Below are 68,227 nucleotides of genomic sequence, written 5' to 3'. Positions count from 1 at the left end.
TTGGCTAAATCATAAGAGGGCGGTAACTATGACTATCTAATATTCAACCACATCGAAGGCGTGAGAAGGGAGATAAAATTACTTGAGCAGGCAGGAAGTACAATCAAGCAGCTTCCAAAGCGAGCAATATATGATGAAGACAATTAGCTACCTAAGTCTAGTTTTGCAACATTGAAGCAACCAACTTTGGCTAAGACCTAGTATAACTGATAGACCATTTTCAGAGGCAGGAAACTTTTCAGAACCATCTTAACCTGTCTTGGCAAGATTTGACAATCTTTTTCCTTGTGTCCTGCTTATCATTTCCAGATACCATGTTCTTTGTCAGTGGTTGAGGTATGGGCAGTTCCTTGCCCAAAGGCCACTTTGCCATGAAGAAAACAAACTCCGAGGGGGGTGTCTTTGGTGCCCAACATTCTCAGTAGATTGGTGCTCTCAGGAGCAATCGTGTCTCATGTCAACAGAATCCTAAGTTCTTTAAATGCCTTGTTCTACAGATCCTTCAAGTGGTTGAAGATTACCTATATAGACAAAATACAATCTCTATGTGTCTAAAGAACCTAATCAGGGCTGGAGAGATGGCTCAGAGGTTAAGAGCATTGCCTGCTCTTCCAAAGGTCCTGAGTTCAATTCCCAGCAACCACATGGTGGCTCACAACCATCTGTAATGAGGTCTGGTGCCCTCTTCTGGCCTGCAGGCACACACAGACAGAATATTGTATACATAATAAATAAATAAATATTAAAAAAAAGAACCTAATCAATCTGACTATACGTACAACAAACCTGAACAACTATTGACCTATAATATTTAATACCTGTATAACTTAAAGTCTAAAACTTCATATCAGAATATTAAATAATCTGTAAACAAATATGTAACAAATGAGGACAGTGACCTCAAAATGTAAACAATCTATAAGTATTTTGATCAGAGGTAGGAGTAATATATAATGCAATATCAAAATATATCCTAAAAGTTGTATCAATATACAAAATGTACTAAACAGAGGTAGAAGCATGCATATATACAGTCTGACAGAATAACTTTGCATAGGTGTACAAATATTGTAAACAGAAATAACAAATATAATTTGAACTTGTATCAATATACAAAAAACTATACCAATGGAAATTATCCATAAATAATTGCTCACAAGCATTCACTCTATTACTCACTATTATTATCCCCCCTTTTAAAAAAAGAACAAACATAGTTTCCACCCCAGCTCTCTCCCTAATACAAGTAATAATCAACAACCCCTAAATGGTGTTCCCAACCCTGAGGACAAACTTTTTTGGGAGAGGGGGTGTTGTCCTCTGTCATGGGAGCAATGTTTTTCTAATGGGATCCTGCAAAAATAAAGTGATGGTTAAGTTTCAAAATTACTGTCTAGTATTGTTGCAATTTTCAAGCAGTCAATAGGGTTTTCCCCCCAAAGTTCTTGTTTGGAGTTCGGGCCAGAACGTCATGAGAAGGTACACCATTTCAGCAGTTGGTACCCAAAGAAGCAGTATTAAGAAGCACTGTCTGCATCATGATGTCATCTCAACCAGGTGGAGTTGTTGCTGTGGGGCCCCATCTTCCTGAAAATGTCAAAGATAGTGCAGGAAAAGTATCTGTAGGGAAATCTATTGTTCATCATAGAAAACTTAAACATCATTCATATAAACATACATTCAATGAAGAATACAATATAGACATGGAGAAAGTGAAATTTTTCCTAGTCTTCCTTCTGTCCCATACCAGATGGCTCCCGATATGCGACAGAAACTATGAAGGTTCCTTTTAACAACACACTTGGATTTAGAGAAGTACAGAGCCATTGTCCAACTGCAAAACCAGCTCTCTCTCTCTCTCTCTCTCTCTCTCTCTCGATCATCTGTCCTTACAAGTCATATTCCTTTTTCTTGATGATCCTTATTAGACAGTTATTTTTCCTTCTGTCAGCGTCCAAACATCCAGGTTCTTGTGTATTTTCCTGTAAAGACAACAGCAGAACCCTGCCCCAACCCTTATCATGTTTTCTTACCACCTGTATGGTTGTCACCCCGTGGATGAGCTGTCATTCCTCTTTTTCAAGAGGTTTCTTCTTTTCAAATCAAATCTTTATTAATTTTGATGGTATCCATAGTTTTTTTTCTCATGTGGAAACAAAAGTGAAACCCCCTCCCCAGTATAGGACATCTCCTGGTTTCTACTGTGAGGTCAACACATCATACTGGTTGATTCAATTCAGAAGTTTTTTCTATTATCCAATGACTCTCTACTGCCGTTGTTCCTTTCTCATTAGCGTTAAGAAAATTCAAGGTTAATAAAGCATTATGCAATCTATTTCTGGGGGTATTTTCTATCCCTTGCTGTTTGTTCAGCATATTCTCTTTTTTTACTTTTATCTGCATTTATTTCATGTTGAATTTTGGCCTGGGCACACCTACTGACTCCACCATTGTACCGTCGGAATGGCACACATGGCTTCTTCAAAGTGACATCTTTCAGATACTTGGTGGCTTTTCTGATATGCATACCCTTGATGGCCTGGGCCATTTCTCGGGTGTTCTTTAATGTAAACCCGAAGGTTTGATCCTCTCGATTTGCATGATTTTGTAGGGTTTTCTGGGTCAAGAGAGTAGTGAACCATCTTTACAGGTCACTTCTGGCTGACAACAGGAAGAGCCAGCATATTCTTTATAGTATAATTTGACCTTTATGTAACTGCCTGACTTGTAGAATCATTTGGTATACCTGTAATGTGTTTTATATTGTAATAGGCAAAAAAAAATTCATTATCTTAGACACATATGCTGGACCATTGTCTGTCGTTATTTGTGCAGGAGTGCCCATTATGGCCATAACTTCTAATAAATGTGTGATTATTAAATCAACCTTTTCTGAGCTTAAAGCCCATTGAAAACCTGAGTATGTGTCTACGGTATGGTTCACATATTTTAATTTACCAAATTAATGTTTTAGCACCCACTGTCATTGACTTGCTTTTATGTGCCAAATCGGCTGTATCCTTCTCCAGAGAGCTGAATTTTCCTTTTAATAAATCACTATCAGTCTGTACCATTTCTAGAAGTCCTCCGTTGACTGAGTTTTAATAAATCACTATCAGTCTGTACCATGTCTAGAAGTCCTCCGTTGACTGAGTTTTGTTAGTTAAATTGTTTGTATCCTTCAGAGTTTCAACCTCTTTTTTGAAAAGCTTGGTATTAGTCTGTAAAGACTGTACCATTTCTAAAAGCACATCATTCTTAGCCCTATTCTCAAATCATATTTTTAAGAAAACAATATTGAGGACAAGAATAATCCCCACAATCAAAAACAGTGATATAGGAGGGAAATCATATAAGTCCTGTAAACCTTCATACATGGTGTAAGTAAAGAAGATATTGAAGCCCTGGATGGTTAAGTTGTCTAACATATTGCCCTTTTAAATTATAAATTTATAATATATATTTCAAATTATAAATCTTACCTATGGTTGATTTTGATCTAGAGTAGGTGCAATAATTGTTACCTGCCAGTAGGTGTTGCGGACCACCTACAAAACAAACACAGCTGGGCCTAGTGGCACACTTGGATGGAGTCATATGGCTGGTCTGAATCTGATTTTAGAGTGAAATTCTCAAAGATATGCTCAGATTAAATACAGTTATGTAATATAAATCAGACTGTATGCTCTGCAGATGTCTCTAGAGCAGTAGAATAGCAAATGTAAATTGTTAGAAGTCATGGAACAGCTGGCTCAGACCAGGGAAGCCCATGTCTTGCCTGAGTTTCCATGGTGCGTGCTGGTGGGAGGCAAATGGTGGGGTGCGTGGGGACTTGAAGCCACTCCAAGGTAAGTAGAGAGAAAATATAAAGAACTGCAGCTGATCCGTAGCAAGAAAAGCCACTGTGCAGAAATTCTATATGAACTGCTGGCTCCGCACACAGGCCACAGCTGAGGTGAGCTGAGGGAGGACTTGTGCTGAGCTGGACGTGCTCAGAGCATGGCAGAGGGCATGTGTGTGGTTCTAAAACCAAACAGTTGGGTGCCAGATGAAGATGGACACTTGAAAGAAATCCCACACTAGCTCAGAATTGAGAATAATTATTTATTATAAATAGAATGTTATTTATTTAGGGGTAGACTCACAGATCACAATCCTCTGCTGAAACAGGAACAGCAACTAAATCCCGCAGCCAGAAAAGAAAAGAGACCAGATGCATGCTTTACATTGGCATATATAGTATAAGAGACCACACCCAAGTGGGCTGGTATTTTAAAGACTACTGGCTGAAGGAGAGGAATGTGCTCCCACAGCGTTGAGGGTAAAAACAGAACAAGTGCCTACCTAGCTGTTAATGCTGTCTCCTGGAAGGCAAGGAACAGGTTCCCAGTGTGAAATGGGATCAGGAGGGAGTCTAAGAGCTAGCATTGCCCTAGGGCAAACTGAAACTCAGGCCTACCTTCCTGCTGATCTATAGAACCTGTCTTAGCAGGTGTCTACCAAGTTGCCCTGGGAAAGCTGCCCTCTTTCCCCTTTCACAAGTACCAATGAGTACTGATGACTGGACTCAATCATGAGTCTGTCTGTCCAGAGGATCAAGGGGTGATATTGGAACCTCAATACCATCAGTCAGTCAAACAGTATTGACTCGTTCTCAAACAAAAGCCATCAGTCTGTTAATAGAAGAAGCAAGATCATTAATGGCCTGTTAGAGCTGGAAACAAGGTTCTTAACCAAGGGGACCAGTTGAAGAAGTTTTCATCCAGCTTCCATGTGAGTGTTCTGTTCTCTATCATTAACAAGGCCATTGGATCTTTTATTACCCCAGAGTGATTGACAAAGAAACAATATTCTTTCCCCAGAAGAGGAGGTCCAAACTTCTTAGTATCAATACAAAAATGTATGACTCAGTTTATCCAAATAGCTTAAACCCAACAAAGTTAGCTAAGACAAACTAAGCATGCATGTTTAAGCCTGAATAGACCTGGAACAAGGAAATACATATTTAAACCATTAGTTAATATATTTAATGCTTCGACCTTTTAATATAGTTTTCCATGTTATAGTGATCCTCCCATTATAAAATTTTTCCCATTGGTTTTTTTTTTTCTTTTTGGTTTTTCGAGACAGGGTTTCTCTGTGGTTTTGGAGCCTGTCCTGGAACTAGCTCTGTAGACCAGGCTGGCCTCGAACTCACAGAGATCCGCCTGCCTCTGCCTCCCGAGTGCAGGGATTAAAGGCGTGCACCACCATCGCCCAGCTCCTAAAAAAAAATTTAAATTTCTTAAATGTCTTCCTGCAATATTAAAAATAAAATACTTCTCTGGTCCCACCCTCGACAGCGTATAAACAGCCTGTCTTTTAGATCTCAGCCTGCTCCATTTCACTGTAGTTGGTGCTTCTGGTGACAATCCCCTGGCACTGGCATTTCTAAAACTGTTAAGGTCCATTGTTGCAACTGCACATTCTTTGGGGCTCTAGTCCTGCCATATATTTGTAAACCTCAGCTGTTTCCTGTGATCCCTTTATGTCTTTATAACCATTATCACCTGGGTGACTCTTAATTAACAAAGCCTAGCTGGCAGAACGGCATAAAACATTGAGGTGCAGCTTTAATACTTAAAACCATATATATAAAACCTTGTTTTTAGAATGGGACATGAGTCACCATGCACAAATCTATCCCAACCCAAACTATCTTGGAGATCTGTTAGGCCCACTCCACGTGGTCACCTTTAATTAAGATGGCGGTAAAATCATGTGGCATTAATTTTTTTTAACTCTAGCAAAATGGAATCCAAAACTTAAAATGGAATCATGCCTTATGGTTTTTCGAGACAGGGTTTCTCTGTAGCTTTGGAGCCTGTCCTGGAACTAGCTCTTGTAGACCAGGCTGGCCTCGAACTCACAGAGATCCGCCTGCCTCTGCCTCCTGAGTGCTGGGATTAAAGGCAAGCATCACCACCACCCAGTGCTTTAAATTATCAATTCCCAGTGTTACTAATTAACTTTTAACCAGTTTTACTTTAATTTTGACAGATTTTTTTTTTTACCGTATCTGACAAACATAAATCTGAAGCTACAGAATGTGACTGTTCTGCTTTGTTTTCTTCTTATCATTGTGTCAGAGGCTCAGACTGACAGAGTGACAGAGGAAACTTTTAAATAAGCACGGGTCTAGCAAAAGAAGAGCCATAATCCAACTCTAGAGCCAGATTTTCAATAAAAAAAAAAAAAACAGCATAAAACATGTTTAACATTATCTATACCAAAACATCATCTGAATTTCTGCTAACCCAAATTCAGTAATCAGAGGTTGAAAGACCCTCGGTGTGGGGAGATTCTTACTCAAGTCTCGGGATAACACGACCCCCCCAGTAACTCACGAGAGACCATCTTTGCTGCAATCACACGAGGTTTATTGACAGGTACCAGTGCACTGGGGCCAAAACTCATAACCCACGCAGAGGAGGAGTTTGACCCCGAGTAACTGGGAGAAGGGGTTTTTAAGGGAAGAAACCACGGCCCAGTAATCCCAGCACTCTTTCGAGAGTCAGAGACAGGCGGGCCTCTGAGTTCGACCCAGCCTGGTCTACAGACTGAGTTTGAGGACAGCCAGGGCTACACAGAGAACAACAAAACAACAAAAAGTCCTGGCCTCTGTAACTCAACACTGACTCCCAGCTGTCAGGGAATCCACCCACCAACACACACACACACACACACACACAGAGAGAGAGAGAGAGAGAGAGAGAGAGAGAGAGAGAGAGAGAGAATGAATGTTAAAGGGCCCCACGTGAACCACGTGCACACGTGCATGGTTTTTGTTATTTAAATCCCCACAGCGGGGAAATGCTGGCGAGTCCCCGATGCCGAACTCCGGAGCGGACATTTATTTAGGGGGTTATGGAGGGGAAAAGGAGAATGGAGGGGCAGAGAGAAAGAAGGAAAAGAGAAAGGAGAGAGAGAGGGACAGAGACATGGGTGCACACGTCAGAGAGGACAGTAAGAGAGTTTCAAGACTGCAAGGGCCAGGGTTGGGGGGGGGTCACTGGGCGTGGGCGTGGCTTGTCCCTTAAAGGGACCAGAAGAATAACAATGGTCACATCCACTATGACTCAGCCAAACCCTTGCGCACATGTGTAAGCCTGTCATCTGTGTCATCTGCGTATGACATAGCCATGTCAACCCCCTGTGTGCATGCGCTAGGCAACTTTTAAAAGCTGGAGGCGCCATCTTCTCCTCTCTCTCTCTCCCCACCCCACACCAGTTCCCCAGGCCTGTGCACACCCTCTCTGATAAACTCCTAAGCTGGTTTGCTGCATATTCTGTGTTTCCTTCTCACTCAAGCCAGGTAATTTTGGGGGGGGGGGGTCTGAGGGGTTGAACAAATTGATTCAAGCGCATTCATGTTTTTATTCTTTGGGTGAAAAAGAAGGGACGCTCCCCACAAGGCTTTCAGTTTATATAACCACACAGATATAGTTAGCAATTCCATAGGCGGTAACAATGCATGACACCAAACTTGCATTTCATAGGATCACAAAAACAGGTCAATCTGACAAAGAGGGTGCCTCCCGTCTCAGAGGGGGAGTGTGACTGCGAGGCTCCCCTGCAGACACCAGGGGGATTGATTAAGAATGAAACTTTAAATTAATACAAAATTCAAAGAAGAGGTTTTCGTGCACTGACTACATTTCTTAAGTGTGACTAATTAGGCTAGAAGCTTCTGATTCATAATTGTGGAGAAAAGCGCAGCAGGGCTCTTGCACTTTCTGAGCACTTCCTGCCCAGGTGGCTGGGAACCATGGTAACCACGGTAACCAGTGCAGAGAAGGTGACAGTGCCTGATTTGCCTTGGCATCTTCCAAGCTGCATTAAGGGGAATTTACTGGCTTCTAGCCCCAGCAGGGTGCCTTCTGGCACCCAGGTGAGAAGGAATTTCTTTCTTTGGGGCTGGTTTAGTGATTCAAGCCTTTTTCCTCTCTCGCTAGGGGTAAAGGCATAAACAGTCTCCTAGGCTATGATCTTGTGTTAATTGAAACCAAAGTGACAGGTAGATACAGAATATTAATAGCTTGTTAGAATAGAGCAAAGGCCGGTAGATTACACCATTCTGAGTCTGCTGCTAGAGAATTCAGGCCACCCATGTCTGTTTATCAGTCAGAGCAGACATGTTGTCTCCCCTACTCAGTACCTGTTCCCATTAAGGTTCTTATGTGACCACATATTTTGCAGGGCTCCTTTCTCTGTGAAAGTCCTGTGGATAAGGATACTTGTGGGGGACTAACTCTCTACAGCTTTGACCATAACAAAAAAGGTTTGGCTGAGTAAATGCTTTGACTCCAGAGCCCCACCTCATTGCCCATGCAGGAAGAAGTTATCTCAATAAATAATTTATACACTGCTGGGATATTTCAGGGTAAATCCCATTATTGAAGGGAGAAGAGCCATGGCTTCGCAGAATTTCTACAGAATTGACAGTGACTATCCAAAAGATAGGTGTTCCCGGAGCTCTGTAGACCGAGTTCCCCACCAGATCATACTCCTGAAGATTTATCTATGAACCTGTCAGCTGTACTTTTACTGCATAGTCTTGTGATCGTGTGACGAGGCTCTTGTCTTGGAGAATGGGACAGTCTTTCTCATGCACAGCCTGCTTGTGTGCAATGAATCTAACCACCATCATTTACTATGAGAACTTGAAAAAGTAACCTTGTGTTTCAGGAAAAAAAAAAAAAAAAACAATGTGGGAGCCAGCACAAGCACTGTTCTGATTAATGTCTCTTTTTTAAATTATTTATTTATTATGTATACGGTAGTCTATCTGCGTGTATGCCTGCAGGCCAGAAGAGGGCACCAAATCTCACTGCAGATGGTTGTGAGCCACCATGTGGTTGCTGGAAATTGAACTCAGGATCTCTGGAAGAACAGGCAAAGCTCTTAAGCACTAAGCCATCTCTCCAGCCCCTCATTAGTGTTTCTTAAAAGAGACTCAGATGAGAGACAGGTGTGCCAGGGCATCCAAATTATTGACTAATAAACAAAGGTTCAGGGTGCAGCTGGGTCTGAAAGACCCCCAGTGCTTGGGAGACTCTCACTCAAGTCTCGGGATAACACGACCCCCCCCCCCCCAGTAACTCATGAGAGACCGTCCTTGCTGCAATCACACGAGGCTTTAATGATGAGATGGGAACCAGTGCACTGGGGCCGAGACTCATAACCCACGCAGGGGAAGAGTTCGACCCCGAGTGCCCAGGAGAAGCGATTTTTAAGGGAAGAAACCACAGCCCAGTGATCCAGAATTGGCAGGGAGTGTGTCACAGATAATTCCAAAAATAGCAGTGAAGAGCACAAGGGGGCAACTCCCTGCCTCTCAGGACCACTCCCAAGGTCATAATCAGCTAGTTCTCACATTACAATGACAATCACAAGGGGGAAACTCCCTGTTTCTCAAGATTGTTCTCAAGATTACAACCTAACTTTATCTTCAGCTAGTTCCTGAAACAGTCACTAAACTGGCTAATCCTAGATTCCTGATTCTTCTCTTCCTGTTTGGATTTTTCGCTATTTTCTTCCTGCTGGGGAGGTCTGGATTTATCCAGGTCTTTCAGGTCAGTAGAGCACTCACCTAGGATGCACAGAGTCCCAAATTCAATCCCCAGCTGGGCATAAATCAGGGCTGGTGCTACAGGCCTGTAAGCTCGCCCTGGGAGGCTGGAGCAAGAGGATTGAGAAAGAAGTTCAGGGTCAACCTTGACTCTGTAGCAAGTTCAACCTGGGATACCTGAGGTCCTGCCACCAAATGGGGGCTGGAGAGATGACTTAGTTGGCAAAGTACTTGGGGCACAACTGTGAGGCCCTGAATTTCATCCCCAGCACCCACATAAAAGTGAGACACACATGGAATCAAAACACTAAGGAGACCTGGACAGGAGGATCCCTGAGGCTCACTGGCCAGCCATTCTAAAATGGTCAGGTAAACTCTGGGTTCAGGGAGACACCCTGTATCAAAAATACAATGAAGAAGGGTAAAGGCACCGGTCAACCTCTAGCCTCTGTGCATAGGTGCACACACATGCACGCATGCATGCACACACGTACGCACACATGCACATGAACACACACACATGCACGCACACACACATGCACACAAACACACCATTGACAAGAAAATAAGTAAATAAAATGGGGTCTGAGCCAGGTTCTATGAATCCAGTTTGAGTCTGAATTCATCAACAACTGCGCCAATAAAGAATGGTTAGGTTCCCTCAACTGAGACCTCTGCTCTCCCTGGGCACCAGGACTCATGGGCACTGTCTCCAACAAAGACACCTTGAAAACCTGAAACTCCAGACTGAGAGGCGGAGTCCATGCCCAGGGATAATGGAAACATCAGAGAAAGTCTGAGAGCCAGGAGGGTGTAGGACCATGTAGATGACCGAGTGGACAGACTACAGAGAGAGAAGGCAGTGAGGTGGTATGGTGACGGACCAGTACGAGGTTAGAAGGAGAGCTGAAGCCAGTCTGAGGGACAAGAAATGTGGGACCTGGCAGAGGCCACCAGGAAAGGGCTGGCTGGGTGAACTGCAGAGAAAAGGTATGAGTGAGTGAAAGAAGAAATGGGATGGCGGAGGACGTGGCTGCCCTACCGTGACAGCCCTAGGGATGGCGGCGATGTGGCTGCCCTAGGTATGATGGAGGACATGACAACCCTAGGGATTGGGGAGGACATGACTAGCCTAGGTATGGCAGAGGACGTGAGTGCCCTAGGGATGGCGGAGGACGTGGCTGCCCAAGGTATGGCCAAGGACGAGACTGCCCTACCGTGACAGCCCTAGGGATGGCAGGTATGGCAGAGGAGAAAATTTATTGTAACTATGAGAAAGAACATATTGATCCAGAGAGGGCACAACCAGTAGGACCAAGCCAGGTCATGTGAGAAGAGGGGGAGCCAGGAACAAAGAGACCACGAAGCCAGGTCAAAAGACCAAAAGGTCAAAGGGCCAAAGGGGCCAAAAAGAACTGGTAGCCAAAATGGCTGAGATTATAAAAGGAAGAGCAGTTGGGGGAAGAGAAAGTACATCCCAGTCCCTGGGCGGGAGGAGTTTAGGGCAGGAACCGGTGCCAGTCACGAGGATCCTGTAACATCAGGGACTGAGAGCTGCTGGGGAAACCTGGCAGCCAACATCAGTTGTGATGTGTTAGGCACCTCGGTTAGCATGGGTCCTGGGTTTGAGACCTAACAGTAGGGACAGCAGGTCAGAGAGTTTCAGGGTCCTGGAAACATTGTGGGAGGAGGTACCAGGAAGCAGGCGGCTACAGGAGGCTGAAAGTTAGGGCCATAGCTGCTGATCAAAAATAATCTCCTTGAGAGATGAAAAGGAAAGAAAGGATGTGAAGAGAAGAAAAGAGGGAGACAAATGGAAGAGTGAGAAGGGGAGGGGGAGGGAGGGAATATGAGGAGGAAGATATGGAGGTGAAAAGGAGAAGTATAAAGAGAGGAGGAAGAATGCACCCAGCCTGATCCCCAAGGTCTTCTGGGTCAGCCAAGACACCCAAGAGGATGGTTGCAACCAGCCTGGGGCAGGAAGGACACACAGATGAAGTCACCGCTAGGAGGTGGGCAGACACATTCCCAAAGCCCACGCCCCAGACTGCACTTGGCAGGGTGTGAGAGTGCCTAGGTTGTCCCTCTGTGCAGCACCTGCCTGGGCATGCTCACAGCAGCATGTATCATAGCAGGAAGTTTAGTTCAAGTCGCTGCCCCCCCAAAGAGCTCCCTCACCCACCCTCACAGCCCTGCCCCAGACCCACCACCGGGGTAGGTGCTCCAAGACCTAGAGGCTGGGGATAGGAACACTTGTTTTTTTTTTTTTTTTTTTTTTTTTTTTTTTTGATTTTCGAGACAGGGTTTCTCCGTAGCTTTTGGTTCCTGTCCTGGAACTTTGCCCCCTTCTGAGCTTCACTCTCTCTGTGAAGGAGAGAAGCTCAGGAGCCAGCACAGGGGACAACAAGGACACGATGATCTGAGCACAGCACTGGCGGCAGCCCGAGTCCCACAGAAATCCCAGCTCATCTCTGAGAGAGGCAGACAAGTGGATATGGAGAACTTCTAGACTAGTTAGCCATGGGGGGCAAGGGTGTCTGCAGAACTCCAGAGTGTCTGGAGGCCTGTTATTCTGGACAGTTCTAAGACCTTGGGTTCCAGAGTTTCTGAGGACATGGATAGACAAAATGTCCTGGAATCTGAAAGTTGACTTCTAAAGATCTCTGTGTTCAGTAGCTCCAGAGAGGCTGAGCCAGCCACACAGGTTTGTCCCATAAAGAAAACAGCTTCCCAGACCTAGGGAGGGACAGAACTTGTAGCTGATGCCATGCTTGGCTGTGTGACCTCAGCACTGTCCCTCCTGCTTGAGGGACCTTCTCATTATCGAGGTTCTAGGCTATTGCTCAAGGCCCTCCGGGGATCTGAGACACCAGGAGCCAGCCACAGATTCCGGAAGCCTTGGATCATCTCTATGATGGTTCCAGTCTACAGTTGCAGAATCCGGAGTCAAGATTAACGCCTGGGAACCCAGAACCGAGACACAGAGCCTCAATGAGCACTAAGCCCGGAGTACATGCTCCACGGCCAACACTGTAGCATTCCAGAAACAGAAGCCAGGCTGTCCCGAGTCCAGATGTTTTGTTTGGATTTTACCCTACCTCAGGCTAGATAGCCCAGGCTACATCAAACCTCCACCTTCCTGTCTCCACTTCCTAAGTGCTTGGATTGTAATAAACAGCCTTATGACAGTAGGCCTGGTTCTGAGCAGGTTCTGTTTCTGTCTTTTTATCTGCTGCTGTTATTGTTTGAGGCAAGTCTTGGGTATCCCAGGTAAGCCTCAAGATCACTGTGTGGGCAAGCAAATCCTGAACTCCTGATCCTCGACCTCAGGCCCCCAAGGGCTGGGGTTGCAGGCATGTGCTATCATACCTAGTTTATGTGGCAGTAGGGACAGAATCGAGGGCCAGAGGAGGAGGAGATGACACCAGAAGAAGGAAACTATACAGAACACAAGCCTGAGCCTCAGAAGTTAGTGACAGCTCTGAGCCCAGGACACAGATGACTCCAGGCGCGGGACCTCAGACTTCAAAGTACACTCTCTAGGGTGGGGACACGGCTCAGTGAAAGGGCTTGTCAGGCAAGCCTGAGTATCTGAGTTCAATCCACAGAACCTGCGTGAGAATGAGAATCCAGCTTGAGCTTGTACTCCACGGGGAAACGGGAATGGTGGGTCTCTGGAGTTGGAGTTGGTACTCCCTGGGGAGACGGGAATGGTGGGTCTCTGGAGTTGGAGTTGGTACTCCCTGGGGAGATGGGAATGGTGGGTCTCTGGAGTTGGAGTTGGTACTCCCTGGGGAGATGGGAATGGTGGGTCTCTGGAGTTGGAGTTGGTACTCCCTGGGGAGACGGGAATGGTGGGTCTCTGGAGTTGGAGTTGGTACTCCCTGGGGAGACGGGAATGGTGGGTCTCTGGAGCCGACTGCCGCACCAGTCTAGGTCTACCAAGAGGCTCCAAGTCCAACTGAGAGAATCTGCTCAAAAAACAAGGTAGAGAGGCTGCAGAGACAGCTCAGCAGTTGAGAACCTAGTCTGCTCCCACAGAACTTAAGCATGGTTCCCAGCACCCGTGTTCGATAGCAACCCACACAACCTCCTGTAACTCTCGCTCCTGGGAATCTATAGCCTCTGACCTCCACGGGCTATGATGTGTAGGCACCTCAGCTAGCATGTGTGCACTGCACTGGTGCACGAGCTCACATGTGCACTCATACACAAAATAAAAGCAACAAGATGAACTTAGAAAGACACAGTTGATACATGGTGCACATGTGTGCAAATTTAATATATTTTTTTAAAGATTTATTTATTTATTATGTATACAACATTCTACCTCCATGTATGCCCGCATGCCAGAAGAGGGCACCAGATCTCATTACAGATGGTTGTGAGCCACCATGTGGTTGCTGGGAATTGAACTCAAGACCTCTGGAAGAGCTGCCAGTGCTCTTAACCACTGAGCTATCTCTCCAGCCCCAAATTTAATATATTTTAATGAATAAAAATAAAAGTAATTAATTTTCACACTGTAGACTTCAGGTCATAACAACCGAATTCGAGACCACTTCAGCCCGTAAGCTAACATAAATCCAGACCCAAGTTCCAGTGCAGCATGGTGGCACACACCTGTCATCCCAGCCTTTGGGAGACTGGGGCTGATAGACCTCAAGCCCAAACTCAGACCATCCTGAGCTGCTTGGCAAGACCTGTGTTAGACAACAAAACAGAATCCAAGTTCAAAACTCTCTCCCAGACCCCAGAAGCATGGCTTTAGAATTCAGCTTCCACACCTCCACCCCGGATCCCAGGCTCTGCGTTTCACTGTCTTCCAGTTTCCGCACTTGCCCTCCTGCCCCTTCCCTTCGGGGACCTGCCCCTGGATGGAATCCTCCTTACAGACTCGGACAATGACTTCAGACTAATAAATGCTCATTAGACCAACCTAGTCTGGCATTGCACCTACCACCAGGGCGTCCAGCCTGTAAACCTCACCTTCCACTGCCTCTCACTCCACTCTACCCAACCCCACCCAGACCCAGGCTGGGCCAGGAGCTTATAAATGCAGGCTTTCAGATGTCTGGTCCCCTTCTGGTATACCAGCTGCTTTGGATGTCACTGGAGCACCTGGAGGGGGTGAGATCTTTGAAGAAAGAGCTTGGGAAAATGGGTGGGGGTAGAGAAGGGACCCTGAAAGTGGGTGGGGGTGGAGAGGGGACCCTGAAAGTGCCTTGGTCTCTGGGAGGCACAGACAACCCTGAAGGACCAGTTGTCAAGGGCATTGGGTCTTCTGTGTCCTTTTCCTGTAGCTTCAAGTTGAATCTGAACCAAGGAAATGTCTCAAAGCTTCTAGAGAGAGCCTGGAATGAAGGGGGAGGGGGTGGAGGGATTTGAGAGGACGTCCCTAGAAACACTTGTCATGGAGCCAAGGACATAGTCAGCAGTTACCATAGGTCAAATCAGTTCAGAACAACTTCCCTGAGGTATCCCCAGTGCTAGGTCCCAGACTGAGCAGAGCTGGAGACAGGAGGGTCTGACCTGAATTCCATCTTCCTCTTGGATGAGGAGTGGGAGCAGCCAGGTCCCAGGATCTGCAGTCAGTGCTACCATGCAGGGGCAAGATGGATGCCTCAGGATCTTAATGCCATCCCCTCTGGGTTACAGTGTCTTGGAAGAGTCAGGCTGAGCTGAAAAAGTAAATAGCAAGATGCAAGATGAGAAAGATTTTAATTTGCTCCCCCAAGCTCCTGGAGGTCTCTCCAGATTCTAACACTTGGTGGTTCCTAGGAATCCAGGGTCAGTCAGAGGGGTCTGCTCCAAAGGAGTTCTCAGTCTGATAAGGAGACACCACAGAGTGTCAGGGGAAGGCTTATTCAAGGTCGAAGGGGGATACGCTGAGCAGAGCCAGGGCAAGAACTACAGGACCAATGTCCACACTGCCTGTGCCTAGGAAGGGTCCCCAAAACCCAGCCTGGCAGGCTGGAAGAGGAACAGACATTTCTGTCCCTCGAAGGACTGCTGAGGATATGGGACTTTATTTGGGGTCTATCATCAGAAGTCCGTGAGAGGCTGTGAGCAGGAGAGAATAGCCCTCAGATCTGGTGTAGAAAGACCCTGTCAGGCTAGGTGTGGTAGTGAATGCCTGTCATTCATCACTTGAGAGGCTAAGGTGTGAGAATGGAGAGTTCAAGACTAGCTTGCGAAATTTAGCAAAACCCTATCTCCAAATGAATCGTAAAAGAAGAGGTGGGGATGTGGCTTAGTGGTGTGCATTCCTAGAATTCACCAGTGAGGATCAAGGGGCATGGCTTGGTGCAGTTAGCCAGGTCAGGCCATGGTACCCCAGAGGAAAGGAGGAGGGAAGGAGGAAGGGAGCTTAGCTCCCTACAGCTTTGTGTACAGGGTATGGGACAGACTACAGGCGTACTAGAGTTAAGGGGACCCCAGAGTGAGTCCTGCTCTGGAGCCATGGAGCCATGGGGATGAGAGAGAGCCAGGGGTTATTGGATAATGCTGGGGTCTTCAATGCTGAAAGGAACAGAGAACCCCACCAAGATAGGTACCAGGAAGGAGCACGGGTGGACGCTGCGGGAGATGGGATGCAGGGAAGATAAATACCAGGAAGGAGCACAGGTGGACGCCACAGGAGACAGGAAGCAGGGAAGAGCATGGGTGGACACTGCGGGAGATGGGACACAGGGAAGTAAAGTAGTTTCTTAGGTTAGCATAGTGCCATATATCTGTCATCTTGACAGTCGGGAGGCTGAGGCTGGAGGACCATGAGTTTGAGGCCAGACTAGGATATATAGGAAGACACTATCACAAAAGACAGAGAAAAGTGTGTCACACACAGGGATGCATTTCCCTCTACAGGCATAGTGATGGGGACAGATGGATCCAGCCTTACCCCAGTTTTTGCCGTCCTCCCTGCCACCAGGTCTCCAAGCCCAGGATCCTCCTCCACAATGTGGTTTCTCCTTGCTTTCGTCTTGCTCGTGTCTGCAGGTGAGGAACACCGAAGTTGGTGCTGGTCTGATGAAATGGGGGTGCCCCCTTCCCCAGAGTTTCTGCAACCTAGGACCTGCTAGTCCATACTTCACCCAGAGACACCCCACCTGAGTCACCTGCCAAATGTCCCCGAATGAGTCATCAGAAGGTCTGGAGGTGCTGAGCCACCTGAATCCTTGAACCTGAGTTCCAAGACCATTCCTCATTGCTGTGTAGCCTTGGGGAAACTGTCTTACCTCTCTGGGGCTCGAGTGCTTTCTCCCTGTGACAGTCACCATGAAGTCCTAACTACATCACGCAGGACAGGCAATCAAGCTGGTTGAGACACCAAGAACACAGGATCTAGATCTGAATCCTGTGGCTGCCAGTTCCCCAACTCTGCAACCCTGGTTTCCCACCCATAGGATGGAGGCAACTGTCCTCCATAAAAACTCAGCGTGAGGTTCCATGAGGTGTGAGCATGATGGAACAATTTGGACAGTCCAGGCAGGGCACAGAGCATTTACACATAATGACCCTGTGAGGCAGAGGGTTTGCAGAAATGGCCCCGTGGATAAAGTACTTTCTATGGAATCAGGAGGATCTGAGTTCAGATCCCCAGTACCCACATGAAAAACCAGCCGTATGCCTATAAAATTCCCGAGCTGGGAGGGGAGATGGGGATCCATGGGCTGGCTACCATCCAGTCCCGCCAATCTGTAAGTTCCACTTCAGTGAGAAAATCTGTCCCCCAAATAAGCTTGGGTCTGGTGAGATGGCACAGACGGAAATGCTGTCAAGTCTGAACAGCTGAGTTTGAGACCCACACAGAGAAGGCAAGAACAACTATTGCCTTCACTTACCAGGGAGCAGCTTGGAAGCAGGGGTGGCCACCAAACCAAGGTCACCCTGGGTGACAGGCCAACCCCAGACCAACCTCTGCCACATCTTGTGGAAATTTTCTGTGTAACCTGATGCTTCCTGCCCTGGAGAAATTGGAGGGGGTGTCCATTAACGATCCTCCTGCTCCCCACATGACCTCTGCCCAGGGCTCTGAGCCCTGCCCCATGGCAGGCAAGTCTCCCCTTGGGCTCTCCCTGTGCTCTGCCCCTGCTGTCTGCTGCACCCAGCAGGGGCCTCTGCCTTCCTCCAGCTGGGACTGGCCCCGTGCAGCCTGATGCCCAGCTGCTCAGCCAGTGCTGTCCTCCACAAGGCGACCTCACCCTTCCTCTGCTAAGCCCCTCTTCTGCCACATCCGCATTCCCACAATTCCCCAGGCCGTTTGGCCCTGTTCCTGACCTTGGAGGACAGAGGGTGAAATGTGGACATTTGACTTGGTTGTAACACAGGCAAGAGTTGGGTGTCCGTCATGGTCTTGACCTTGGAGGAGTGGGGCGGCCACGTGGCTCAGTATAAGGAACTGTGGCCTCAAATGTCTCAATTATGTCATTATATGTGGTGCCCTTCTCTCTCTCTCTCTCTCTTTCTCTCTCTCTCTCTCTCTCTCTCTCTCTCGTGTGTGTGTGTGTGTGTGTGTGTGTGTGTGTGTGTGTGTGTGTCTTGCCATCCAGAAGCATGAGCCAGGTCTCCCCTTGTGAACTTCAGAGAGTGACCTTAGACACCAGTGATCCTGTCTCCTCTGTCTCTCCTGCTTTGACCATGAAATCTCATTGCTCCATCTGGTGGCCTCTGAATGTGGTCTAGGTCCACGTCTGAGTATTGGCCCTGCAGACAGGTCTCTGAGTTCTACAGAATGACTTGTAGATGAAAACATCTTTATACCGTGCGTCCCTGCTTGTGGATACCAGAGGTCAATATCTGCTCATCCCTCAGGCACGGTCGCCTTGTTTTATCTTATTATTTAATGTGGATGAGTGTTTCGTCTGCATTCACATAAGTGCACCTTGTGCATGCCTGGAACCTGATCAAAAGGGGCCATCAAATCTCCTGGAACTAGAGTCGCGAGAGCCGTGGAAATTACAACTGGGTCCTCTGGAAGAGTAGTCAGTGCTCTGAACTAGTGAATCTCTCCAGTCCCACTTTAATTTTTTAACACAGAACTTTTCAAATGCTGATTAGGCCGCACTGGCTGACGGGAGAGCTCCATGGATCCCACGGACTCCAGGCACTGGAGTTAGAGCATGCACTACCGTGCCTGACTTTTTACCTGGGTCCTAAGGATTGAGAGTGGGCCTTCACTCTCACAAGGCAAGGACTTACCAGCTGAGTCATGTTTCCACCCTTTACTCTGTGGTTTTGATGTTGGCTGTTGTAACTAGGTCTGTTCAGATGTCTGCCATACTTTGGCCATACCTGTATCAGGAACCTGAACAGCCACATGGACATCCCCCAAAATAAAGGGGTGTCCTTTGTTTAAAGTAACAAATGTGCATGACTGTAATCCCAGAACCTGAAAGACTTGATTAAGAGAGAGGCTGCCATGTGTTTGACCACCCTGGTTCCATTGTAAGTTTCAAGCCAGGCTATGCAACAGAGTGAGACCCTGCCTTAACACACTGAAGAATCAAAGAGTTACAATGTGCCAGGTACAACCACACACATACATGGGCACCCACAAAGGTACCCATAGGTCCCTCTTATTTTCATGGAAAACAAGCACCAAGAGATCAACGTCTGACTGGGGAGACAGCTCAGTCCATGAGCTACTTGCTGTGCAAGGGTGGCGACCTGAGCTTGAGCCTCAGAACCTGGGTCACAAGCCATATATGTGAGGCAGCACCGGGTAGGGAAAGACACAGTGGGTTCCTGAGGCTCACTGGCCAGCCAGCCTAGCAAAGGCAGAGAGCCCCAGGTTCATGAAAATAATCCAGCCTCCGCAATCAAGGTGTGCACACCTGAGGAATGGCACTGGGGATTGTTCTCTGGTCTACATGCACATGTGTGTGCCTATGCATACATGGACATGCAAACACAGGAGTCAATGCCTCATGGCAAGTACAGACAGCAACTGTCAAAACCAGATGCACAGTTTCAAGATGTGGGAGTGTGTAATATGCGTGTACACTCGCCTGTGCAGTGGGGAAGAAGCCGAGGGTAACACTGAGTGTCTTTCTCCATCCCTTCTCCTTACGTATTTCTTTTTGCTTTAGTTATTTTCTTTACAAGAGAGAGAGAGAAGGTGTCCCCAGAAGCCAGAAGAAGGTCTCCCAGAACTGGAGTTGTAGGCAGTTGTGAGCCTCTATGTTGGTGCTAGAATTTGAACTTAGGTCCTCTGCAAAAGCAACATGAGCTCTTCACTACTGAGCCAACTCTCTAGCCCTCCATCTTTTCTCTTCTTTGTGTCTCACAGATCTCACCATTACACTAGCTGGTCAGCAAGCCCTGGGATCAGCCTGTCTCCCCTGCCCAACTCCAGCACTGGGGCTGCTGGAGTGGCTGCCACACCAGGCTTTTATGTGGGTGTTGAGAATCCAAACTCAGGTCCTCACGCAGCAAGCACTTTACCCAGGGAGCCATCTCCAGCCCTAACAGGAATATCTTCTTTTTTTCTTTTTTTTTTATTTTCTGAGACAGGGTTTCTATGTGTTTCCCTGGCTGTCCTGGAACTCACTCTATAGACCAGGGTGGTCTCGAACTCAAAGATCTGCCTGCCTCTGCCTCTGGAGTCCTGGGATTAAAGGAGGGATTTCTTAAGGAACAAAGGGAGAAGCAGGAGTGAAGATAGCATGAGCTGCGGGTAGGGATGCTGCAAAGGAGGGGCTCATGCAGAGATCTTCTGTGTCTCTCCACAGCTCAGGACGGTGACAAGGTACTAGAGGGCGAGGAGTGTGTGCCCCATTCACAGCCATGGCAAGTGGCCCTCTTCGAGCGTGGCCGTTTCAACTGTGGCGCCTTCCTCATCTCCCCACACTGGGTGTTGACTGCTGCTCACTGCCAAACCCGGTATAAAGGCAGGGTATGGCGGACCCTGTGGGTGGCTATGACCTCAAGCTTCCAGGTTTGGTATAAAGGCAGGGTATGGCAGGCCTTGTGGGTGGCTATGACCTCAAGCTTCCAGGTTTGGTATAAAGGCAGGGTATGGCGGACCCTGTGGGTGGCTATGACCTCAAGCTTCCAGGTTTGGTATAAAGGCAGGGTATGGCAGGCCTTGTGGGTGGCTATGACCTCAAGCTTCCAGGTTTGGTATAAAGGCAGGGTATGGCGGACCCTGTGGGTGGCTATGACCTCAAGCTTCCAGGTTTGGTATAAAGGCAGGGTATGGCAGGCCTTGTGGGTGGCTATGACCTCAAGCTTCTAGGTTTGGGGTATATGGACTGCTGGGCTTGGGTGGGGAAGTAACCTAAGTTCTTGGTTCCTAAGGGATGGGAAACCTCGAGGCGAAGGCCCTGGTGGGAAGGGGTGTGGATTCTACACCTCTAAAGGGCAAAGAGAAGACTGCAAAGGTCCCATCTTTGGGGCCCCTGATGGGAGAGGGGTCGAGTGGGTGGGAATTTCCTATTCTGAAGATGGGAAGGGGAAAATCTGGCATGTGTTGTGCATGTGTGCCTGACTTGGGACTCCTGGCTTAGTTTGTCTGGTTTTTTTGTTTGTTTGGTTGGTTGGTTGTTTTTTTTTTTTTTTTAAGTCCTACTGTATAGGTCAGGTTACTTTAGAACTCACTGTGTAGACCAGGCTGGTCCAAAACTTACAAAAAATCTACCTTCCTCTTCCTCCCAAGTGTTAGGGTTAAAGGCACGCACCCTGAAACTTGTGGGTTCTTGAGGGGCCATGGCTGGAACCATTTTGGCTTCAAAAACTCGAGAAAAAGAAAAGAGATTTTGAGGTTTTCAATGGGTCAGATAATCGCAGGTTGTCAACTCTTTGACCCCTTTGTCTACTCCTTTCCGGTAACTGCTGGCCCACCCAGCTTCATGAGAGTCCGGCTGGGCGAGCACAACCTTCGCAAGCGCGATGGTCCAGAGCAAGTGCGGTCGGTCGCTCGAATCATCCCACATCCGGGCTACGAGGCTCGCACCCATCGGCATGACATTATGTTGCTACAACTTCTCCAGCCTGCCCGGCTGTCACGGCAGGTGCGTCCCGTGCCTCTGCCCACGCGTTGCCCATTTCCCGGCGAGGACTGTGTGGTGTCAGGCTGGGGCCTATTGTCAGACAACAAGCCTGGAACCACAGGGAGTCACAAGCCACAAGGTGCGTGGAAGGATGGAACTGGATCTAGGAATCTGGTTCTTGGGTGGAGGCTCAGGGACCAAAGGAGAGATGATACTCAAAGCCATCTGTCCTTCTCAGTGAGACTCCCGGATACGCTGCATTGTGCCAACATCAGCATTATCTCTGAGGCATCTTGCAACAAGGACTACCCGGGTCGAGTGTTGCCCACCATGGTGTGTGCTGGTGTAGAGGGCGGTGGCACCGACTCCTGCGAGGTCAGAGCCAAGTGGGGACTTTGAGTAAAGGCGCACGGGGGTGGGGGTAGGAAGTATCCTAGTCTGCTTTCCTGTTACCACGGTAAAATACTCTGACCAAAAGCAACCTGGGGAGGAAAGTTTCTTTAGCTTACAAACTCACAGTCCATCACTGAGGGAAGGCAGGGCAGCAATCAGGTGTGAACCTAAAGCAGAATCCATGGAAGGACGCTGCTTACTGGCTTGATCATGGCTCCTGTTCAGCTGGCTTTCTTTTCTTCTTTCCTTTCTTTCTTTCTTTCTTTCCTTCTTTCTTTCTTTTTTACTGTCTGTGCACTGCATAGCATAGGGCGCATGGAAACCAGAAGGGGGCCTTGGGATAGAAATTACAAACAGTTGTGAACTGCCTTGTGGGTGCTATGCAAGAGCAGTCAGTGATCTTAATTGCTGAGCCATCTCTCCATGGCCTACAGCCAAGTCCCATTTGCCTAGGGGATGGTGCCACTCACAGTGAGCTGGATCTTCCCACACTGACCAGCAATGAAGACAACTTCCTACAGATGTGCTCAACATGGCACCCTCTCAGTTGAGACTCCTCAGACGATCCTAGGCTGTGTCAGATTGACAGCTGGAGCTAATTAAGACAGAATAGGACAAGTAGGATTGCTTAAATTTTCTTTGCTTTGGACCAGAGACAATGCTAAGTTTAGGTATGGGATGGAATTCCAGGAGCAATTAGAATCATGGTGAGACTGGAAAGGGGGTTAGACATGTGGACATGGGGAGGAGCATATGGTTTGGGGAAGCACGGATTGGAGCTAAGAAGGGAAGTGAATCTGTTTTGACTCAGGATGGGAAGTATATTGGGGTTGGCATGGGATGGTGTGGGGGGGGGTGAGAAAAGTGCAAAGATTGGGATTGGGTTGAGTTTGGTGAGCACAGGTTCAGTTTGATTTTGAATGGGGAAGATGTGTGGAGTGGATGGAATCTAACTTGAGTTTAGTGCCATCTGTGGGGCTGGATAGTGCAAGACAGAGCTGGGGGCGGGGATTGGCTCTCTTGGGTTGTGTTGAGTCAGAGTAGGCTTGGATGGGTTTGGGGTAATGTTGGAGTTTCCTAGGGTGAGGTTGGTTTGGGGCTTCATTGAGATGGGGAACAGTGGTTAGTGGGAGTAAGGTTGACAGTGGGTTGGGGTGTGACTCGGTTGGTAATCTCCTCGCATGCACAAAACTTCGGTTCCAGCTCAGCACCATGCATACCATGCATGGTACTGCACACCTGTAATCCAAGCACTTGTGAAGTTGAGGCAGGAGGATGAGGTGTTCATCCTCTCACTACATGGAATGAAATATTGAGGAAAACTCCCTTTATCCCCACAGGGTGATTCCGGAGGACCTCTGGTCTGCAGGGGTGCTTTGCAGGGCATCGTATCCTGGGGTGACGTCCCCTGTGATACTACCACTAAGCCTGGCGTCTACACCAAAGTCTGCAGCTACTTGGAGTGGATCCGGGAAAACATGAAAAGAAACTGACTCATTGGGACCACCCCCTAGGTCCTCACTGACCGAGAATGCCCATCGCTGGCCAGCCACCCCATTCCTACCTGAGACCCTCCATACACTGACATACACAGTTATCCAGGGCCTCTCCCCCTCTGAGGTCACCTGCTCAACACTAAGAAAGCAGTGTTTTCCCAGCACTAGGGAGGCAGAGGCAAGTAGATCTCTAAGTCCAAGGCCACCCTGGTTTACAGAATGAGTTCCAGGACAGCCAGAACTATACACAGAAACCCGATCTCAAAAAAAAAAAAAAGTGTTGGTCCAACCTTCACTGTAGGGGTACGACCTTCTCTCTTTGCAGTATGTTGGGAAATGGGGAATGGGGCTAGGATACAAAGTCTTCAGTTCCATGGCACCCAGAGTCCCTTTCCCTAGGTGACAGAAGAAGACTTCAGGTATGACTTTGCTCATTTGGACCAGATGTGGGATGTTGATTGGATCAGGGGCCTGACCTCACTCATTCTTGGTTTTACCACCTGTGAAATGGGTCACCATAACACTTGTCTCCTAGGGTGTCTGTGAAGATTAAATGAATCATTCATCTTAAGAGATCAGAGCAGTGTCTGCCACTTTGTCCACACTCATGAACTGTACGTTCCAGTGAGAGGACCCAACACACACTAGATTTCCAAGAGCTTTTGGTTAGTTCTAGGCTTTCTGGTGGCCAAGGCAACAAGACCAACACTCCCTTTCCCTCAGGCACGTTGATGACATGCAGTGCAGGCTTGGATACTGTGAGCTGCCTTGCTGATCGTATCCCGGTCTCAAGTTTGAAACTTGTGACTTTACCATCAAGGCTATGGGAGCCCAGTTTCTGATTCAGAGGTCCCAAAATGTTATTATTGGGGTCGCTGAGTGTTGAAGCCCTTGATCTTGGTCATTGAAATAGACAGATTAGATTGAGTGAGGGGTTGTCATTGCAACTTCTAATGATATTTTTATTGCACATATTTATATTTTGTGTGCGTGGAGGTCAAAGAACATATTCTGAGAGATGACTTTCTTCTACTTTTGAGATTGAATTTAAAAACTGTCAGGCTTGGTAGCAGACACCTTATCCACTGAGCCATCTCACCTGTCTCAGAATATTTTTATTTACTTAATTATTGTTTCATGTTAGCCAAGGATGGCCTGATCCTCCTGCCTCCACATCCCCCATGCTGGTTTTACAGGCCTGCATTCCCACACCTGGTTTTACACGGAACTGTGACTTAAATCCAGGACTTCATGCATGCTAGGCAATCACCCCCACTGACCTACATCCCCAGTTCCAGCCAACTCGCGCGGGCGCGCACACACTTTGTCACACCTTGCTCAGACTCAACTAGACCTTGCCGAGTGGCTGAGCTGACCTTGAACTCCTGATTCTCATGCCTCCACTTCCCAAGTGTGTGCACCACCACACCAGGGTCTGTGGTGATAATCTTGATTGGGGAAAGCTGTTAGTTCAGTTCTTTGGGACTTTGAGGGGCATGACCTTGTCTAGGGTACAAGGAATAGAAAGGTCATTGAGCCCCCAACACTGTTGGGGTGGGTAACACTCCCCTGGGACAGGCTAAATTCTCATATTCTTGGATCAAAGAATGTGCTATGATAATGTGCATTCTAACTTTTTATTTTATTTTATTGATTTGTTTTGAGACAACTCTCTATGTAGCCCTGACTATCCTGGAACTCATTATTTAGACCAGGCTGGCCTTGAACTCACAGAAGTGCACCTGCCTCTGTCTCCCGAGTGCTGGGATTAAAGATGTACAGCACCATGCCTGCTCCCAGATTTCTAACAGGAACAATAAAATCAGTGATCTAGATTCCAAGTCTACGAAAGTAGGAATCCCGACATTCTCAAAACGAAGATTTGTATTTGCAGGGAGCCTGGAGCCCTCTTGGCTACAAGGAATTTGTTTTAACTGCTGGTTTCTGAGGGTGTGCTGGGACCTTCCTAGGAGCTGTGTGACAGGGGTCACTTGCTCCTTGCACCCTCCTACTGCATGCACCCTTCCCCACCACCTGACCTTGCCATTCTGCCTAAGGTTCCTAGATCACACACAGCTCCAGGAACAGCAGGCCCTGCCCCACCCAACCTCAGCCCTGGGAAGGTATCCAAGGTGACCTAGGGCCTTCAGGACAGCAGGTGCTGTGAGTCCCTCCCCTCCCACAGCTGGGAGGGTGGGAGTGGGGAGTCCACTTTCATCAGCAAGGGCAGGGCCTTTGCCAGTATCTAGCTTCCAACAGGGCAGGGGCGGGGCTGGGGGGAGACTAAGGGTTTTTAAAGGCTCCCTGAGGAGGCTCCTCAGCTCCAAGCTCACCACCTTCAGCTCCTGGACATCTGTCACCATGTGGTTCCTGATCCTGTTCCTAGCCCTATCCCTGGGAGGGACTGGTGAGACGAAGGGGGAAGTGGAGTGGGAGGGGTCAGAGCCCTGATTCTCATGCTGCCTTTAGCCCTGGAAATCCCTTCCCCTTTTCCCCTCACCCGAGCTGCACCCCAAAGCACTTCTGCCCCCCTCCCTGCCTCTGCACACTGCCAAGTCCTTCACAGTCCTCATTCCCATATCAGGCCCCTGTTCCCTCCCATTTTCCAGAACTTTCTCTTCTTTAGCCATCTGACAATTTCTGGCCTCTCCAGTCTTGCCAAGGAACCCAGTCCCTTACAGACTTTGGCACCTTGGTTGCCCCTCTAGTTTGCTGTTTTTCTAGAGCCTAGTAGTCCAAATTCTGAGTTAGGGATTTCCCCGAACCCCACACCTAGAGACTTTGGCTGTCCGGCAGTTGTCAGTCTTTGGTTGTACCCTGTAGTCCTGATAACTGGTTCCCACATCTTCTCAAGTCCCTCAGTTTTTACATCAGATAGGTTCCCCCCTTTCTGGCGTGGGGGATCTGCCCTTGTCCCTTCTTGCTGGATTTGTGTGTTTGGTCTGATTTGGGGAAGTGCTGGGTGGTGAGAGCCAGAAACAGACATCCAGTGCCTTACTCATCACTTAGCGCCCTATTTTTGAGGCAGGGTCTCTCACTGAATGGAGTGCTCCCTGACTTGGCTAGGCTGGCTGGCCAGCAAGCCTGGGGGTCCTGCTGTTTCTACAGCCCCATCTCTAAGGTTACAGATGCACCTCCTCACACCTGACTTTTTATCTGGGTTCAGGGAGATGAGCTCAGGGCCTCCAGTACTGTAGCAACCAAGTCATCTCCCCAGCTCTTGGGAATAAGGTCTCATTATGTACCCAGGCTTGTGTTGGGCCTTCGCAGTCCTCTGCCTCAGCCTTCTGTGTGCTGAGACTACAGATAAGAGCCACCATGCCTGCCCCCCTTTCCTCTGGCCCAAGCTTCCCTCCCATACATGCCTCCCACCTTCACCCACTGGCTTCTTGTTGACCTCTGGCTCCTGTGCAGCTCCTGTCCCCTCCCGACTGAGTCCCCCTGCACAGCTCCAGCTCCTTTTCTGCCCAGGACTTCCCAAAGACCCTAATACCGGAACCTAGTACCCGGTACCAAACAGGTCCGCCAACCCCATTCCGTGGTGGTCTGACCTGTTTTAAATCCTTTTCCACTCTTACCCCACGGCTGCCTCCAAGAGAACCCCAGACCACTAGCCCCCACCTCCTGAGAAGCAGAGCCCTTCCCCCACGTTGCCCCAATCTTTCTCTCACTTCTTGTCCCATCTCAAACACTTTTCTCAGAGAGCTCCACCCCCACCACAAACCTAACAGGAGCCCACCCCTTGCCCTAACCCTACTCCTTTGACCTGGAAACCCCTCCTTATATCCCAGCCCAGCTGGACACTTCATGCCCAATCCAGGAACTCCCAAATCACCTTGGGGTCCCTTTCCTGGGTTCATTTATCCACTCAGGCCTATTTCCCTGAGACCTCACCCTTCTCAGAACCCCAAAAACCCAGCCCAGGCCCTGACTTCTTCTCAAGTCTTGGAAACTCTAAATGCCAAACCTCCTTGGCCTCTGATTCCACTCTCGTTGGACTAAGAGCCACTGGGTTCTGGAATCCCCTGCCCCCACCTCTCTCTCTCTCTCTCTCTCTCTCTCTCTCTCTCTCTCTCTCTCTCTCTCTGAGCCATCGCCTGCTGGCCCTGAGCCCAAAGTTCTAAGTCACCTGAACCATCCCCGATTCTTGTTCCAGACTCCAGGAGCTAGGTTATTTCAGTCCCCACAGCAGAGATCTCCTTATCCAGGGCCAGCCACTTATGAGTTCCCTCCCTCAGAATGTCCCCTGACCCCAGCCCTGTGCCCCTCAGTAGCGCACCTCCCTCTCTGAGCCAGCCCCACCCCCACTGCTCTGCCGCAGGTGCTGCACCTCCCATCCAATCTCGGGTCATCGGAGGATTTGCCTGTGAGAAGAATTCTCAGCCCTGGATGGCAGCTGTGTACCACTACTCCAAATTCCAATGTGGGGGCATCCTGGTGGACCCCCAGTGGGTGCTCACAGCTGCCCACTGCTACAATGAGTGAGTGAACAGGGTGGGGACAGGGAAGTAGGGTGGCAGCCAGAGAATGTGACTCCAGGCTAGGCTGGGGTTCTGAAGGTTGAAAGACAGGCCGAGCTGGCCTAGACCCCTCTCTCCATGACCTCCGGGGTCTCCTGTGCTCCCTCCAGTCTTGCATTTGATTCCTATTTCTTTCTTTTCTGTCTTATTGTCCATGTGTCCCCTGCCTGTACTCAGAGCTGAGTGTCTGTGGCCATCTGCCACTATGTGACTCCCCCTCCAGGTCCCTGCCCAGCCTTCTCTGGGTCTGGGTCTGGGTCTGGGTCTCACTTGCCCTCCTACCGACCATACTGGAGAACAGGCCCAAGGGGCTCCCCGAGGCTAGGAAGGGATGTCCCTGAGTCCTCACTGTCCCCAGGCCAGCTTGGCTCTTAGGACCTTCTGCCCACTCAGGATACACAGAGAAGGGCTGGGCTGAGCTGGAACTGGGTGAGGGCAACTGAGTGAGTAACAGAGGTTGGACAGGGTGCTGGGGCGGGGGGCGGGGGGAGAGCCTTGGGCTGTGGGCCAGGCTTTACCTGCCTGGGAAGCTCAGCCCAGTCACAGCTGCAGCTGAGCAATTCTCAAGCCTTCCTCCTCTCCCTGCCCTCTCTTCCCTGTGCGCGCTCTCTCTCTCTCTCTCTCTCTCTCTCTCTCTCTCTCTCTCTCTCTGTGTGTGTGTGTGTGTGTGTGCCTTTCTGTCTCCCCTGCCTTCCATCGCTCTCCCTGCTCCCAGCAAGTACCAGATTTGGCTGGGCCGCAACAACCTATTTGAGGATGACCCCTTAGCTCAGCACCAGTTTGTCAAGGAGAGCATCATTCACCCCGACTTCAACATGGACCTCCTGAAGAACACCACCAAAACCCTTCAGAAGGACTACAGCAATGATCTCATGCTGCTGCACCTTGCCCAGCCCGCTGAAATCACAGATTATGTGAAGGTCCTCAGCCTGCCCACCGAGGAGCCCAAGCTGGGGAGCCGCTGCCTTGCCTCAGGCTGGGGCAGCATTGAACCCAGCAAGTGTAAGTCTGGACCAAACCACACAGCCTGAGCAGGGACACCTGGGTCTGAAGGAGGAGCCGGGAACAGGGCTGGGGTCTGCTGACCGCACTCTTGCCCCCTGATCTACAGTCGAATTCCCAGATGACCTCCAGTGTGTGTACCTCGATCTCTTGCCCAATGAGAAGTGTGCCGAAGCCCACTTCGATGCAGTGACTGACTTGATGCTGTGTGCGGGAGACTTGAAAGACGGAAAAGACACTTGTGTGGTGAGTGACCCTCTCCCTGCAGTGTGCTGAAGGGGCTGAAAGAGGGAACAAGATCCTTCATCCCCACATCCAGGCAGGAGCTTCTCGCCCTTCCCTATGGAAGCTCTGGGAGGGGAGAATCCTGTAGCTGGTACTACTTCTCTTTGACTTGGCTTCAGGGACTGTCCTGTCCCCTACTCTAACTCCATGTCCCTGCAAGAACAGGACTCCTAAGAGCTGGAGTTGGTGCCAGGACCTTCCTCACCCTGTCCCTCTCCTCTCAGGGTGACTCAGGGGGCCCGCTCATCTGTGACGACATGCTCCAAGGTGTCACATCATGGGGCCCTACCCCATGTGGCAAACCCGAGAAGCCGGGCATCTACACCAAACTTATTGATTTCGTCCCCTGGATAAACAAAGTTATAAAGAACACTGTCTGACACTCTGTCCCCTGCCCCCAATAAAACCCACCATGCAGCAAATGAGTTCAAGGTCTGACATTCTCTGCCAATCAGTCGAGGTCAGAACCTCCCCGGTGGATCTCAGCTTGTGGAAGGGGATGGGTGGGTACATGCACAGGTGGTCAAAGGGATGGGGCTGAGACAAATGCCGACAAAAGGCTCAGACCAAGTCAGGGATGCCACATGAGTCCACTCTGGTGAGGAAAAGTCTCAGATCTCAAAGGTGAAGTTAGAGACGTCAGGAAGGTCAGCTCCGGCTAGACCTGGCCCTATCTGGAGAGATAACAAGCAATCGGACACTGAAAATTTGGGCTGCCGACCTGGTTTTATAGAGTATGGGAAGCCAGGAAGGGGGCAGGATGTTATATCAAGCCTTGACTTCCTGGGGAGGGGTCTGTCCACAGAAGGGCGTAAGCCCCTCCCCCAAGGATGGGCTGCAGAGTATCCACCTGGGGCCCCTGGCTGGACCAAAGGAGGGAGAATGCCTTTGGGGCGTGGCCTGTGGGGCGGATCATCGCCCAGCTTGGGGGCGGGGCCACATTGCTCCGGCTGCTTGGGACCGTGGACCAGTGTCTGCTCAGAGGGAGGTAGCCGCAGCCTAGAGCATTGGAAGACTTCCAGGGTGGGTTCCTTGCCAAGACTCAGACTGCAAGGGGTGGATCCTAGCGCAGGGGAGAGGGGCTTGCCACCTGTCTCCCGAGGGTGCTGCCTGATCTCAGGAGAAGCGTGGGACCTCAAGGGAGGTCTGACGGTGACGGAGTCACAGGGACAGAGGTGGAGGAATCTGGCTGCGGGAACTCCTCAGTGTTCTGAGAAGTTGCGGAATCCCCCCGTGAGGGAGCCCCATGGTAGTTCACAAAGCTGCTTGCAGCAGACTCATTCTGGTCCGAATTGGGCTCAGGCGGCAATTGGTGTCTCGAGGCCCAACGGAAGTAGCTGACCCTTCGCTCCATAAGAGGCGTACTGTAGCTCCACATTCGCACTTGGTTGAAGAAGGACAAAGTTCCTATGGGAAGGGACCCGGTGGGCACTCGACTCTGGGCCCCACCTCGGGCCCCCACCCTGGCCCTAGAGGCTGACCCCCTTTCCTGGGCTCCGCCCCTGCCCTGCTCAAGCCCCGCCCTTCCATCCGAGGCCCCGCCCTCACCGGCCCACAGCATCAAGACGCTGGCGCACCAGCACAGGTAGAAGGCCAGCAGGTAGGATACCTGTGGCCTCAGGCGCAGCCTCTCGCAGTTGATGACAAAGAGCGTCAGGCTGAGGAGAATCAGGAGCCCTGCACTGGGGTGGGGCCAGAGAAGGACGGGAGGCTAGACAGGGGAACCCCCTCCCAGGAAGAGGAGAGAGACAGAGACAACCTCCCTGATCTGCTACACTAAATAGACACACACACACACAAACACACACACCCCACAGGACAAATTGAAACATACTCGGAGAGAGGGAACGGGAAAATGGGAAACAAAGCTATCAGCCAGAACTGGTGTGCATAGGCCCTTAATCCTAGCTATTCAGGATGCTGAGGCAGGAAAATGATACATTCAAGGCCATCATGGACTACAGAGTGAGATTAAGGCCAATCTGAGCTATAGAAAAAGCAACATAATTAAAGTCTAGCACAGCTCTGGGAAGAAGGCTCTGGGTGGTGGGGGGCTCCCCAAGCAGCCCTGTCCTTTCCGACACTTACCGATGCCAATGCTTAAGAAACTGAAGAGGAAGTCGATCTTGTTCAAGCGGCGGCAGACTGGTCGAAAGGAGAGGAACATGGTGGGCAGGAGGATGAGGCACAGGGCCAGGGCCAGGAATATGAAGCCCTTGCTCATGTGAATGTAAACTGGAGAGGAGAGTTGGAGAAATAACTACAGTTACCCTCAACATACACACACGCGCGCGCACACATGCATACACACATGACATGCATGCACACACATACACATGCACACGTATATACACATGCATACACACGACATGCACGCACACACACATGCACACGTATACACACATGCATACACACAAACACATAGACACACGTGTAGTCACGTGTGCATACACATACGCATGCTCGCTCTCAACATTCCCTCTTACACCATGAGTAACCCAAAAAATCTGCAAAATCCTGCCAATACAGGGTCCAGTGGCACACACTGTCTTCCTAGGTATTCCAATGGCTGGGAGGAGTGCCACTTCAAGGCCTGCATGAGCAAATATTTGTCTCAAAATACAAAGTAAAAGAAGTCTTAGGTCCTGGGGAGATAGCTTCATTGATTAGAATGCTTGCCTAGCATGTTTGAATCCCTGAATTCCATCCACAGCACTGTGGTAAACTGGGTGTTGGTGGCACTTGTCTGGAATCCCAGCACTTGAGAGGAAAATCAGAAATCCAAGGTTATCCACAGCTACCCACTGAGTTGGAGGGTAGCCAGAGCTACATGAAACCCTGTCTCAAACAAGGCAGAGGATGGAAGTAGTTCAGCACCTGTCTGGAACCTTTCAGTAGGAGAGCCCTGTGGAGTGTGTGCAAGGGGGCTCAGTAGGAGAGCCCTGTGGAGTGTGTGCAAGGGGGCTCAGCAGTAGGGCCCTGTGGAGTGTGTGCAAGGGGGCTCAGCAGTAGGGCCCTGTGGAGTGTGTGCAAGGGGGCTCAGCAGTAGGGCCCTGTGGAGTGTGTGCAAGGGGGCTCAGTAGGAGAGCCCTGTGGAGTGTGTGCAAGGGGGCTCAGTAGGAGAGCCCTGTGGAGTGTGTGCAAGGGGGCTCAGCAGTAGGGCCCTGTGGAGTGTGTGCAAGGGGGCTCAGCAGTAGGGCCCTGTGGAGTGTGTGCAAGGGGGCTCAGCAGTAGGGCCCTGTGGAGTGTGTGCAAGGGGGCTCAGCAGTAGGGCCCTGTGGAGTGTGTGCAAGGGGGCTCAGCAGTAGGGCCCTGTGGAGTGTGTGCAAGGGGGCTCAGCAGTAGGGCCCTGTGGAGTGTGTGCAAGGGGGCTCAGCAGTAGGGCCCTGTGGAGTGTGTGCAAGGGGGCTCAGCAGTAGGGCCCTGTGGAGTGTGTGCAAGGGGGCTCAGCAGTAGGGCCCTGTGGAGTGTGTGCAAGGCACTGGTGTTCAGGTGGAAGCTCCACCCCAGCTCCTGGCATCCATATACCCAAAGAGTCTGGAATGTTCTGGAGGAAGCTCCACCCCAAGCCCCCTCCCATCTCTCTCCAAACCCTGGTACATCTCAAAAAGACTGTCATATGATGACCTCTCCCCCAGAGCTACTCAAGACCACTCCCACAGGGTACTTAAACTGACCCCCAGAAAACAGACACGTGGTCTTTCAGTCTCTCTTTTCTGTCTTCTCTCTGGGGGGCTGGAAGATCATCCGGGAGTGTTTTACCCATTAAATCTGGGCTTTTTCTAATTCAGTTTGATTTGGTCTGATTTGGACTGCTGTGTCAGTGGAGAGGCTTATCAGGGTGCAGAAACTTTTCACCTGGGTTCTAGCTTCAGCACTCCCAAAAATTGAAAATGGAAAAACATTAGCTCCACTCACATCACCAAAATCACTTCCTGGAAATGCTAAACTAACTCTGCTGCCGCTCACAGAGTCACCCCCCAACAACCAACAATAGTAGCGCCCCCATGCGAGCCCAGGAGAGTGCCACTGGCCGACCCGCAGTCACCTCTGGCACCCAATTAGTAGGACCCACAACCTATGCACTGACCAGTGACTTGGCCCACGTTGGCACACTTGTGCCTCCTGCAGTCAATCCAGAGGCCGATGAAGCCAGTGTAAGGACCGTGCACATAGGCCATCCGCCCATCCACCACGCTGAACACCAACAAGGTTGCCAGGAAGATGAAGACGAGGGACCAGCCACGAAGGACCAACTTTCGGTCCTCCTCCCAGGAACAGAGCAGGTTAGCTGGGGAGGGGAGAAGTTTGGGGGACCTGGATCTTTCTCCACCACCTTGCTGCATAGCGACCTCTAGCCTCATTCCTCATCCTCGTTTCCACTTCCACCTCCCACCTACAACCACCTCCCCGTGGAACTGTTCCCGACTCATCTCCACTTTAACCTTGTGCACTGGCCTCTTTTGACACATGACCAGCCCGCTGCTAACCCCAACTCAATGCTGGGCCACCACACATTCACCAAGTCCTCTCCAAGGGGCTTCTCCTACCTCTAAGAGCTGCCTACCCTGGGGCCTCAATGCAGTGTGCCTCTCCTTGGGACACCTTCATTGGTTTGGACTTGCGTTTTGCTTTTGTTTTGAGACAAGCTTTCATATAGCCCAAGCTGGTTTCTAACTCACTAAAGAGCCAAGGACTACCCTGAGCCTCTGTCCTCCACCACCCAAGCGCTGGGATAACAGGTGTGCACCAACGATTCCGGCTCATGTAGTGCTGGGGACATGGAGCTCTGGGCATGCCCTGCCTGCGCTCTATCGAGGGAGCCGCTGCCCCAGCCCTCATTGCGCACATTCCCTTGGTCTCCCACAACCACCCACCCTTCCATTTCTCTTCTTTCCATCTCCTTCCCTGAGCTTAGCCCGGAACTGTTAGTCCCCAGAACTCTCAGTTCCGGTCAGGCAGCCTGTTAGAGGCTTTCGCGGTGCAAGGTACATCTCCTTCGCTGGCATTGTGGTTCATCGCTTGCTAATTGTTTTTCCCTCACCAATCCTCTGCAGCAGTGTTTCATGATGGTGGGAAAGAAAGCTGTTTTGCTCTCCCGTGCACTCCTGTCAATCAGCAGAGAAGCTGAAGGAGTAATAAATGAATGTAGGAATGGACGTAAGAATGAATGAATGCACACATGAACAAATGCATGAGTGGACACATAAACAAACAAACTCAGGAATGGATGAATGTGTAGGGAGAACTCCACAGCTTCAGCTGGCTCTGGAATGTAGGCATGTAGCCTTAATCTGTCCTTTGTCTTCAGCATCTTCTGTTGAACATATATGAATCATGGTCTGAGAATCTTCCAAGTGCTCTAGAGACGGGTACTTTGCATTGGTATGGATCTTGGTTTATTGATACAAATTTAAGGTCAACTTTGTTTTTTTTTTGTTTTTTTTGTTTTTTTGGTTTTTTTTTTTTTTTTTGGTTTTTCGAGACAGGGTTTCTCTGTGGCTTTGGAGCCTGTCCTGGAACTAGCTCTGTAGACCAGGCTGGTCTCGAACTCACAGAGATCCGCCTGCCTCTGCCTCCCAAGTGCTGGGATTAAAGGCGTGCGCCACCATCGCCTGGCAAACTTTGTTATATATATATTGTTAGATAGATAGATAGATAGATAGATAGATAGATAGATAGACAGATAGATAGAGGTGTTGTGATTGTGCAGTTCACTTAAAATATGATGTATAATTAAGAAATACAGGTTAATAGATAATTATCTATGACAGTCAAGCTTGTAGTCACATTAGTTATATTTTCTAGATGTACAGAATTGTATTTCAGATGGATAGGCATTCTTCAAACCTTTCAAAGACTATAGAATATGGCATTTAAAATGTTTTAAGAACATAGGACTTTTCATGACAGTGAGACACATCTGCTCCTGGTAGCTCCAATAAATTCAAGAGGGAGATGGGCATCGAAGAGCCTCCTTATGGAGTTTGTTAGTCATTTAGGCAAGAAACTGCTCTTGCCTGGACTGCTTGATGGTATGTTGGGTGAATCGGACATGCAGGACCCACAAAGAAATGACTGCTGAACTTGTCTAAAGGTGAGACCATCCTTTGGAGTTCATGAAAGGGTCAGACATTCTGCAGGACACAGCAGAGAGTGACTGACAAACTGCCAGTATAGACAGAACTGTCTTTGAAATTTCCTGCTTCGTGGAAAAGTCTGCAGGATACTACGAGCCTGTAGGCTGAAGATGGATGCCCCAATGGTACAAAATAACTTTGGGTGATTGTCCAGGCAGCAAGATGTCTCTGTCAATTCTAGAGTTTTGGAAGTTGCCTACAATGCACTTCCGGTTTACTTAGGTAATATTACATCCTTCTGTGATCTTTGATGGAGTTAAAGAATTGATAGTTATATAGTTTTCCTCAGTTGTGATAATACCTGTTTGTTGTATGTAATTTTTCTATGTTAAAGTTAAAACCTTCCTTCTTCTTATTAAACAGAAAAGGGGAGGTGATTCCCCTCTGTATGCTATGAACACCATTGGTTAATAAAAATCTGTCTGAGACAGATACCTGAACTTTACCCGGTAAGCCACAGCCTTGTGGTGATACACAGATTAATAGAAATGGGTTAAATTAATATGTAAGAGCTAGCAGATAAGAAGTTAGAGCTAATAGGCCAGTCTGGGCGGCTGGGAAACAAACAAGCGGCCTCCCACTACACCCAAGGGTACCAAGCCTATGCAAAACTTGGTTGGGAAAAATCTAGCACACTGTGATGATAATTCCTTAATCGAGAATTTGCATTTGGCATTGTCCCTTTGGAAGCTCAGTTAGGATGTTTTGGGGATATGGAAATCAACTTGCTAAAGTTGTAAACTGGAGAATAAAAAAGGCCCCTGGCTAAGGGAGAGCATCTCAGTCCTTCTGCTACTGGAAAGGCGAAAATCATCCTTAAGATGCCCTGTGTCTTTTTCCACGGACCCACGTGAACCCACGCCCGTTCTACAACATGAATGTGCGCATGAGCAATGGCAACTGCTGTCTCGTCCTTTATAGCAGAGAACAGTGTGGTTTTCAGAAGAACTTGGGTACAAGAGTCCTAGGACTCAGAGAAGAGCTTCGTGGCTAACCGATCACCAGCTCCTCAGCTTCTCAGAGTGGATCACACACACACACACCCAGATCAAATGTGATAAATGCCACGCGAGCAGAAGCAATCTAGATGTCTAACAGGAGGGTGGGTCTGCAACAAGCAGCAGGTGCAGCAGGGACGCAGAAGTAGGCGGCAAAGGCCATGCATTCCTCCTTTTCTAGAATAGAACCCAGGCTGAACTCTTGATGTTTTAATTTTTTGAGACTGAATTTCCCTCTTTTAAGTCTGACTGGCCTGAATTTACTCTGTAGACCAGTCTGACCTGGAACTCACAAAGATCCATCTGCCTCTGCCTCCTAGGTTCTGGGATCAATGGTGAGCACCACTATATCCAGCTGCTAAGATGAACTCTTAATGGGGTTGTAGACGGTGTGTGTAGCATTTTCTGGTTGCTCTTCCTTGAGAAGAATTTCACATAAGCCAGGCTGGCCTAACCACGACATGTACCTTAGGATATCTTATACTTCTCATCTGTCTCCACCTCCCCAGGGCAGGAATGACAGCAGTGCCTGGTTTGTGCCAGGCGGGGTGGAACCAGGGCTTTATGCTAAGTGAACACTCTACTGAGCTACAGGCCCAGCCTTGGCTTTGTGGTTTTGGCCTGAGGGTTTGTTGTGTGTTTGTTTGTTTGTTTCTGTAGATAGGAAGGGAACATAAGTGCCACAACCTAAGGGAGTCAGTTCTCTCTTTCCAGCATAAGGTTTTAAATCCTCAAACAAACTCAGGTCCTCAGAGTTGGCACCAAGTGCCTTTACCTGCTGAGCCATCTTACTGACCTGGATTTTGTTTTGTTTTATTTTGTTTTTGCTGTTTGTTTGTTTGTTTGTTTTTGGATTGGATTTCAATATTCACCTGGAACTCACTATGTAGACCAGACTGACTTTCACATCCTGGGGATCCTCCTGCATATTTAGTCCTGATAGTAAATGACTGTGCCAGTTAGTCCAGCAAGCGCTTCGGATTTAAACCACCATTGTTTCGTTTCGAAATTTGGTACCAGTAGCCCCCCCCCAAAAAAAAAATCTCGCTGGGTGGTGGTGGCGCATGCCTTTAATCCCAGCACTTGGGAGGCAGAGGTAGGCGGATCTCTGTGAGTTCGAGGCCAGCCTGCTCTACAGAGCAAGTTCCAGAACAGGTCCAAAGCTACAGAGAAACCCTATCTTGAAAAAAAAAATCTCAACAATGAATATACCATATTTCATGCCATTTTAGAATGCAGCTTTCTCTTAGATTTTGGTGTGGAGACAGAACTCACCGCGTGGATCAGGCTGGCCTTGAACTCAAAGTGATCTGCCTGCCTCTGCCCAGCACCAGTATCACCACGCCTGGCTCAAAGTTGCTCAAAGCTTCAGTTAGAACCCTCAGAACTGGAAAGCATAGTATAGTCAGACATGTCTCAAAATTCACCTCTAACCTTTAAAAATAAAAAATTAAGGGGGCTGGAGAGATGGCTCAGTGGTTAAGAGCATTGCCTGCTCTTCCAAAGGACCCGAGTTCGATTCCCAGCAACCACATGGTGGCTCACAACCATCTGTAAAGAGGTCTGGCGCCCTCTTCTGGCCTTCAGGCATACACACAGACAGAAAATTGTATACATAATAAATAAATATTTAAAAAAAGAAAAAAATTAACATCTAGGGGGCTGGAGAGATGGCTCAGAGGTTAAGAGCATTGCCTGCTCGGTCCTGAGTTCAATTCCCAGCAACCACATGGTGGCTCACAACCATCTGTAATGGGGTCTGGTGCCCTCTTCTGGCCAGCAGGCATACACACGGACAGAATATTGTATACATAATAAATAATTAGAATTAACATCTACTAAGGCCAAGCATAGTGGTGCACACCTTTAATCCCAATACTCAGGAAGCAGAGGCAGGCAGATTTCTGTGAAGTCAAAGCCAGCGTGGTCTGCAGAGTGAGTTCCAGGCCAGTCAGGGCTGTGTAGAGACTCTGTCTCAAGACAGCAAGCGAACAGAAGAATAGCACCTGGATTCTCAATACTACATGGTTACCAAAATGTGATCAAGTTAGGCATGGTGGCACCATGGTAGCAGGATAATAAACAAACAGATAGGGGCCAACAAGGTAGGCTCGACAGGTAAAAGCTTGTCCCAGCAAGGCTATGACCTGAGCCCAGTCCCTACCATCCACACGGTAGAAGGAGAAAATTGACTCTTAGAAGTTTCCTCTGCCTTCCACACACTCCCCGTGGTTCTCTCACACACAAATAAACAGATAGATGTGGAGCTGGAGACTTGGCTCGGCAGTTAAGAGCACTTACTGCTCTTGCAATGGACCCACAACTGGAGGCTCACAACTGCCCATCAGTCCAGCCCCACAGAGTCTGGCACTCTGTTCTGGCCTCTACAGGCACTGCATGCACATGGCACACATAGAAACACACAGGCATTTATGTATACTCATAAGAAAATATAAATGGGGGCTGGAGAGATGGCTCAGCGGTTAAGAGGACTGACTGCTCTTCCAAATGACCCGGGTTCAATTCCCAGCACCCACATGGCAGCTCACAGCTGTCTATAACTCCAGTTCATACAGACATACATACAAGCAAAACAACAATGTACATAAATAAATCAATAAATTTTAGAGAAAGAAAATATAAATACATCTCGAAACAAACAGATGTAAAAATAAAATCTAATAATATGGGTGCTTATATAATAAACATATAAAAATTTGTGAGTAGTTTTTCCTCTAAAGTTCATCAAAAGAAAGTAAGGGGAAAGAGCAGAATATTTTCTGTTGTTGTTTTTGTTGTTATGATTTTGAGATAGCCTCTGACTCAGTAGCCCAGGATATCAAACTCAATGCAATCCTCCTGACTCTGATTTCTGGAACTGCAGCTGTGCACCGTCATAACCACCTGGGAGAAGAGGATTTCAAAAGTCCCTCTCCCTGGGTAGGATGCCTGCCTGCCTTAGTCCTTACTAAGCTGTGGCTGGGTCTTCCTGCCCCCAGATCTGAAGTCTTCAGGAGCAATGAGCAGACTATGTTTTTGTGAGGTTTCAGAGGAGGATTAAGAGCAAGAGAGACAGATAGGAAAGAAAAGGGAATAAGTGAAACACAAAGGCAGAGAAGGGAAGAAAAGAGAGGAACTGGCTCAGAGCAAGCTCAGGAATTGAGGGAAAGATGCAAGTAGGTGGAAGGAATTATAAGCTCAGATCTTCTAGAAACTAGAACTCATCTCAGACATGCTGCTGACCCAGCTCTGACTCTCCGTCCTGCCTAGCCCTGATCCTAGCCAGACCTAGCGCAGACCTTCACTAACCCAGCATCACCCTGTCCTACCCAGTCCAGACTCCATCCAGTCCCACTGACCCAGCCCTAACACCCAGGTCACTTACGAAGGTCTACGGTGGAGTCTGAGGCCATGGCCAACCGCAGCCTCTTGGAATCCCTCCAACTGTCATAGAACTCACCCCACCCCCAGCTGCTGCCTAGCCCAAATCCCTGAATGCTGTCTGGGAACAAAGAGACAGATAGCAGGAACCACAGACAGCGGGGGCAGGTAACTTTAGAGTCAGACCTACAGATATCCAGGATGCCATGGGAGTGCCTGGAAGCAGAGGCTGGTGCAAATTGAGTACATTCAGGGACTGACCCCATACTGCTTCCCCACATGGACCAGAACTCCTCTGGCCTCCAGAGCAAGGGGACAGTAGCTCCCGACAGCACACAAAATGAAACCCAAGACTCTCTGAAAGTGACCTTCAGCCTCCCAGATGCCACCCAAGGTCATCAGGTCAACATACAAGCACCTGTGTCCATCATCCACACTCGAGGACCCAACATCCTGGAACCATCAACATACACACCTATGACCCGAAGGGTGAGCATCCAGGAACCGCCAGCATCCGTCTTTCTTCCTCGGAAGCTCAGTGTCCAGCCTTCCCCTCGAAGGTTCAGCACTCAAGAGACCCATTCTCAGGGTTTCCAGTCCAATACACAAGACATACAATCTGTTGCCTACAATCGCTGGCTTAGTTCCAGAGAGGGCTCTGCCCTTTACCATAATCGCCGACTTGACATCCTAAGTTCGCATACTCTGTGCAATGTCCAGTCAGAAATCCACAACTTACAAACTGACAGCCACCTCTCCTTGACACACAACCTCAAAAGAGAAGCCAGGCCCAGTGTGGACGTCCCCCTATCTATAACACACAGTCCAGAGGCCAGCATCAGGAGCTTTGAGTCCTTCGTCTGGGACTCCAAGGACGAATCGCGAGGATTGCCACACTACTCTATGTCCAGTCAGAGTACTCTCGGCAGTTCCTTCAAATTGTCAAGCAATTCTACTGCATTGGGCTCCAGCAGGTGAGTGAGCAGAGGAGGGGGGCAGAGGGGGCCACATTCAGGTCTGGACTTGTATAACTGCATTTGAAACTGGAGGTGTAGCAGGTGTTAGAGGGGTACCTCAGTGAAACCTAAGGGATTTGAACAGATACAAGGCAGATGAGATATGGAGTTTTGTTTTGTTGGAGTAGGGTCTCTCTAGTAGACCAAGCTGACCTTGAACTCAGATCCTCTTGTCTCTGTCCTCTGTGCTGAGAATAAAGGCATGTGCCACCATACCTGGCTTCTCAGATGGGATTTGAAGAATGATTGTGGGGTGGTTGGGCAGTGTGGATGGACTTTACTGCTGATGCTGGTCACACGATTTGTCACAGAAAGCAGAGCAAACGCTGGTCACTGGTGCCCATCAGCTGGAAACTGTTGCTCGAAGCCAAGAAGATCACCCGGTACCTTAGCCTGGTCCTGACTGTGGCCGGTATGCTGCTGCTCAACCTCATCGCCTTGAGGCAGCCCTGGATCCACTTCCAAGTGCCTCTGTCGCCCAAAGGGAGCACCAATAGTTCCAAGAGCATCCCCATCGACACCATCTTCTTCATGCGCTGCCCTGACATCTCCTGCATGAATGAATATGATAAGAATGCTTGTAAGGTTGGCCCTGTCCTCACCCCTCCCGAGATTCAGGTCTTCTCTTTGTCCTAGAGAACTTCAAGGAACAATTTCTCCCCTCCTTAGGTACTTGCTGATGCCCATACAACTTCTTCATGCCCAAGAACCTGATGTCATTGACTAAGAAGTAGATCCTACATGCCAGACCGGATGCATCCAATTCCTACTTTTTAGAGTTCAGTGTTGGTTTGTGTGTGCATGTGCAAGTGTGCCTGTGAGCGTGTGTGTGAAGGCCAGAAGATGACTTCCAGGTGTCTTTTCTCAGGAACCATCTTAGTAAGGGTTTTCAATTACTGTGATAAAACACTATGATCAAAAGCTATCCCGACCTGCTTGATGCGAACGGTGGTCCCTGATAAACCCAGGGGAGAGAGGGGAAAGGAATGGAGGGTACAAGAGACGCAAGAAATGACGGCAAGACAGTATTTCTGATCAAACTGACATTTATTATCTCCTCAGAAGCTGTTATATAGCAAATGGGCAAGGGGGAGGGGAGATGTGTCAGGTCTGTTGGAATTCAGGCCCGGAGACATCCCCATCTGATAAGTGAGCATTTGTGATTGCTGACTGTAATGTTTTTCTAAAAGTCTGGTGCCTGCAGGTCTCACTAGGCTAATGTCCTAGGTCCGGTCGGGAACTTGCCTGCAAAGGTGAATATCTTACTTGTGAATTTAAGATGGCTGTAAGCAAAATATAGATCTCAAAATACAGGTCTTTGCTTACGGCAAAAAGCAACTTGGAAGACTTTATTTCACCTTCACTGAAGCAGCATCGGTTTCAGCAAAGCAATGCATTAGTTTTCATGGTCCTTAATTCAATCCTGGGTAACTCCAGTTCCAAGTGATCTAATGCTCTCTTTTGGCCTCAAGGAGAGAGAGAGAGAGAGAGAGAGAGAGAGAGAGAGAGAGAGAGAGAGAGAGAATGTGTGTCTGTCTGTCTGCTGGTTGGTCATCTGTGTCTGCACATGTCAATGTGTGTGTGAGAGAGTCTTTGTGTGCATGCAGCATGTGCACACAGACATGGAGGCCAGAGGTTAATGTCAGGCACTTCCTCAATTACTTTGCACATTAATTTTTTTTTAAGGTTTATTTACTGGAGACAGGTTGTCACTGTGTAAACCAGGCTAGCCTCAAATTCAGAGATCTGCTTTCTTCTGCTTCCCAAGAGCTGGGATTAGAGGCATGCCCCACCATGACCACCTATTTTAAATCTTTATGTATGTGTCTGTGTGTGGGCATGTGTACATTAGTGCAGGTGCTCACAGAAGCCAGAAGATGTCATCATATTCCCTGAAACTAAAGTTACAGGTGGTTGTAAGCCACCTAGCATGAACTCGGGTTCTCCAGAAGAGCAGTGAGCACACTTAACTGCTACGTCATCTCCTCAGCACAGGCTTGGTGTTCTTGTTTCTCTTTTCCCAGACCTGCTGGACCTGGCCTGGGCCTGCCTTCTCATCTCTGGTATCATGAGCTTCTGTGTCTGCATGGGTCTCATCAGCACCATATTCTTCCCCAGCACCAACATGCCCTGGATGGACTTCTCGCTCTTCATCTGCAGCCTCATGACAGGCATGTTACTACGAGGCTTCCCACGAATGCCCACCATGAAGGACAGCCACATTACTCTAGACTCAGCCCATCCCATCCTCATCTCCACCCTCAGGCCTAGCCCGACCAATGTTACTACGAGGCTTCCCACGAATGCCCACCATGAAGGACAGCCACATTACTCTAGACTCAGCCCATCCCATCCTCATCTCCACCCTCAGGCCTAGCCCAACCAATGTTACTACGAGGCTTCCCACGAATGCCCACCATGAAGGACAGCCACATTACTCTAGACTCAGCCCATCCCATCCTCATCTCCACCCTCAGGCCTAGCCCTACCGTCTTACAAATTCCTAGTCACCATGTTGGATCCAGGCCTGAAACCAGCCTCATCTCTAACTCCCATCTCAAAGCCAGCAAATATAAATGCCCAGACGTCCTCCCTGACACCAGTTCCATCTCCACCTCATCCTGAATCCATCTTTTCCCAAACCACACTCCTTACTGTCCTCAGCCTCTTCACAAATCTCAACACCCAACTTGGCCGCAAGCCTTATTACCCTCCATGACTGTCTCAAGGTCAGCCCAGCCATGTCCATTTAGTAAGTTCGACCTCACCTTGAGTCCCAACCCCTCTCTAGCTTCACCTCCTTCTCAATCCGCACTCTAACCTACCAGCTGTGAACGTCCCCTGAAACTCATGCCAGACGATTCCCAGCTACATCACCTTCTTCCACCCCACCCAAGGACATCACCCACCCAGTCTCACCTAGCACAGCCTGGACTCCACCTCTACACGCAGCTCCCTGTACGGTTCTGCCCGCCTTCCCAACAGCATTTCCTTCAAACTACTTTATCTCTCCGAGTCATACTTCTCTCATATCTTGAGTGGGGATACATTTTTCTTTTTCTTTTTTTGAACTGGGTCTCAAGTAGCTGAGGCTGACCTTGATTGACAGATGTACGTGAACTCCTCCTGTTCCTACCTCCCCCGCGCTGGGACAACAGGTGTGCGCTGGCACACCAAGTTTATGTGGCTCTGGAGATGGAACCCGGGGCTTTGTGCATGCTAGGTGAGCACTCTACCAACTGAGACACATCTCAGCCCACTGGGGATAAAATTTTCTGTCATGTGATAACGTAGTGAGTATTCAATTAGAAAACGTTAACTCCGTTATCTTTGTCACCGCACTGAGTCCTAAGGTTGGTGTGTCTGATCTTATGAGCTGGACAGGTGTCCCTTTCCTCCCTCACCCCTCATTGCCCCTGGTCAAGGTCATATAAATAACTAGGGCCCATCTGAGGCACATGGGTTAGTGACACATCTAAGTCTCCAGGCACATGCAAACGGGGTGCTCTCCGTGGTCTCCTTTCCAGGTCTGATATGCTGGCATGCAGGAGGCCGAGAGGTGAGGATGGTGAGAGAGATAGAGGGTTAGCACTGGAAGCTAGCTTGTTCACCCTTCCCAAACACTTCAAAACTGACGTGCTAGTTAGCACAGGAAGCTAGCTTGCTCACCCTTCCCAAACACTTCAAAACTGACATGCTGGTTAGCACTGGAATCTCGCTTGTTCACCCTTCCCAAACACTTCAAAACTGACGTGCTGGTTGGAACGTCTGTTTCCACACATACCCAGGTCGAGGGTATTTCAATGTGGCGACAACTGATGCTGTCCACAACTTTCAGTCACGTCACAAAACATTTTTGGAGAGGAACAGCACTGCTGAGAACAGAGAACTTGCAGCTCCTGTCTGCTGGTCGCTAGCAGGTGTCTGCTTTGTGGGGTAGCATGTGCTAGATCATCAATGTGTCTGTTTCTAGCTGGGCTGCCCAGGAATCCCAGCTACCTACCTGCTTCAGTCTCTCCCTTGCTGGGATGAAGGCATCACACCTTCAATGGTCTAAATAGAACTGTTGAGACTGGACAGATAGCTGGTTAAGAGCACACAGTGTTCTTGCAGAAGACCAGAGTGCTGTTCCCAGAACCCACGTGGCAGATCACAACCACCTGTAATGCCCCCTCTGGGAGGAGCTGATCTCCTCTTCTGGTCCCTGAGGGCACTGCATCCAGTTGTGAACAACCCTCTCCCCACAAACATACCTATAATTAAGAAAGAAAATAAATCTTAAATATAATTGTTTCAATATAAGCCACAGTAGGTAGAGAACACCTCATTTTAAAACAAGGCATTTCAGTCAGATAATCCTTTCCGTCCTTTAACTAAATATAGGGCACTTCTTACATTATTTTCAATAACACACACACACAAAAAAATGCCCCAGAGTGTTAAATCTGAAAAAGTGTTTTTTCTCCCTTTTCACAAAGTATCTTCATTTCCTGTCAATTCATATTACCCAAAATGGTCGAATTCTCTCTCTGTGGCCCCAGAATCCCAACACTAAGGAGCCAGTAGTCATGGGAATCATCCCAGTCCTCGAGGTTTTTCATGGGTCAGGATATAACCAATAACCACCCACCTTCACGATAGCCCTCACAGATGGGTCGGCAGTTATGCCCACTGCACAGATGAGAATACTGAGGCTCAGGTCCGTTAGAGGCTGTTCTAAGGGAAGGAGCAGAGGCAGAGGCAAACGGAGGGCTGGAGGTGTAGCTCAGCTGGTAGAGCACTTGCCTAGAGTGCACGAAGTTCATCCTGAACTGCACGCACCGAGGGTGCCGACACACATCTGAGACAGGAAGAGGTCTAGGTCACCTTCAGCTGCACAGGGAGTTTAAAGAAACCAGCACCATAGTGAGAGAGCCACAGCCATGTGACTGAGCCCACAGGGGGCTCACATGTGCTCCTGTCTATGCCACACAGGGGTCAGCATCATTCTGGGGGTCCTGTTCTACCTGATGCAAGCCCGAAAGTTCTTACAGGAAGGCATGACCTACATGCTGGGGAGAAGCTTCTACCTGGCCTGGATCAATGTCTTCTTCTTCTTCATGATTGGTCTGACTGGCGCGGGGGTGGCCTCAGTGGTGCGGATGATGGGCATGGTTAGGAGTGGGACTCAAGTTGCACACAGGGCTAGGAAGGGTGGGAGCCAGGGCTGGGCATTCCTGTAGGCTTGGGGTGGGGTGGGGACAGCATGAGGGTGGAGTTGACTGTGGGATTAGGGATGGGGCAGCGGCTGAGGTAGGACTGTGTCGGGTACAGTGAGGGCTAGCCTACTGACCTCTGTGTCTTCTCTGCCCTCTTTCTCAGGTCTCTTCTCCTATCTGAACTACATGAGCTTCTGGTCCATCCTGGCAGTCCAGGCCATATGGTCTTAGGACAGGACACTGAAAGGATATCAATGATGTACTCTCACGGCTGCCAGCTGCCTGACAAGCTGGCCTCCGTCCCTATACTCATGAGTTATGTAACTTCTCACTCCCCTCAACCCAGAGTAACTTATATTTTAAAGAAAAAATATTTTCTGCCCAGAATATTTCATTACTTGACTGTGTGTGCTGAAGTGCAACTGTCATATTTCTCCACCCTACCTTATCCATTGTGGGCTACTCTTAAGTAGAGGGACAGAAAGGGGACTCGGGTAAACTATCAAAGGCCAGCAAAAAGACTGGGGTGAGGGTCCTGGGCATACACACGGTGCTTTTTTGTTTGTTTTTTCAAGACAGGGTTTCTCTGTGTATCGCTGGTTGTTCTGGAACTCACTCTATAGACCAGTCTGGCCTAGAACGCGCAGAGATCTGCCTGCCTCTTCCTCCCGAGTGCTGGGATTAAGGGTATGCACCACCGCCAGACCTCTGTGAGTTCCAGGCCAGCCTGGTGTACAGAGCAAGTTCCAGGGCAGGCTCCAAAGCTCCAAAGCAACCCTGTCTGGTGTGTGTGTGTGGTGGGGGAGGTGTGCACCACCACATGGTGCTTAATGTTTATTTGCTTACCCCACGTCTTAACTTCAACCTTTAGTTCTTTTGCTTTCTGTTGTGGTTTTGTTTTTGAGACAGGATCTTACTATGTTGACCCAGGCTGGCCTGGAACTCATAGAGATGGGCCTGCCTCTGCCACCTCAACACTAGGATTAAAGGTGTGCCTCCCTGTTGCATAGCTCCAACTTGTAGTTTCTTTTCCGAGAAAACCCTATTCAAGTCCTCAGCTCACATCCCATCCCTTCCTGCAGTTTCTCCCCTACCCTACTCTTCTCCCCAATGCCCTCAACACAAGCTTCTCAGGGGAGGGTTTTGGGAGGGAGGTGTGGAGCCAAAAGTCATCTGCTGAACAAGGAAGGGTTGATATCGAGTAAAAAACCCACCACCTGCCTCCTGTAGAGGAGAACGAGGCTCCCCCTTTCTTATTCTCATAGGTCTAGACACCGTCACTTACTAGCTCTGACTCACAGCAAGGTTGACTTGGGACTCAGTTTCCTTGTATGAAGAGTAGAGGCAACGATCTACCACACAGGTCCAACCTTCGGACATCACCACAGGATATTATCTACCAAGTTAACATCCAAGAACTGCACAAGCAAAGGGTTGGAGAGATGGCTTAGTAGTTAAGTGTTTGCTTGCTTTCCCAGAAGTTCAGTTACCAGCATCCATGTTGGGTAACTCACAACAGCCTGTAATCCAGTTCTAGGGGAATCTGTTGCCTCTTTTGGCCTCTGCAGGCACTGAACCCGTATATACACATAAGCCCCCCAACATATGGACACACACACAAAAAATAAAAATATGTTTAAAAAAAAGAACTGCACAATTGAGTTATCAAAAGTGACAAAGAGCTGGACAGATGACTAAGCTGTGAAGAGCACGTGCTTTTGCAGAGGACCAGGACTTGATTCCCACAACTCACGTGGCAGCTCACAACCACCCTTAACTCTAGTGTCTAGACTCTTCTGACCTCTGAGGGCACTAGGCACACTTGTGTTACACAGACACACATATAAATCTAAAATAAATATATTTTAGTTTCAAAATAATGTAGATACTTCCTCATGTATTCCAGGCTGGTTTGAATTCAGAACCTAAGTTCTGAATCTCAGGCTGGCATTACAGGTGGGCACAATCATGCCTGGTTTATATACTGCTGGGGTAGAAACCAACACTTCTTACAAAGCTGAGCAGGCGCTCTACCATCTGAGCCACATCCCCAGCAAAGGTGCCCATTTTTAAATAAAGATGAGCTGCAACTACGTGCCTTACACTAGATCTATAAAAGTGGTCAAATAAACACAGTCCAATCCTGTGCAGAGGAAACAGATGGGAGGAGAGGGGATCCATGCTATGAGGAAAAAGAAAGGTCTTATTTTTCTGTTGCTATGATAGAACACCCTGATAAAAGCAACGTAATGGAAGGGTTCACAGTTAAAGTACAGTCCATCACATGGTGTAGGGGTGGGCCAAGGAGGCAGGCAGGAGCTTGGGGAGGCAGCTGATCAGGAAGCAGAGGGATGCGAACACTTGTGCACAGCTCTCTTCGTTTATACAGCCCATGGTCCCCCATCAATTAACCTAACCAAGATAATCCGCGCACAGGCAGATTATCTGGAGTTGAGGCAATTTGAGAATTCTTTGCTACGACGACAGATGAGCAACGGTTATTGGGGAAGCAGTGTAATGAGTCTTTCTATATCCCGCCATTCAGCTCCCAAATAATGACAAAGAGACATTATTAATTAGAAAAGCTTGGCCTGTCCTGCCACTTGGCATCACCTCTCTCACATTTTGCACCTCCCAGGACTCAGCCCTCCTCCCTCAGACCTAGCAGCCCAGTCCCAGCCACGCTGTTTCAGGCACAGAGAACGCCCGCCACTTCGTCCTAGCGTCCCTGTTCCCGCCCATCACAGAGCACAGATGCCAACGCCTCCAACTGCACCTCGCCCACGCTTCCCTACAAAGCCGTCAGCCTGTGCCTGGTCCCGCCTCCCGCGCTGCGGCGGCGACCACTCCAGGGCCGCCCTTTCCCCCGCCCTCCGCCGCGCTGGCGAGCCCGTGGCTTCCGCGCCTGGCCCCGCCTACCTCTAGGGGGCCTTTCTCGTCCCGCCCTCTTCGGGGGCGGCCTCAGAACTGCCTGTCGAGAGTGACGGAAGAGCTGTCCAGATGTGTCCTCCAACATCTTATGTCCTAATCAGTGATGCTCCAGCGGCCACGGACGCACGGTGTTTCTTCCACCAGCCACGCGTGAGCCCAGCAAAGACTCCATTGAGGGCTCCCTCGGGGCGGAGCCTGAGACGCTAGGGACGGGGCCCAGCGGGCGCGGTGGGCGGGACTGACAGGCGGCGCGCGCTATAAAGTGGGACTCGCGGCCCCGGCGCGCGCTTGCGGGAAGCGCGTGGGACGTGACCTCCGTTTCGGTGAGTCTTCCAGAGGTTGGCCTCGGCGCCGTGCGGTCTGCGGTGCAGCTTTGCGCGCTGCACTGGGAAGCGCGTGGCCTGAGGTCTCCATGGCCCGGTCGTGGGCGTGCCTGTCGCGTGGACGGGCTCAAGGGTGCTGCTTGGGGCCGCGGGGGCGCTCGGGTTGGGGCCGGGGTGTCGGGATGCGGACACTTTCGGGGACGGTGCCTTCCGCCAGGTGTGTGGAACTGGGGCTGCCGGGGCCGGCCTTCCTTTGTCTGCGCCTTAGCCGGGCTACGCCATTTCTGCTGCTCACGTCGCGGGTCTTGTCCGCCATCTTACCCGTTTTAGGTGACAGGGAGGGTGTGTGTGTAACATAGAATTTTCCTCCCAGTGACAGCCCCGTGCTACCTGCAGGTTCTCTCCGTGGGAAATCTCTACCACTGCCCCTCCCCCGTGAGGGATTTTGACATTTTTGTGCAACCTAGAACACGTAAGGGCTGGAGGAGGATGGGGTGTAGGGGCGGATACAAGATACGGAGTTACCGAGGCGGAAGTGAGTGCACGTGGAGGCCTGGATTGCTTCGGAGCAGCAGGTAGGAGTAGCCAGGAGAAAGGAAGTCAGGCCTTTTTCACCTGCAAGAATACTAATACTGTGTTGGTCCTGATGGTGCAAGCATGTCATCCCAGCTACTCGAATTTCGAAAGTAAACTATATATTTCACCCAAAATATTTTAACCACATGTTCACCTCTCAAACAGCCTTTTTCTGCCTGGTCAGTGCCATTATCACACTTGATTAGACTCTTTCTTCCTGGGATCCTGCTGTTGTCTTTGTGTTCATTGTGACGGCATCTGCCACATGCCTTTCTTAGGGTGGTTCGAATCTGGCTGAGTAAAGTCCTTGTTTATATCATTTATATCTTTAAAGTGTTTTGTGTTGGTTTTGTGTGTGTGTGGTTGGGTTTTGTTGTTGTTGTTGTTGTTTTCTCCTCCACAGAACAGTCATTTCTCCTCCCAGGTACTTTGGAGGGATTTGTGTCTTTACAGGTTTTGGTTTTCAATGTTGCTAGCAGATACAGTCAAGACAGAAGCATCAGAGTCCTCTTCATGGTGTGGGTCCATAGGGAATCTATGGACCTCTGTCACTGGGAAAGTTGGAGCAACTAGTGGATTTTGTGTTTATAGCTTGGCCACCATCCCTGAAGGCAAGTAGCCTTGACATTACAGAAGGTCTGAGGCTCCCATGATGTTTAGCACTGGGCTCCGATCATCCTTGAGGACACAGTGCCCCTCCAGGATCTTTGACACCTGGAGGGTCTGAGGGGCTCTGGTTTTGATGTTCTACACCTGTGGCCTGTCCCAACACATATACCCTCACCAAGTCTTTCCTGTATTACAGGTGTATCTTGAAGCCGAGTAACCATCCACCGTCATCTCGTGGTGAGAACCTTCACTTTTTGGTCTGTCCACACATAAAAGAGTATACCTTTTCTCTTAGGTCACTTTCCGTAATTTGGATCAGTAATTATGGGAATGTTACATATTAAAACTCTCAGGAGACCCGTCAGCTAGTTAGTAAAGATCCCAGCCCTGCTGTTCGTAACTCCATACTGGTCTACCGGTCAGTGAGCCATCTCACATAAACTTGGGTGTTTTAGGTGGAGCAGACACATCAAAGGCTGGGTAAGGTGCAGAAAGGACCCAATTTTCAAACTCGGTAGAGGGAGCAAAATGGCTGTCAGCATTATCATCTGTCCACTGGATTTTGGACTGGATACAGTGTACTTTTGAGCATCCTGTAAGTCCTAGCAAATCATGTGTATATAAAAAAGATTATGCTTTTTAGAAAAAGAACCTTGAATTTACATAGGAGTCATTATTAAAATAATAATCAGAAGACAGGAATGTGTGTTAATCTGAAAAAGAACAAGTTCTCGGCTCCAGGAGAATTTCTTCTTGTTTCATGTTCCACTAAGTCAGAATGGAGCCAGCAAGACAGATGTGCCATTGTCCACCCCACAACCATATGGGGCTTAGAAGCATCTCAAATAGGAGTTGCTGGGGCTGGGTTTTTCATTCTTAATTATGTGGCTACATCTTTCGACAGCACATTTCTACACAAAATTTAGACTCGGACTAAAACTGAGTTCTTGAGGCCCAGCAGAGCAGGATGACCACGAGTTTACAGCCAGCCTGGGCTGTTGGGTGGAGGAGAAGGCCACAGTATTTGAGGAAACCTAAATCCCACCAGGATCCTAGCAATACGCAGGTGGCATTTTTCCTCCACAGAATACTCTGGCAGTGAAGTCATTGCTTCCCCAAGTTGCAGTATGGAACAGTGATGCTGACCTCAAGATCAGGCAGGGTGAAGAGTTGGTTTGGGGGAAGTGGGCCTACAGGAAAAGCAGGAGCCTTTGAGGCACACGTTCACCACATCCTGGGAAATTCAAACAGGCCTGAAACAGCCATGAGACCAGGACCAGCCTCTCTCCTCTGTCCCACATTCCCAAGGACAGTGTCAGTCTTTTTGCAGCACAGCAGCTGGAAGGCACCAAGTAGGGTCAGGGTGGACAGTGAGGGATACCTGCTTATAATCTCAGCGTTCCATGTGGCTGGGGCAGGAGGATCCCGAGTTCAAATCCAGTCTGGGTTTGATAATTAAGATAAGTAAGATGGACTATGGTAGTGTGTATCTGTAACCTTCTGCTTTGGGAGGTAGAGGCTATACTGTCCTTGGGATATCAGAGAGGGAGTGTGCATATTACCGGGACCCCTGTGATGTCCAGCACTGGGCTCTGACCACCCTGAGGACATGGTGCCCCCAGGGATCTTGAGGGGTCCTGGCTGCAAAGGGAGTGGATAGGGAAGCTGTGCTTCCATGCTTCTCACCAGCCTCTTTCCCCCCTGCCAGCAGACGGGCAGCTCCTCCAGATAGCCAGGCTTCCCTTCAGGTAAGCAGAAGGGTTGTCTGAGGCAGGGTAAAGGTCTTAGGACAGCAGGTACCAACAGCTCAGGTCAGACTCCGCTCGTGCTTTCTTAGCACTGGAGACATTGTGCTGTAAGAAATGCTGTTGGTGTCTATGCTCAGGAACCCCTGTGATGTCCAGCACTGGGCTCTGATCACCCTGAGGACATGGAGCTCCCCAGGACCTTTGACACCTGTGGGTCTGAGGGGTCCTGACTCCAAGGAGGAGTGAATGGGGGGGAGGTATCATGGTCTTTCTGCACCTTACCAACTTCTTTCCCTTCTCCTTCCTGCCTACAGGTGGTTCCTGCAGACAGCCTGCTTCCCCGGGTAAGAATAGCAGGGCTGTCTGGAATTGGGGTAGGGGTCTTAATGCTAATCACATGAGCTCCATTCAGACAATAGGAATGGGTAAAGAAGCCTGACTAGGTTGCTATGAGGCATCCTGTCATACTGCTCTTGGTAACCCCCATGATGTACAGCACTGGGCTCTGACCACCCTGATGACATGGTGCAAGCCTCCGGGACCTTTGACATCTGGGGGTCTGAGGGGTTTCTGTTTCAGGGGGATGCTAGGTGGGAACGTGACCCTTCGTCACCACTACCATGCCCTGTGTCTTTTTGCAGCTCCGCAGCAACATTGCTTCTAGCCCCTTGCTGTCCTAGCCTTGAGGCTGTAGGGCCATGGCGGAGAGAGTGCTCGTACCCACCCAGATAGGTCGGGGGGACCGCTACTACACATACACGGAGCTGTTGGCTATCTCACGGCGTTTCAAGCAAAACCCCAATGAGCTCATGATCACCTGGATCCTGCGGGTGTATGACCAGGGAGGTCCTGCCCTGTCCTTGAATTCCGGGGAGCTGGGGTTGCTGGGTGACCTCACGCATGATGCCATCTTTAACTACCGCTGCAAGGCCCTGCGAGGGAGTGGCTGCCAGACGCTGCTGAGCTGGCTGCTGCAGGCCTGGCGCCAGCGCTGGGAATCCTCCCTGCATTTTGAGGCCACTGAGCTGCCCTTTAGGCCTTGGACCACCATGGAGGAAGGCATCCAGCTGGTGCGTGAGCTGGGTATGATTGAGTGGATCTACCTTGACCCAGAAGGGCCTGTGGACCTGGCCCCAGAAGATGTGGCCTTCACTCAGAGCCTGCAGCGGCGCCTGCTCACAGCAGCACCCTCTGAGCTGCGGCTCTCACTGGTCAGTCTGCTGGTGCGTGGCATGACGGTACTAGAGGCTGTCATGGAGATCCAGACCATTGCTGACGTGGGCCTGCTTTGGCGTCAGAGCCAGCCAGGCCGCACCAAGCTCATGCTGGGGCCCAACCCAACTCGAAAGGACCTCCTAAGCTGGCTGCTCAGCCACGGCGTGCCCCGGGAGCAAGTGGACAGGCAGCCTACTAAGGTACTCCTGGAACTGTACATCAAAGAAGCCAAGCGCAGTCGTGGCCACCCCAGCTATGGGCTGGCTGAGGAACAGCCCCCACCACCTCCCTACTCCGACCAGGCCTGTGGGGAGGAGCCACCTGTGAGGCACGACTAGACCTGGACTGTTCGAGAGCACACTTGCACCCTAGGGTTGAAGGTGGGAAGGTTAATCTCACGGAGGCAGCTTGCAACCTAGGCCACTAGGAAAGAAACAGCTTGGCGTACCTTCCCCACGTCTGTCCCTCCAGCACTTAGTGCCAAGTTCAGTGGTCCCCAAAGAGGGGTGTGCATGTCCCCAGCCACACAGTCCATGTGGGAAGTGAGCCACCGGTGGCCATTTGCTGCAAATCTAGGGTGCTTATGGCCCTGAAGTTAAACCCCTTGGGTTGGAGCCTAAGGTCATGCTGAGGTGGGTGGCCACTTCAGGGTCCCCACCCCTCTGCCTCCACGTGAGCCCCAAAGCACTACATACAGGCCATCTTGAATTTTTTACTTTTTCAATGCAACACTTACATAATATTTTAGGTAGAGGCCACACTTGATGGACTTTACTGGGTGGTTGACACTTTAGGGCCAGTCTCCCTATTTTAAAGGCTCAACATTGTAAACTTTTCTAATGCAGCATTTTTACTTTATATTTTATTTTGAGCTTATGTGACACTTTGGATTTGGAGAGAGGAGAGCCCCCTTTTGTAAAGACTTTGCTTTGGGGACCCTGTCCCCGTTTTCTTTTAGCCATGCCTTTCCCTTTTGAAGCACGTTCCAACTGGGTCCGGTGTCCCTGGCTGCACACATGGCCCCTGGCCAATGTAGGTCTGGATTTAGTGGAGGAGCGAGGTAGGCAGCCCTGGAGCTTCTGCCTTCGTGAGTTCCTATTAAATGGCTGGTTCATGGCCCTCTGTGGGGTGTGCTGTTTGACTTGGTCCCGGCGCGGGTAGGATCGGGGTGATGGCCTGGGTCCGGGGCAGGTGAGGCACAGGCTTGCTTGCCCACCTCTGGCCTGTTTCCAGAGGATGCTCCAGCGGTCTGCTGAGGAAAGGTGGGCTGGTGGGGGCCAGTCACAGCCACCGGCTGACCTTAGCCCTCCCTACCTCTCCCTCCCTAGCAGCCTGCGTTTGGTTTGTTTGTTCTTGTGAACCAGACCCTCTAGCTCACTCAGGCTGCCCTGGGATTCCAGGGGATGCTTCTTAGCTTCCTCAGGACTTGGGGTCTTGTACCTCCCCCAGATAGAAGCCTGGCCTCCTCTCAAGACAACACCCTTTGATTTTCCCATGTCAGTTGTGGCAGTGGCTATACAAGACAAGGGTGTGGGGCTCCAGGTGATGCCAATGGTGTGATTGCTAGGCTGTAGGGAGTGGGGGATGGGTGCAGGCTCATCAACAGGTCCTTGAGGAACTTAGGTTAGAGATGAGTGAGGCTTTCAGAAGACACTGGTTACCTTAGCCAATACCCTGGGAAACCCCTGTCTCCATCTGATTCATAATTGGGGTACTAGGTGACCCTGAGACAGCCCCATCTGTTCTGCCACTAGCAGTAATTGCTGGGAGTAGAGGTGCTTAAGGGCATTCCAGTCCTATGTGGTCTCGGGCTGTAGGCTCTCGCCCGCACCCATGCTTACTGCCTGCACAGGGCCTGGGGCCCACCCAGCCTTCATCCCCACACGCGCGAGCACAGTAAGTGACAAGTCAGAGAAGCAGGTGAGCACACGTGTTGGGGTCCAGTGTCAGCTGAAGGGGTGCTTTTGTGTCTATCCATTCCCCCTCATACAGCCCCTCCCAGGGCCCTCAGGCAGCTGGGCCTCCAGGCCAGCAGGCCCAGCCCTAGGCTCAGCACAGCCAACACAGCCACAGCTCCAGCCAGCAGGGGCACCGTGGCTGCAGGAAGAACATGGGGGTTGTGAATCCCAGGCCTTGGGAATTCCCCACTCCCACCCCTGTGCAGAGGGCTGTCACCTGGGGGGCTGGTAGGCTCATAGGAACCATGGCAGGGGGCCCCGTGAGCTGGAGGCCTGGCTGGAGCAGTCAGTTGCTGGAAGCGTCCAAGTGGACAGGGGGCTGGGCACCCAGGGACCCTGAGCGGCAGGGGCGGGCGGGAAGTGTCATTTCGGTAGATGAGAGAGATGGTGACATTCCTGGAGGTGGAGAGGTCAGTAGCATCACCTATTCCCCCCTGAGAGTCCATCCCACCCAATGCCAAGCCATCACCCATTCTCACTCTCCATCCTCCTCAGGGTCTCTGGAGCTCCCCCGGAACTCAAAGGCCATGCAGGCGGCATAAGGCGGGGTGTTCCCATCGTAGAGGCCTAAGGCCCCCTGGAGGGCCAGCAAGGTGCTGTCGTGCTGCAGATAATTCCATTGAGGGAGTGAATTAGGACCCTAGAAATGATTCCAGAGCACTCCTATCTACACACCATGGGCATTCTGTAATGACTGTCCAGACATGCAGATTGTGCCTGGGCAGTTCTAGTCAACAGTCTTGTTCCTCTGACCCCTCCTCCATCTTTACTGTTTCTAGTGATGCAGTCCCCTAAGACTACATGGTCTTACCACCACCACCCCTGCCACCCATGTAGCCGCAATGCCTGTCCTTCCCAAGGACTCACAGCTGAGTACATGACCATCTTGAGGGGCAGCCCCAGGCGCTGGGCCCGGGAGAAATTGCTGAGGATGGCATCCAGCAGAATCCCTGATGGACAGGAGCAGAGTGCTTATATGCCCCCTCCCCACCTGAAGACCAGGTCCCCCAGCCCCATGGGCCCCACATCTCACCCCCTGTCAGCTGGGCCTTTTCGGCTGCCCTGGGTGGGCCCACATGTGCCCTGATATCCAGAGCTGAAATCTGTGACAGAGTCCTCAGGACGTCTGGGGAGGCCCAGGATGGAAGGGTGAGGCCATGGGCACGCTGAGGAGAGAGGAGAGAGGGCCTGGAGAGGAAGTCCCCAGTCACGCACACACCCATTTGTTTTGCATGTGCTTTGTGCCATGCATGTGTGTGCCCACATGTGCATGTGTGTGTATAGGTTAGAGGTTACCTGCAGATGTTTCTCAGGACTGCTCAACCTAACTTGAGGGTCTCACTGGCCTGGAACTCTACTAGTGGGCAAGGCTGGCTAGCCACTGAGCCCCAGGGATTCTCCTGTCAAGGCCTCAGTACCAGGATTTAGCTGTGAGCTGCTACATCCAGGTTTCTCGTGTAGGTGCGGGCAGTCCTGCAGACCCTGACCCTCATTAAAACCCCTCAAAGGTCAGCTCACCACACCACAGTGTGGGCCAGAGCAGGTACCAGACCAGAGTCCTTACCAAGAGATGCCTTGGAATCTGACATTTGGGATTCTAGATGGATCCAATGAAATGGTACCAGGAAAGGGGTGTATTAGACTATGCCACCATCCTCCCAGCCTGTCACTATGCAGAAGGGGAAGCCAGGGTACACAGGGCTAAGTCACTTGTCATAACGAGCAGCCAGTCAAGTGCAGACCTGAAGTCCCCGCTGGGAGAGGAAGAGGACTCACCTGACAGATGAGTGTGTCCAAAACTTTCCATGCCCTGCGGAGTGGTTCTCCAACCAGTGACAACCCCGTGAAGTTGCCCAGGCGGGTCAGGAAGTCCTGGATGGAGATGCGGAGTTGGGTGAACCCTGACCAATCCTTGCTTGACACCCAAGCCCACCACAGCACTCACCGTCCAGCCCTCCAGGGCCTCCTGGTAGTCAGCTGCCTCTGTGGACTCCCGCAGCAGCTCATGGTATCGAGGACAGCTGCGCATGGGAAACCTCAGCAACTGGGGGAGACTGAGGCTCAGAGAAGACAGCGGGAGTCTGGGGTCTCACAGTTGGTCATGCCTCTCTCCCAGCTTCCCCTGTATCCAGCTAAGCTGGCCAGGGGTGGCAGCTTACCCCTCTGGACCCACCAGGGACAGTCTTGCTAATAGCTGTTCTGTGCTTGGAAGCCCAGAAGTGGGTCCAGCTGGCTGGAAGCTGCCTCTGGCCCTTTCCAGCTCAGTGTTATGTTTTGCTTTCATCCCTTTTTGTATATGTGTGGTGCTGGTTATGGAACCCAGGACCTTGGACAAGCCAGGCAATCCCTCTACCTCTAAACCATAGCCCCAGCTCCTCACTGGGAGGTTCTAGATGGGTGCTTTACCACTGAGCCACACCCCCAGTCCCTCCTCATTGTGGGGTTCGAAGAGGAGGGTTCTGCCACTGACCCACATCCCAAGTCCTCTTGTTAAACTTTTCACTTTCACAAAGTGTCTCTAAGGTTCCCAGAATGACCTTGAACTCAAGATCCTTCTGTTTCTCCCATCAGATCCAGCCCCCCTGACCTTGTCCTCAGACACGGGCACTGTGTGCACTGGAATGGGCTTCCAGTCAGCCTCGGGACTTCCAGGGGCAGCCTCAGGGAACAGCCCAGCCAGGTTGGCCTGTGCACTCTCCAGTGTGCGGTCAAAGTCTGTGCTGCGGATGTACACCTGGGGTGGATTGGGGCGGTAGAAAGGTACAGGCTGAGGTCAGCAGTGTTCCAAATCAAAAGCTTCAAATTCAGTCAGGCATTGAGGGTCACGGGTCAGAGATGGGTGGTGTGTTAGACTGTGGGTCTCCCGAGGTGTGGAGAGTTAAGATCAGGTCAAGGGGCTTGGAAGTGAAAGGTCAAGATGTTGAAGGTGGGAACTGAATAACAGCCCTCAGAGGAGTCAGAGTCAGGCCAGAGGGCAGAGGTCAAAGGCTGGAGGTGGAACTGGGGGTGTTGCTCAGTGATGGAGGACTTGCCGGGTATTGTTTGGTTGAAGCATCATCACCTCAGCCCTAACATCCTTATCCAAAAAAAAAGTCTGGAATGTTGGGTGGAAAGTTCCATTTCAAGCCCATTTCCCTGGGAGTTGCCTCATTCCAGGCTCCGCCTCCAAGAAAACCTGCCAAACGGTGACCCGTCCCCAAGGAGGGCCAAGACCACTCCCATAGGCTATTTAAACTGCTCCCCCCCCCCCAGAACAAACACATGGTCTCCCAGGTTCTCCGTTCCCCTTCTCCATGTTTTCCCAGAGGGCCACCCCGGAGTACTGGCATCCATTAAATCTGGGCTTCTTTTAATTTGGTTTGATTTGGTCTAATTTGGATTATGCATTGGCAGAGAGGCTTTTTGGGCCAGAAAAACAAAAAACAAAAAAAAACTTAACAAGTATATGTAGGCCTAGAACCCTCCCAAGAAACCCCACCTCCTAAGAAACATCAGGAAGGCAAAACAAGGATCACAGACTGAATCAGGTTCAAAGGTCAGAAGGTCAGGATGGAATCGTTGGGAATCAAGACAAAGGCTGAGGTTGGGTCAGTGGTCACACTGTGTCATAGTTTGAGGTCAGAGGTCAGTGTAGATTCCTTACTGACTCAAAAGCCCGTGGGAGTGCAAGACAGGCTGATAGAAACTAAAGAAAAGAGGTGAAGACCAAAGGCTTTGGGACTAAAGGTCAGCAAAGTACCTCTTCACGCCGGAACTCTGGGCTCAGGAAGGCCTTGTACCGCCTCCTCAGGAATCGGCCAAGCTCCAGCTGCTGGCGGATCCCCTCCTGGGAACAGAGGCCGGTCTCAGCGGACCGTCATCACCTGTCTCCCAGCCCTCTTCCTCACCCTCTTTTCCTCCTCACCTTGGTCAGCTGGCCCAGGCCTCGAGGCCACAAGGTGGAGGCAGCTTCCTTGTGTGGGTCTGTGGGGTAGGAGGCCAGTGGGGCCCGGTCGCCATGACGGAACACCTGGGGATGTTGGAGAACCAGGTCAGGGTTGGTCTGGGAGGTAGAGAGTGAGTCAGGTGGGTGAGAGGCTGCGCACCAGAGCCACAAACAGCAGAGGCCCCTCCAGCAGGGTCTGGGGTGGTAGCAGCAGCAGCAGCAGCAGCAGTAAGGGTCCAGCGGTGTGGCACTGAGACCCAGGCTCGGCCATTTCCACAGAGAGCAGACGCTGAGCTCAGCCTCCGTCTGTGCTGTGGCCTCACCTGCTCATTAGCCTCAGACTCAGCCCCCTGCCAGCAGTGCAGGCCCCAGCATGCTCCCCAGCTCTGCTCCAGGCTAGGGATCCTGGGATTAACCTGGTTCGTCTTCACAGACCCCCCAGGAGGTGTCCATATGACCGCCAGCATCCCTGCTGTGCTGATGGGGAAGTTGAGGCACAGCCTGAGGAACCATCTAGGAAGTGGCAAGGCTGAGAGGTAGTTACAGGGAACCCCACCCCCACCCCTGCTTCCCCAGGTCTCCCCATTCCTTTTCTAAAATGTTAGGAGTCTCTGAGGCCTCCTTGGACTTCTTGAAGATTCCAATTTCTTCCCACACCACATAAAAATGATTAAAACCAACAGGGCCCTGTAGCACAATACCCAAGCCAGAAGCAGACAGACCAGGTTCAAATCTCACCATCACCAAGTTACTTTGTTCTGTGTGCCTTCATCGCCCAGCGCAGATCGGATGAGTTCAAAGCACTTCAGAGAACCTGTTTGAGAAAGAAACTGTTGAGAAGTTGTGTTTGCAACCACACAGCAAATGACCCCAAAATTCAGCAATTTGTGTTTATGTGTGTGCATGCGTGTGGAGGCCAGATGTCAGGTGTCTCTCACTTACCCTGGAGCCCGCTGATTCACGCTAGACTGAGCTCCAGGAATCCTCCTGTCTCAACCTCACAAACTCTGGGATTACAGTCACAAGCCACTGTGCCAAGATCTTTAACACGTGTACTGGGGAGTAGAACTCAGAACCTTGTGCTTGTGAGGCCAGTGAGCCACCTCCCTGGCCCCAAGCTCAGTATCTTAAGGCAATGAGTTGTTATTGCTCATGGGTTTTATGGGTCAAGAATTGAGAAGGCTTAGCATAGAGAGAGTCAAGCTGTTTAATTTTTGAGTTTTTTTTTTTTGAAGTGGTGATTTGAGTCAGGGTCTCACTATGTAGTTCTGGCTGTCCTATGTTCAGTATGTAGACCAAACTCACAAATCTCTGCCTCTCAAGTGCTGAGATTAAAGGTGTGTATCAATCACTACATCAGGCCATGATTTTACTTATTTTTATTTTATATGCCTATATGTATATGCATGCATGCCCACAGGGGCCAGAGAGGGCACTGGATCCTCTGGAACTGAAATTACAGATGGTCCCAAGGCACCCTGTCAGTTCTGGAAACTGAAGCCAGGTCCTCTTGTTTAATACTGCTATCACTTGACACAGGCTGAGCCAGTGCTGGACCGTGGGACTACATCTCTATCCACAACACCTGACCCCTTGTTTAAATGTTGTAGATAGAATTGTGCTGCTTTGCCCAGGTTAGCCTTGAACTTACTCTGCAGCCTGGACTGGCTAGAACTCGCAACACTCCAGCTTCCCAAGTGCTCAGATAACAGTCAGCGCAGAGAACCCATGATGCCCAGCTGCCCTGGAGGACCCAGATCCACAGTTTGTGAGACTGGAAATCGCAGCATCCTCAGGCCACGCATCCACCACCAGCTAGGAAAGAGGACCACTGGATTCCATAATCTGGTGTCCCCTGCTTCTCCCTCTTTTTGAGTACATATGTGTGTTTATTCTTTTTCTTCATTGAAATGTATTACACGTGTGGGGTGGGGGACCCGTATGGCATAGCACATACACAAAGATCAGGAGAGAACTCGTCAATTCTGTCCTTCTGCCCTGTGAGTTCTGGGAGTGGAACTCAGGCCCTCAGACTTGTCAACAGGCTACCCACTGAGCTATCTCAACAGCCCTTAATTGTTTTATGTAGTGGCGTAGTTGCTTTGTAACAGGGTCTCAAGTATCTCAGGCACCCTCGGGCTCTCTATGCACCTTGTAGGTGAAGGTGACTTTGAACTCCAATCCAGACAAAAAGAGCAACAGTGGACCCAAGAAATTATTCCAAGTCCAGCCTGGTGAACCAGTGGGAAGACTCAGAAGCAGCTGCAGTACCAGAAAGTCCCACAGAGGGATGATGCAGGGAGGCTGTGTCACTGGGGTCCTCTGTGCAGGCACCTCGCAGGCGGCTGCTCTTAGGACTGTCCTCCCTCCAGCTCCCAGCTACTGCTTATGTGACTTGTGAATCTGCAAAGATACCTCAAGCTTCGTGAGCCTCTCGAGCCTTCTTCCCACCCTGGACTAGAGAAGCACCTGCACCACAAACAGAAGTTTCTTCTGTGTGTAGAGGCCAGAGGTCAATGCCAAACGTCTTCCTTAGTTGCCTTTCACCTATTCTGATGGCTGTCACTGAGCCTGGAGCTCACTGATTTGGCTAGCAAGCACCAGGGATCTCCTGTCTCCACCTCTGCAGTGCTAAGGTAACAGGCACATGTGCCACACCTGGCTTTTTATAGGAGTGCTAGGGAATTGAACCCAGGCCTTCGTGGTTATGTGATAAGTGCTTTACCCACTGGGCACCTCCCTTGCCCCTTATGGAGGATATGTTTTCTTTATAATGCAAACAAAAAATGGCTCAGACATCTTTTTTTTATTTTTTTATTTTTGGTTTGATTTTTTCAGACATGGTTTTTCTGTGTAACAGTTCTGGCTGTCCTGGAACTCACTTTGTAGACCAGGCTGCCTTGAACTCACAAAGATCTGCCTGCCTCTGCCTCCCAAGTGGTGGGATTAAAGCATGCGCCACCACCACTCAGCTAGGGTCAGACATCTTTAAATGACTCACCCGAGGTCATCCCACTACAGAGCTGGGATTCAAGCCTACACAGGAGGTTTCCCACCCTGTTCTCAGTGTCCAGGTGCAGGCTTCACTGCAAAGGCCTGGGCCCCTCTGTGCACAGCTGGCAATATTTGTGAAGGTGACGGCAGTTCAACATGTGCCCACTCCTTTGTTTCTCCAGTATCCTGGGGAGCCATTCTAAAGGCACAGAGCGCTGCGTGGTCGGACTCAAAGTGCCTGGCTGTCTGTGGTCCAGACATCAGGATTTGCCGCTACCATCACCATGATGCTCCGCCACCCTTACAAACTGGAGACCAAATTCTGGTCTAACCCCTGACATGAGGACCCCATGTTTCCTAGACCATCGGGCCTGTTCTCCACACCTCAGGCATTCTCCTGCCTCAAGATACCAGAGTCACTCTGTTCCTCCCCTGCTCACAGTTCTCCCATCCCCAGCACACTCCAGGGAAGAAAACAGAACTCAGTGTGGAGATCCAGTTCTGAACTCTCCAATCTCTTAGGTTTTGATGCTGGATTTGGGTACCACACGTGACAGTCCATGCCCACATTCCCTTCTCCCCAGGCTCCAGTGTGAATGTCTCTTCTATCCAAAATGCCCTTCCCTGGTCACCATGGTCACCATTCTGGTCTCCCCGACAACCCCCTCCCATTCTTGAGGCCTCTTTCCTGTCTGACTCAGAGGCCTGGGGGAGGGAGGTCAAGTCGCTGTGTAGTTAGGACCCATGGCTATGAACTTGCAGGAAGTGAGGACGGGTGAAGGGACGGGCAGGGGTGGGGACAGGGAGGGGAGGGAGCTAACTTCTGGCCTCCTCCTCCTCTCCCAGAATGTGACCTTGGCCATGGCCGTGTTCACCATCCTAGCCTCCATCTACTTCTTCAACAAGGTGAGGGGAAGACAGAGTGCAGGAGGGTCTGTGTCTCGTGTCTCTGCATTTGCCCTTGTAGCTTTTCTGTACCAAGTTGCCACGTGTCTCCATCACGCTTCTGTCTCTGCTCTAGGCTCAGCAGTGAGAAGGCATGGCTCCCCAGCCCACCAACCTGGCCTCGCAGCAGTGAGAAGCCATGGCTCCCCAGCCCACCAACCCGGCCTCGCAGCAGTAAGAAGCCATGGCTCCCCAGCCCACCAACCCGGCCTCGCAGCAGTGAGAAGCCATGGCTCCCCAGCCCACCAACCCGGCCTCGCAGCAGTGAGAAGCCATGGCTCCCCAGCCCACCAACCCGGCCTCGCAGCAGTGAGAAGCCATGGCTCCCCAGCCCACCAACCTGGCCTCTACCTGTTCTACCATCGCTCTGGCCTCTAAGATCTAATAAATGTAACAGCATCAGATCAAGGCTCCCTACTTCTAAGTCCTACTCCCCACAGGTCCAGGGACTGCACATAGTCAGCCAAAACCTCAGTAGGAAGAAGCCACTTATATGAGTGTTCAGAACCCCAAACAGGGGATCTGTTAGCCCACTATCTCCTTCCTGCCAGCTTCTCCAACCTCTCCAAGTAAATGCCCTGAGGAACACACCTGTCCAAGCAAATTCATTTCCACCCAGTGTCCGAGGCAGTGGCACTGGCCCCTAGATCTGAGGGAGGAGGCTGGGCCCTGGACCTCTGAATCTGAGGGAGGAGGCTGGGCCTTGGACCTCTCTGAGTCTGAGGGAGGAGGCTGGGCCCTGGACCTCTGAGTCTGAGGGAGGAGGCTGGGCCCTGGACCTCTGAGTCTGAGGGAGGAGGCTGGGCCCTGGCCCCTAGATCTGAGGGCGGAGGCTGGGCCCTGGACCTCTGAGTCTGAGGGAGGAGGCTGGAGCTTGTAACCCTAGGTCTGAAGGAATAGGGCTGGATCCTGGACCCCTGGGTCTAAAGGGGAAGTTCTGGGAACCGAGGCAGGAGTGACAATGACCTGTGTTCTCTAGTTGGAGGACAGGGTCCAGCATCTGATCTGGGTTTTGGGAAGTGAGCAGAAGTCTTTAGGGCACATGGGTATCTGGAGGGCTTTTCAGCTCTGAGGGTGAGAGCACAGAGAACTTCCAGGGTCCGAGTCTCTACCTGGAACCAAACAACTTGTTCAGGACTTAAAACTTATCACTTCTCTTTGAGGACTCCTGCCAGCCAAAGGTGGAAATCTGTTTAACAGAAGATCACGCTAAGGATTAATGACGATCAGAGGTGTGAGCAGAAGTTGTGACTGCAGCAGTCTAGGTGGACATAATTCCTCTTAGTTATCTTCTCTTCTTTTCTTAGCAAACTCCTATTCAATGGTTACCACCTGCCATCAAATCCCTTTCTTATATGAGTGTTCAGAACCCCAAACAGGGGATCTGTTAGCCCACAATCTCCTTCCTGCCAGCTTCTCCAACCTCTCCAAGTAAATGCCCTGAGGAACACACCTGTCCAAGCAAATTCATTTCCACCCAGTGTCCGAGGCAGTGGCTTCTGAACACGGTATTCACTGGGTTTCAGGATAAGGACTAGAAATTTCCAGTCACAAACAGATTTGTGCTTCTAGTTAGCTCAGATCCGTGCGATTTTAGTGACTTTCAAGCTCTTGGGACCAAGCGGAACTGGCGATTGCACTCTCTGCTGACTACAGCCTGTAACAGCACTCTGTACTCAAATACAGTGACTGCAGAATAAGAAATAGCCGCATGGTGGCAATGTCGGACTATCGTCCCAGATTCTAATTGGCCTCATGCCTGGGCTCTCTCCTAGGCTCTTCCCAAACCTCCACCACCTCCTGTCATTCGAGTGGCCTGTCTCCAACCAAAGACCATCCAGCACCTCCCCCACCAGACACCTCTGCTATATCCTTAGCCCCATAACTCAAAAATGGTTGAGCAGCTACACCCTGTGGCTTTTCACATGCCGTGCCCCACACGGGGCCCTTCACAACATCTATTTTGCACATCCTCCTCTGAAAGAATTCCTTCCTGCCTCACCCTCTCACCTCAATCCCCAGGTGGGCTTGACTGCCAGTGGTTTTTCCACAGCTTACCCAAGTCAACCTTTACTTCCTCCATATCCCTCCTCCCCCCCAGGGTTTGACCCTTTATGAGGTTTCTGTGTCCTCAGGGAGCTATCAGCTTAGCATTTTCTCAACCGCGTTTCCCAACCGCAGTCCGGAAGAGATGGATGTGTCTCAGATTGGCTGGGTGAAGAGCCATGGAGGGCTTGGTCAATTCCCGCCACTGAGCTTGCGGTGGGATGGAGCATCGAATTCTGCCCTGAATGCTCCCCAGGGTGCTGTGGATGGGCAGTTGGGGTTCTGAGGCTGTCTTTATTGGGAGGAAACTGAGTGCTTCCCAGAGGTAGCTCTGCTGCCTGAGAAATTATTTTTTAAAAAGTTTATTAGGTTTTATGCATACAGTCTTCTGCCTACATGTATGTCTACAGGCCAGACAGGTGCACCAGATCGTATTACAGATGGCTGTGGGCCTCCGTGTGGTTGCTGGGAACTAAGGAATTCTTTAAGAGACCTCGTCTCAGATAAAGATGGAACTCTTTTTTTTTTAATTATCACTATTTTATTTCTAAAAATAAATATTTGCTATGTATCAGGATTGCATTGTATGGTTTAAAGATTATAATTTAATTAATTGGTTATCTCTGAGTCAGGGTAGCTGGAACTTCCTATATAAGCCTCATCTGCCCACCCCTACTGGGATAGAAGGGTGAGCCACCACTGCCTGGCTTTTATTTTTAAATTACATGCATGTGTGGAGTGTTGTGTGTGTAAATGCATGTATGGGGGGTGTCCATGGAGGCCAAAAGAGGGTGTCAGATTCCCTGAAGCTGGAGTAATGGGCTGCCAACTGACAGACCTGAGTGCTGGGAAAGTAACTCCTAACTCGGGTCCTCTGCAAAAGCAGCAGGTGCTCCTGCGGGGCAGCCACAAGAAGCTAAGTCTGGGCAGATCACCCAAAGGAAGTTCTTTACTTCCAGCTATTATCACCTCAGCCATCGACAAATTTAATAAAAGGTCTGAGTCTCAGTAGTTTACCCTGAGGCAACGCCTGGTTACAGGAGGAACCACAAGCTGAGATTACCCAACCTCCACCCAAGAACAGACCATCCAAAGGAAATGCCTGGCATTCTAACCGGTGTAGATGGGAACACCTGCCAAAACACATTCACCAGGACATCCCTAGACAAATGTCAGTCAATCAAGAGTCCTGAACCTCAGAGACCACTCACCCCCACCTTTGCTACTATAAAACCCTATTTTAATTGAGCTCGGGCCTCTTTTATTCCAATACATTGAACACGCCGAGGGACCGGATTTACCTTAGCCATGGTGTCTTGTCACAGCGATGAAACAGTAACTTAGACAGGTGTGTTTGCGTTGTCCCTGTGTATACCAGAGTAAATAAATAAAATTTATTTTAAAATTAAATAGATTAAAATAAAGGCTCTTTGCTTTTACATACGGGACTTGGTCTCCTTGTTGGCTTTTACGGGGACTTTGTGGATTTGGGCATAACACTCCTAACCACTGAGTCATCCCTCCGGCCTCGTGAGTCAATGTGAAACCGAGTTGGAATTAAGATCTTAGGACTGAAGAGATGGCCCAGTGGTTGTGACTCCAGTGTTGGGATTTGATGCTTCTGGGTCACTACACACGTCATGTGCATGACATCATACAGACAAAACACACACAGAAAATGTCAAAAGTGAATCTCTTTTACAAAGTATAGGGCTGAGGACATGGCTCAGTGCTTGCTAAGTAAAATGAGGACCCTTGTCTGACATTCCAAAACCCACATGAAGCAGGTGTGGAAGCAAGAAGCTGGGATCAGGGCACCTCAGTGCCCAGAGGGAAGGTGCACACAGGAGAACCCCCGACACTCTGGTACACCCAGTGACAACGCAAAGACACCAGTTTCACAGGGTTGGCCCAAGCTCATCGTGGCAGGCAGTACAGGCGGCTGTGGTGCTGGGGAAGCAGCAGGGAGCTTCCGTCCTGATCCACAGACAGAAGCCTCAGGCAGAGAGAGGCTCATAGGGCCCGCTGTGGGCTTTCGAAACCTCAAAACCCATCCCAAGTGACTTCCTCCAACAAGACCATGCCTCCTCTTCCTCCTAATTCTCAAATAGTGCCACTCCCTGGTGACTAAACATTCAAATATATGAATCTATAGGGGCCATTCTCATCCAAACCATCAGAGCACCCTGTCTCCCGCCTCCCTCACACCTGCCTGCCCCCCTTCCTATCTCTCCCACACCTGCCCCCCTCTCTCCCTGTCTCCCTCACACCTGCCTGCTCCTCCTCTCCCTATCTCCCTCACACCTGCCCCCCTCTTCCTGTCTGCCTCACACCTGCCTGCCCCCTCTCCCTGTCTCCCTCAGAACTGCCTGTCCTCCCTGTCTCCCTCACACTTGCCTGCCCCTCTCTTCCTGTCTCCCTCACACCTGCCCCCTGTCCCTGTCTCCCTCACACCTGCCCCCCTCTCCCTGTCTCCCTCACAGCTGCCTGCCCCCTCTCCCTATCTCCCTCACACCTGCCCCCCTCTCCTTGTCTCCCTCACACCTGCCTGCCCCCTCTCCCTGTCTCCCTCACACCTGCCTGTCCTCCCTGTCTCCCTCACACTTGCCTGCCCCTCTCTTCCTGTCTCCCTCACACCTGCCCCCCTCTCCCTGTCTCCCTCACACCTGCCTGTCCTCCCTGTCTCCCTCACACTTGCCTGCCCCTCTCTTCCTGTCTCCCTCACACCTGCCTGCCCCCTCTCCCTATCTCCCTCACAGCTGCTTTCCCCCCCTCCCCGTCTCCCTCACACCTACCCCCTCTCCCTACCTCCCTCACACCTGCCTGCCCCCTCTCCCTACCTCCTTCACACCTGCCCCCCTCCCTGTCTCCCTCACACTTGCCTGCCCCTCTCTTCCTGTCTCCCTCACACCTGCCCCCCTCTCC

At 50.2% G+C, this 68,227-nt stretch overlaps 5 protein-coding genes and 4 non-coding genes across 14 annotated transcripts; 8 read left to right on the top strand and 1 right to left on the bottom strand.

Annotated features, from left to right (window-relative positions):
* The first annotated feature begins 16,569 nt into the window (after positions 1–16,569).
* On the top strand, positions 16,570–23,489 carry Klk15 (kallikrein related peptidase 15). The gene is made up of 5 exons (XM_041648421.1): positions 16,570–16,609; positions 20,344–20,494; positions 21,459–21,742; positions 21,842–21,978; positions 23,337–23,489. The coding sequence occupies exons 1-5, from the start codon at positions 16,570–16,572 to the stop codon at positions 23,487–23,489; spliced, it is 765 nt and encodes a 254-aa protein (XP_041504355.1).
* A 2,265-nt stretch (positions 23,490–25,754) lies between these two features.
* Klk1 (kallikrein 1) lies at positions 25,755–29,713 on the top strand. Its single transcript, XM_041648408.1, has 5 exons — positions 25,755–25,899; positions 27,814–27,973; positions 28,728–29,014; positions 29,124–29,260; positions 29,524–29,713. Exons 1-5 carry the CDS (start codon positions 25,854–25,856, stop codon positions 29,677–29,679), a joined length of 786 nt encoding a protein of 261 aa, XP_041504342.1. The 5' UTR covers positions 25,755–25,853; the 3' UTR covers positions 29,680–29,713.
* Positions 29,714–40,097: 10,384 nt separating this feature from the next.
* On the top strand, positions 40,098–46,263 carry LOC121446031. Of its 2 annotated transcripts, XM_041648334.1 has the most exons (5): positions 40,098–40,792; positions 41,146–41,414; positions 42,859–43,005; positions 45,809–45,940; positions 46,196–46,263. In XM_041648334.1, the coding sequence occupies exons 1-5, from the start codon at positions 40,098–40,100 to the stop codon at positions 46,261–46,263; spliced, it is 1,311 nt and encodes a 436-aa protein (XP_041504268.1). The 2 variants fall into 2 exon arrangements, with proteins under 2 accessions (XP_041504268.1, XP_041504278.1); XM_041648344.1 differs by lacking the exon at positions 45,809–45,940.
* A 2,890-nt stretch (positions 46,264–49,153) lies between these two features.
* Positions 49,154–54,556, top strand: LOC121446039 (Friend virus susceptibility protein 1-like). 5 transcript variants are annotated; one of them, XM_041648376.1, is made up of 6 exons: positions 49,171–49,286; positions 49,683–49,861; positions 50,668–50,708; positions 52,183–52,219; positions 52,534–52,563; positions 52,861–54,556. In XM_041648376.1, exon 6 carries the CDS (start codon positions 52,918–52,920, stop codon positions 53,770–53,772), a length of 855 nt encoding a protein of 284 aa, XP_041504310.1. In that variant the 5' UTR covers positions 49,171–49,286; positions 49,683–49,861; positions 50,668–50,708; positions 52,183–52,219; positions 52,534–52,563; positions 52,861–52,917; the 3' UTR covers positions 53,773–54,556. The 5 variants fall into 5 exon arrangements, with proteins under 5 accessions (XP_041504292.1, XP_041504301.1, XP_041504329.1 ...); XM_041648358.1 differs by lacking the exon at positions 49,683–49,861 and having other exon boundaries at positions 49,154–49,286; XM_041648367.1 differs by lacking the exon at positions 49,683–49,861 and having other exon boundaries at positions 49,154–49,286; positions 52,180–52,219.
* Positions 50,504–50,596, top strand: LOC121455035. The gene has a single exon (XR_005975413.1). It is a non-coding gene; the product is annotated as a small nucleolar RNA SNORD88 (small nucleolar RNA).
* On the top strand, positions 52,036–52,109 carry LOC121455038. Its single transcript, XR_005975415.1, has one exon. It is a non-coding gene; the product is annotated as a small nucleolar RNA SNORD88 (small nucleolar RNA).
* On the top strand, positions 52,357–52,446 carry LOC121455027. Its single transcript, XR_005975411.1, has one exon. It is a non-coding gene; the product is annotated as a small nucleolar RNA SNORD88 (small nucleolar RNA).
* Positions 52,697–52,789, top strand: LOC121455030. Its single transcript, XR_005975412.1, has one exon. It is a non-coding gene; the product is annotated as a small nucleolar RNA SNORD88 (small nucleolar RNA).
* Positions 54,557–55,418: 862 nt separating the features above from the next.
* Acp4 (acid phosphatase 4) lies at positions 55,419–59,588 on the bottom strand. Its single transcript, XM_041648921.1, has 11 exons — positions 59,478–59,588; positions 59,297–59,401; positions 59,132–59,218; positions 57,980–58,126; positions 57,338–57,436; positions 57,169–57,264; positions 56,426–56,558; positions 56,260–56,342; positions 55,872–55,996; positions 55,610–55,788; positions 55,419–55,531 (listed from the first exon to the last, which is right to left on the bottom strand). The coding sequence occupies exons 1-11, from the start codon at positions 59,586–59,588 to the stop codon at positions 55,419–55,421; spliced, it is 1,278 nt and encodes a 425-aa protein (XP_041504855.1).
* Between the last annotated feature and the right edge of the window lie 8,639 nt (positions 59,589–68,227).

Source organism: Microtus oregoni, unplaced genomic scaffold (assembly GCF_018167655.1).
Source record: "Microtus oregoni isolate MIOR12 unplaced genomic scaffold, Mior012 000000F_ref0000247, whole genome shotgun sequence".
Lineage (NCBI taxonomy): Eukaryota > Metazoa > Chordata > Mammalia > Rodentia > Cricetidae > Microtus > Microtus oregoni.
Note: the sequence above shows the minus strand (reverse complement) of the source record. Positions and strands in the feature narration are given on the sequence as shown.

Excerpts from the sequence above, each read along its gene's own strand:
- Klk15 (XM_041648421.1), top strand. The coding sequence starts at position 16,570 with ATGTGGTTTCTCCTTGCTTTCGTCTTGCTCGTGTCTGCAG. Across the intron at positions 21,743-21,841 it reads AGGGAGTCACAAGCCACAAG|TGAGACTCCCGGATACGCTG; the intron begins GTGCGTGGAAGG and ends TGTCCTTCTCAG. Across the intron at positions 21,979-23,336 it reads GTGGCACCGACTCCTGCGAG|GGTGATTCCGGAGGACCTCT; the intron begins GTCAGAGCCAAG and ends TTATCCCCACAG.
- Klk1 (XM_041648408.1), top strand. The coding sequence starts at position 25,854 with ATGTGGTTCCTGATCCTGTTCCTAGCCCTATCCCTGGGAGGGACTG. Across the intron at positions 25,900-27,813 it reads CCTATCCCTGGGAGGGACTG|GTGCTGCACCTCCCATCCAA; the intron begins GTGAGACGAAGG and ends GCTCTGCCGCAG. Across the intron at positions 27,974-28,727 it reads GCTGCCCACTGCTACAATGA|CAAGTACCAGATTTGGCTGG; the intron begins GTGAGTGAACAG and ends CCCTGCTCCCAG.
- LOC121446031 (XM_041648334.1), top strand. The coding sequence starts at position 40,098 with ATGGACCAGAACTCCTCTGGCCTCCAGAGCAAGGGGACAGTAGCTCCC. Across the intron at positions 40,793-41,145 it reads ACTGCATTGGGCTCCAGCAG|AAAGCAGAGCAAACGCTGGT; the intron begins GTGAGTGAGCAG and ends GATTTGTCACAG. Across the intron at positions 41,415-42,858 it reads TGAATATGATAAGAATGCTT|ACCTGCTGGACCTGGCCTGG; the intron begins GTAAGGTTGGCC and ends CTCTTTTCCCAG.
- LOC121446039 (XM_041648395.1), top strand. The coding sequence starts at position 52,918 with ATGGCGGAGAGAGTGCTCGTACCCACCCAGATAGGTCGGGGGGACCGC.
- Acp4 (XM_041648921.1), bottom strand. The coding sequence starts at position 59,588 with ATGGCCGAGCCTGGGTCTCAGTGCCACACCGCTGGACCCTTACTGCTG. Across the intron at positions 56,343-56,425 it reads AAAGGCCCAGCTGACAGGGG|GGATTCTGCTGGATGCCATC; the intron begins GTGAGATGTGGG and ends CCTGTCCATCAG. Across the intron at positions 55,789-55,871 it reads GACCCTGAGGAGGATGGAGA|GAATGTCACCATCTCTCTCA; the intron begins GTGAGAATGGGT and ends CTCCACCTCCAG.